Source organism: Henckelia pumila, unplaced genomic scaffold (assembly GCF_033568475.1).
Source record: "Henckelia pumila isolate YLH828 unplaced genomic scaffold, ASM3356847v2 CTG_384, whole genome shotgun sequence".
Lineage (NCBI taxonomy): Eukaryota > Viridiplantae > Streptophyta > Magnoliopsida > Lamiales > Gesneriaceae > Henckelia > Henckelia pumila.
This window is the reverse complement of record NW_027331816.1, coordinates 26,364-98,452: the sequence shown is the minus strand read 5'-3', so window position 1 is coordinate 98,452 and position 72,089 is coordinate 26,364. Positions and strand designations below refer to the sequence as shown.

At 41.0% G+C, this 72,089-nt stretch overlaps 1 protein-coding gene across 1 annotated transcript; it reads right to left on the bottom strand.

The window, feature by feature from the left end:
- Positions 1 to 12,022: 12,022 nt before the first annotated feature.
- Positions 12,023 to 48,249, bottom strand: LOC140871100 (uncharacterized). The gene is made up of 9 exons (XM_073273540.1): positions 48,207 to 48,249; positions 48,086 to 48,109; positions 40,362 to 40,678; positions 14,271 to 14,525; positions 13,748 to 13,829; positions 13,366 to 13,547; positions 12,803 to 13,048; positions 12,479 to 12,652; positions 12,023 to 12,295 (listed from the first exon to the last, which is right to left on the bottom strand). Exons 1-9 carry the CDS (start codon positions 48,247 to 48,249, stop codon positions 12,023 to 12,025), a joined length of 1,596 nt encoding a protein of 531 aa, XP_073129641.1.
- Between the last annotated feature and the right edge of the window lie 23,840 nt (positions 48,250 to 72,089).

Sequence of the window (72,089 nt, the reverse complement as noted above, 5' to 3'; positions counted from 1 at the left end):
TCATGCTCAATGGCGGTGCTGTCTCTTGGAAGAGTTCCAAGCAGGACACCACAGCGGATTCCACCACTGAGTCAGAATACATTGCAGCATCAGCTGCTGCTAAAGAGGCCGTTTGGATGAGGAATTTCGTCCAAGAGTTGGGCGTCATTCCTGAAGTTGTTGGTCCAGTCCCGGTGTACTGTGACAACACGGGTGCCGTTGCTCAGGCAAAGGAACCAAGGTCTCATCAAAGATCCAAACACGTAATGAGGAAATACCACATCATCCGGGAGATTGTGGAAAGAGGAGACATCACTGTCGAAAGAGTGGCCTCTGCAGACAATATCGCTGATCCACTTACTGAGCCCTTGCCAGGACCATTATTTGACAAACATCGCGAAGCAATGGGTCTACGTAGTATGACTAGTTGGCTTTAGGGCAAGTGGGAGATTGAAAGAGTGGGTGCCCGGTGAGCCAACTTGTGGCTAAGGGCTTTGATGACTCTTGGTATAAACAATCTTTTGTTTAATATAATTTACACTTTTATTAATGGCAATGACTTTATCTTTCTTCATATTGTTATATTGTGATATACTATTGTTGTTTTGATAAAGACCTTGAATATACTATAGTGTATGTAAGATGTGGTAGAACATAGGGATGTCTATCATGAAACACATCTTATAGTCACTGTATATTCTAAACTGTTCCTAGTCGATTGAGCCGTCCGATAATAAGGATAAGGATCGCTCGAGTCTGAGACTAGCATTTGCGATGCAGAGTACCACATTTCATTGGTAAGGAACATAGAGATGTTCGAAGCATGCAAATGGATATTCATATGATGAATGATCGAACTACCCTATCCGGACTTTCCAAGTGGTTATCACTTATCGAGTAAATAAAGTCCGCGGTTTTGGTTGTACACCATTAATCCTTACTACTTGAAACATCATTGAGACTCTATATGCTAGTAATGTGCTTTGACTCATTTACCGACTCTATTGGGGTCATCAGGTGTCGGGATTGGGTACAGTTACAACACATATAGGAGTCGATACTTTGTTGTCAAGGATTCACCACATACTTGCGAGTGTGGGTATCCTATGCGATCTGAGGAGATATTAGTGTGACGAATCTCTGGCCAGAGTACATGATGTGTTTTAAGAAATGGTTTCTTAGTAACACATGCGATGTCACTATTTGATCTTCAAGATGTATTGCATAGTTATCGAATCTCGAACGACTCTCGATATACCAATGGTTGTTGATTCGATCGGGATATATGGATGAAGGGACCGTACTGTACGCTAACCAAAATCTATTGGTTCTTGCAGGCACTATCAGTGATACCTAGGGAATCATGGGGCGATGTTGCTAGGCGCTCTTACCATGATTCGATGGGCAAGTCGGAAATTGTTGTTTCGAGTCACAAGGAGTTGTGAGCCCACAGCTAGCTGTATCCCTGAACCATTGAGGGTCACACAGAGTAATGGATTTTTAATCCCCGTTGAGATAGTTAAATTTAAAGAGTTAAATTTAATGAACAAAGAAGTTGGACTTCTTATTTAAGAGTAGAGGAGTAAGATTTCCTAAAATGACATAGGGATGGGCATTTTTGGAAATCACTGAATTCGGATTCAGAAAAATTTATCTTGACTTTAAAAGGTGCAGAAATGGTTTCTGTGCACATTGGTGAAATCGGTTTATCAATCGGAGTCATGATGAATTTTATATTAATTTCTGAACATACGGGCTTTGCTTGTCGGGCTTGAACTTATGACTAATGGGCCCTAAGCTGTTAGTGGCCTACATTATAAATAAGTTATTGCAGTACAGAAATTAAACACAACGGGTCACAAATTTTCGAAAACCTAGTTATTCTCTCTCAGTAGTGGCCGCCCCCCTTCCCCCTCTTCTCGGTAAAATCCAGTCTGTGAATTTTGAATTATAGTCTGGTTTAACGGATCAAATTCGTTAATTCTCTTCGTGGAAACTTCTGATAGATTTTCTAGTGCAATCTATCAGAGGGATTAATTATCCGTTCGTGGACCTGATTGAAGAACAGTTCGTCCATCAGTTCCAGGGATATACAACAAGAGCAGAGCAATCTGTTGGTGTCCATAATCTCGCTTCGAGATTGGAGGTAAAAATTTATAATCGTTATTTAATTTTTACACACACAATTTAATCGTAAGGTTTTGATACCCATTATGGAATCGTTCCATATAAAATTTTTAAACTTCCGCTGCACCGGGTATCAATTCTGATTGATCTGATCGCCGCGGTTCTTCAACATGAAGGGACCATACTGTACGCTAACCAAAATCTATTGGTTCTTGCAGGCACTATCACTGATGCCTAGGGAATCATGGGGCGATGTTGCTAGGCGCTCTTACCATGATTCGATGGGCAAGTCGGAAATTGTTGTTCCGAGTCGCAAGGAGTTGTGAGCCCACGGCTAGCTGTATCCCTGAACCATTGAGGGTCACACAAGTAATGGATTTTTAATCCCCGTTGAGATAGTTAAATTTAAAGAGTTAAATTTAGTGAATAAAGAAGTGGGACTTCTTATATCATAGTAGAAGAGTAAGATTTCCTAAAATGACATAGGGATGGACATTTTTGGAAATCACTGAATTCGGATTCAGAAAATTTATCTTGAATTTAAAAGTTGCAGAAATGGTTTCTGTGCACATTGGTGAAATTGGTTTATCAATCTGAGTCACGATGAATTTTATATTAATTTCTGAACATGCGGGCTTTGCTTGTCAGGCTTGAACTTATGACTAATGGGCCCTAAGCTGTTAGCAGCCCACATTATAAATAAGTTATTGCAGTACAGAAATTATACAACAGAAGGCATAATTTTTAAAACACTAGGGTTTTCTCTCTAGTGGCCGCCGCCCCTCTCCTCTCTCTGTCAGAAAATACAGCCTGTGAATTTTGAATTTGCAGTCTGGTTTAACGGATCAAATTCGTTAATTCTCATCGTAGAAACTTCTGATAGACTTTCTAGTGCAGTCTATCAGAGGGATTAAACTTCTGTTCGTGGACCTGATTGAAGAATTGTTCGTCCATCAGTTTCTAGGATATACAACAAGAGTAGAGTTATTTGTTGGTGTCCATTATCTCGTTTCGAGATTCAAGGTAAAAATTTAATTGTTATTTAATTTTTACACGCACAATTTAATCATAATGTTTTGATACCCATGATATGGAATCGTTCCATATAAAATTTTATAACTTCCGCTGCACCGGGTATCAATTCTGATTGATCTGAACACCGTTTTCCAACAGTATACTATAGCCATTGATCGATCAAAAATCATAGTCACAATCGAGGATCTAAATTCACAAGTAAAGAAAAAGGATAAATGAATCATGAATGTTAATTTTCATTGCATATTGAGATTGTTTTTACTACGGGCATGTTATTACATTTTCCGTTCGTGTGAGACTCATTGTATGCATAATATTATTTTTAGTATGCTGTATCTATTGTTAACCCTTGTTTATATAGTGTAAATCTTGTTGGGCTTTTAGGCTCACTACTATGCTTGGTGAAGGTTGTATTTTGTTGAGATCGAGGGGCATGACTCTCGAGTGGACTGCGATGCAGCCATGGCACATCCCTCCAACCTATGCTATTCTTCCGCAGAAGTTTATTCAAACTTAAATGTTATGAAGTATTTATTTTTTTTATTTGGAAAATGTAAATGAAATGATTTTTAAGATTTGTTTCTTGGTCTGTAAAGATTAAATTGTAAAATTTTGATGTTCGTGATATTGAACCTTTTCCCCTAGTTTCTCTTTCATTTATTCTTGTCTAGTTTATCGTTATTGTCGGTTGCTTTTGTTGTTTGATGTCTGTGTCAGGTGGATTTTAAAATAAACAGATGGGTCATGCCAAAATTTTTGAAAAATCCGTATTTTATTTAACTATTATTTAAAGTAGAAGAACAGGGTCGTTTCAGGGTACAACCGCACTCGTTTAGTACACCAGAGTAGTCAGACATACATGTCCCCGCTGTCGCGGTACTCTCAGTGACAGACCAACAAGTATAGAGCTGAGCGGCTCTATAATCAGGTATAACAAGGTATAGGCTCAACGTGTATATGCACATGACATATGAATATGAAAAGTGGTAAATCATATATCATGACATATAATAATACCAAATAAATGCAACACATAAACATGTATACTCGCTGGCAATCTCAATCAATGTGTACGTACCTCTAGGCTAGTTCAAGTCTAGTAGGATCCTAGGTTCCAAGCTTATATTCAAAAGTTCACCGTATCACTACACAAGTTCTATAAGTCTTAACTAAGCTAATAAATAATCCCAAAACTTAAATAGATTCTCGGACCATACCTTCGTCTGCAGTAAGCCCTTTTTGAGTCTCTAGTCCCGGATGACTATAATCACGCCTTGGTTATTCCAGAAATTCTATAATAACCGATAGGGCCCTCAAGTGTATATCTCACACTATATAACTGAAGAAGGAAACTTGGATTTCATAATTCGAAATGAACTCTGAAGACCCCTATTTATAGCCCTCAAAATCAGTCATGTTCGGATCCTCCGAACTCGGGTTCGTATCGTCCGATCCAGCTCCATGTCTGCATGTGAAACACATTGAGTTCGGACTGTACGATCGCCACTTCGGATCATCTAAAGTGTCCTACATCCGACACTTGTCAAAATACATGGCTGAGTAATCCTGCCATCTTGGCATATGGGAGTTCGGATCGTCCGATCATCACTTCGGACCGTCCGAACGTGTCTTCCCTCCTAATTCAACAATCCCTCTATAGAGCCCCCGGAATGCTAAGTTCGGATCGTCCGAAGTCCTCTTCGGACCGTTCGAACTGGCCCAAACATTGGAAGCCCAATTCTTAATTCTTGGTTAATTACTAACCTTAATCATTTTTAACATATTATTATCTTAAAATGGAATCTGGGTTACTACATTCTCCCAACCTTTAGATATTTCGTCCGCGAAATAAAATCTAAAGACAAATCAAGATAACAATATGAAACATCAAACCATGTTTTATTACAACAAACTGTAATTACATCTTTACATGGTAATCAAAAGTACAAAGAAAACAACTCAGGATATTTTGCTCACATACGGCTCTTTGTTTCCCAAGTTGATTATTCGATGCCTCGGCGCTGCCACTGTACCATCACAAGTGGTATAGTCTTATTCCGAAAAACTTTCTCCTTCTTGTCTAGGATACGGAGTGGTCGTTTGACATACGACAAATCTGGCTCTAGCTGAACGTCAGTAGATTGGATAATGTATGACTCATCATCTATGTACTGTCGAAGTAACGACACATGAAAAACATCATGTATACTGGAAAGATATGGCGGTAACTCCAAACGATATACAACATCTCCGATCTTCTCTAGTATCTGGGAAGGCCCAATGAAACGGGGTGACAACTTGCCTTTCAAACCAAACCTCATCACTTTCCTGAAAGGTGATACTTGCAGAAACACATATTCACCAGGCTCAAATTTAAGTGGTCTGCGATGAATATTAGCATAACTGTCTTGTATATCTTGAGCAGCTTTAATACTCCACTTGATAGAATCTACCTTTTCTACAATCTGCTACACCAACTCGGGACCCTCAACTTGCCGTTCTCCTATCTCATCCTAGAATAACGAAGTACGACATCGTCGACCATACAATGCCTCAAAAGGTGCCATATCAATACTACGATGATAATTGTTATTGTAGGAAAATTCGATCAAAGGTAATTGATCCTGCCAAGACAAACCAAAATCCATAACAGAAGAACGTAGCATATCTTCCAGCGTACGAATCGTCCGCTCTGACTTCCCATCAGTCTTCGAATGATATGCAGTTCTCAAACTCAGAGTGGTACCCAATGCCGGTTGAAAACTACCCCAGAAACGTGAGGTAAACCGCGGGTCTCTATCACTGACTATGCTCACCGAAATCCCATGCAATCTCACTATCTCCTGGATGTATAGGTGTGTCATGCGATCATAAGAATACTCCTGGTTATAAGGAATGAAATGTGCTGATTTCGTCAAACGGTCAACAATGACCCAGATAGCATCACACTGAAGTGAAGTCATAGGCAAGTGGGTGACAAAATCCATAGTCACGTGCTCCTACTTCCATCCGGGAATTTCAAGATTCTGCCGTAATCCACCTGGTCGTCGGTGTTCAGCCTTGACCTATTGAAAAACAAGACATCGAGAAACAAATTGATACACACTCCGCTTCATCCCTTTCCACCAGAATCTGGTTTTCAAGTCCTTATATATTTTCATACTTCCAGGATGAACTGACAATCGACAACTGTGAGCTTGAAAAAGAATATCATTCTTGAGCTCCGCATCATCAGGTACAACCACTAGATTAGATAAGCATAATAATCCATCTGCCTAATAATGGAATCCAGATGTATTAGCCCCATTGGCTAGACGTGTCAAACACTGAGTCTTAACATCAGATATCTAAGCTTCTCTGATCCGAGAATACAATGTTGGCTTAGATAAAATAGTATACAGACGAATCTCATTTCTTCCTTTCTTATGCTTGAGCGTAAAACTCAGTGAACAACATTCCTGAATCATATGAGATAAATCACTAGTTTGAAGTGCAGAAAGTCTAACCTGCCGAATCAAGGCATCAGCAGTAAGATTAGCAGAACCTGGATGATACTTAATTTCACAATCATAATATTTCAGTAAGTCCATCCAGCGTCTCTGTCGCATATTCAACTCCGCCTGAGTGAATAAATATTTCAAACTCTTGTGAACCGTAAATATCTCAAATTTCTTGCCATAAAGATAATGCCTCCAGATCTTGAGTGCAAATACAATGGCGGCTAACTCGAGATCATGCACTGGATAATTCACCTCAAGTGTCTTCATCTGCCTAGAAGCATATGCGATAACATGTCCGCGTTGTGTCAAAACACATCCTAACCCCTGACCAAAGGCATCAGTGTAGACTATATAACCTCCTGATCCAGAAGGTAGAGCTAGCACATGTGCAGTAGTAAGACGTCTACGCAGCTCGTGAAATGACTCCTCACAATCCGAGGACCATATGAAGGCAACATCTTTTCGTGTAATCTGAGTCAAAGGCCTGGCCAACTGTGCAAAATTCTCAATGAACCGACGGTAATAACCAGCTAGACCCAAAAACTTCAAATCTCAGCAACTGTCGTCGGACGAGACCAGTTCAGCACCGTCTCTATCTTACTTGGATCCACAGATATTTCTTCACTAGAAATCACATGACCGAGAAATACTACCCGATCAAGCCAAAACTCGCACTTACTCAATTTTGCATACAACTGCTTCTCTCGTAACGTCTGCAAAACAATTCTCAAATGTTGTGCATGATCATCCTTGTCTTGAGAATAGACAAAAATATCATCAATGAAGACGATGACGAATCTATCCAGATATTCTTGAAATACTTGGTTCATCCGATTCATAAAGACTTCCGGTGCATTCGTCAAACCGAATGACATCACCAGAAATTCATAATGCCCATATCTGGTCCTAAAAGAAGTCTTAGAAATATCTGAGTCTCGTACCCGCATCTGGTGGTATCCAGATCTCAGATCTATCTTGGAGTAGATAGAATTACCCTGTAATTGATCGAACGGATAATCAATTTGCGGCAAAGGATAATTATTCTTGATGGTGACACGATTCAACTGCCTGTAGTCAATACATAATCGCATCGATCCATCCTTCTTCATGATGAACAAAATAGGTGCCCCCCACGGAGAAACACTCAGACAAATATATCCCTTATCAAGCAGATCCTGCAACTGCTGTTTCAATTCTCTCATCTCTGACGGCGACAGACTATAAGGTGCTCGGGATATAGGCGTTGTTCTTGGTACTAGATCAATACAAAATTCAACCTCTCGAACCAGAGGAAAACCAGGAATCTCATCAGGGAATACATCAGGAAATTCGCTGAAAACCGGTAACTGATCAATACCCGGACTACTCATGGACATATCAACTGCATAAATGAGGTAGCCCTCCCCACTTGACTCTAAGACATGACATGCCTTCAGAGCCGATACGAGTGGCATCGGAGGTCATGCTCCCTCACCATAGAAGTGCCAGCTATCACCCTCATCCGGATGAAACTATACCAGACGCTGATAACAATCCACAGTAGCATGATACAAAGTCAGCATATCTATTCCCAAAATACAGTCAAAATCTGTCATCGCTAAGATCATCAAATTAGCCGATAACACATGACCCTCAAACTCTAGAAGGCAACCCATCACTAGACGCTTAGTTACTACCTCCTACTCCAGCGGAGTAGATACAACTAAATCCAGGTCTAATGATACAAATGGTAATCTGTCTCTTAATAAAGCGACTAGAAATAAAGGAATGTGATGCTCCGTATCAATTAAAACAAGTGCAGGAATACCACATAACGGAAAGGTACCTGCCAACATGCGATCGCTTCCCTCGGTAGCCTGCTCCTGAGATAGAGCAAACACCTGCCCCTATGTGTGTGGACGAAAAATGGAAGAACTAGGTGGTGCTTGCTGCTGACGTGGATGAGTAGAAGCCTGAGATCCCATCTGCGATCCCGATCCACTGGAATCCCATATGCTGATGACAATCTCTCCGCAGATGTCCCTGCTCACCGCAAATATAACATGCACCAGATGAGACGACTCTAACTCTCTAAATATAAATAATAAATAAAGAATTTTGAAATTTTAAAATTTTTTGCCATGACTCGATTTAAAATATTGCAAGCCCAACTGACACAGTCAGCAATTAAAATCAAAGTAAAGTAAACCCTAGATAAAAAAATCCAAATACAATAGTCATAGAATCCAAAAAAGGGAAGTTAATCCCACACAGTTGCGGAATATTAACTGTTAAGTTTACATGCCAAATATTTTAAAGCAGGGAAAACCCATCCTGCAAAAGACTGACAGAGTACGAACTACTACATCTCATAATTAAAAACATCAGAGTTTTTGGCGGAAAAACTAATGGCACGTCGGTCAAGGACCTGCACCACCGGTGACCTCTCCCAGGGGATCCTGCCCCTCAGCCTCAATGTAGTAATCATCACCTGAAAACAAAAGAGTGTAGTGAGCCTAAAAGACTCAGCAAGAATATGGGGGGATAACGAATACTATATAAATACAAGCACAGGCAGATTGAAAATAACTTGTAATAAAAATATATTTTTGTGCCCTGAAACTTAAATAAATGATTTCTGAATAAATAACTTGAATATGGATGAAAAATATGCATGACTAAGTCAAACATAAACAATATAACTGAGTAAACTGTACGGAAACGTAGACATTAATATTTGAACTTAGATCCTTGAATTGTGACTCTGTGATTTTGATCATGATCATGGCTGCAGTGCACTATGCCACAAGGAAGTCAGGATAACACCCAACTCGTCTTGCCTATACTTGGTAAGGGAAGCCAGGATTTCTCCGAACTCGTCCAAACCCATACTTGGTAAGGGAAGCCAGGATTTCTCCCAACTCTTCCAAACCCTTAAATTTTTGTAAGGGAAGTCAGAACGTCTCCTAACTCGTCCAAACCCATACTTTCTATAGTCGCAATCATCTCACTTTGTTCCTAAAAAAATATTTTCCTTTCATACTTGAATATGGACTTAGCATGCATATGCGAATATGACGTAAATGTAAATATGTATCAATAATCATGCACATGACTCACACATGGATGATCGGGATGGTGATTTAGGAGTCAAACCAAAGGATGAAAAAAATACTAAACCATAACGTAGCGCTTAAAGACAAATTGAGCGGTTTGCCCGTAAAATTCATAACTTACTCAATTCTCACTAAAAAATGGTTCCGCTCAAAACCACAACTTCCTAACACTTAGAATTAACTTAAGAAATCATCCTCATATTTTATTTCCCAAGAAACCATTTTATGAAAGTCAGATTTCCCTGTAGCAGCCCCTATTCCACAAAATTCTGCACGCACCTATCCATCCAAGCGCTTCGAACTCGACCAAAACTTAACCGACTTACTTCCCACTTGAAATGACGTATTCCTAACATCCTAGACCGATTCTAAACCCGAGCCCTTAACCCAAAACCCGAGTTTAAACCCTGTTTTAAAATGGCCTCTTTACATCCCAAGCACTTCCAAAATTCTGCTCAACCTTGCCCCTTTACTCTCAACCAAATACTTAACTACGTGACTCCCAAGTTCCAATCCTCAAAGTTAGGGTCAAGATCTGCACTTAGGTTCATTTACGGCACCTATAACCCGCCCATAATCTGCTCAAACTTAGCCCAACATGGCAGCCTCCAGCCACCTCAAACCGAGCCCAAAAATTTCCTCCCCATTCGAAAAGCCTCAATGCCAATCCTACGAGCTAACTTTCCCATCCTAAACACTACCATGTAAACTACATATCAACCATGGTATCTCTAAATCACCATCCAACTCATCACCAATAACACAACCGACCGAACCAAGCATTTACATGATTAGCAAAATTTTCTAAAAATTTTGACATCATAAGAACATGAAATTCTGGAAATTATCGAGAAATCAAGGCATAAATATAATCATGTTACAAGTTCATAACCATTCCAAAACCCATCAAACAATATAATTTTTCCAGCTAGACTAACGAGAAGAAATCAAATCTGTGCAAGTGCAATGACCGAAAAACAGGGAAATAAGGTGTAAGTGTATTTCGAAAAATTCCATAGAATACAATACACACAATATATATACTAATCTACAAGGGGAAAAGAAGAAGCATATCCTAGCCTAGCTAAGGAATTCGAAGAACAAGAAATAAAAAAAAGATGGGGAAGCTTGCGGCCGGACGAGCTGATGAAGGGCGTTGCTCGATTGAGCTGGAATCGAGCTGGGAAGGAGCTCCAAACCTCGACCAGCTAGCCTAGGATCGATTTGCCGAACATGATAATCGAAGATTGAAGAGCCAGGAAGAAGATTTGAAGAAATAAATTTCTTACTTGGAAAGCAGGCTAAGAAAATCGGCTTGTGTGTGTTTGAGTGTGTGTGTGTGTGCATGAGTTTTTAAGTGAATGAGGGCGTGTGGCTAGGATTTAATCCTTGAGTCCAAGTGCTAGAATAGGTAACCCTAGAAAAAGTTTAGAGTGTTGGAAATTTCAAAAAAATAAAAAATAAAATGAAGCACACTTTTAAAAAGTGCTAAACCTCACTAACAATTAGAACTATAAATTAAATCGCACTAAATAAAAATACTAGATTAAAAATACTAATTTAAAAATATTAAATTTGGTTTTACTAAACCGGAAATAAAATACTAATTTTTGCAAAATTTAAAAATAATAGATTCTAATGCGCGGGAAAAATATAATATTTAACCAATTAACACAAAAAATTAAAATAATTAAAATTATAAATATTAAAGACTAATTTAGGCATAAAACTTAAATTAAGAAATTATAGGCGTCAGAATTCCTCCCTCCCTAATATGGAATTTCGTCCTCGAATTAAGACTTACCAAAAAGTTCTGGATAACGAGTCCTGATATCTGCATCTGCTTCCCAAGTGGCCTCTTCCTCTGAATGGTTCTGTCATCTCACTTTGATCATAGGAATCGACTTGTTACGGAGTCTCCTCTCCTGTCTATCCAAAATATGGATGGGCCTCTCCTCATACGTCATGTGAGGAGGTAACTGAAGAGGTTCCATGCTAAGCACATGGGACGGATTCGAGACGTACTTTCTCAGCATCGATACATGGAAGACGTTATGAACTCCATTAAGGTTAGAAGGCAAAGCCACCCTATAAGCCAATGCCCCTACTCTGTCCAAAATCTCGAAGGGTCCTATGAACCTCGATGCCAGTTTTCCTTTCTTCTCGAATCTCATTACACCCTTCATAGGAGCTACTCGGATGAACACATGATCTCTTACTGAGAACTCCAAGTCTCTCCTCCGGTGATCAGCATAACTCTTCTGCCTACTCTGTGCAGTCCTCATCCTATCGGATCTTGGCTACAACCTCGGCAGTATGCTGAACAATCTCGGATCCCAACTCTGACCTCTCACCAATCTCGGTCCATAATATCGGTGATCTACACGGTCTCCCATAGAGTGCCTCATAAGGCGCCGTACCAATGGCGGCCTGATAGTTTTTGTTATAAGCAAATTCCACCAACGGCAACCTCGACTCCCAACTATCATGGAAGTCAATAACACAGGCTCTCAAAAGGTCCTCTAGAATCTGAATCACCCTCTCGGACTGTCCATCCGTCTGTGGGTGAAAGGAAGTGCTAAACAAAAGCTTCGTCCCCAAAGCTGAATGAAGACTCTTCCAAAAAGTCGAAGTAAACCGCGGATCTCTATCAGACACTATGGAAACAGGGATACCATGTAGTATGAATATCTCCCGGATATACAACTCCTCATACTGAGTCATAGAGAAATTCGTCCTTACTGGCAAAAAATGCGCCGACTTAGTAAGACGGTCGACAATAACCCAAATTGCATTCGAAACTCTCACTGTTCTTGGCAAGCCAACAACAAAATCCATGGTAATATTCTCCCATTTCCACTCGGGAATAGGGAGTGGATTAAGAAATCCTGCAGGTCTCTGATGTTCTGCTTTGACCTGCTGGCATGTCAGACACTCTGACACAAATCGGCCGATATCGCGCTTCATACCCGGCCACCAGTACAACTGCTGAAGATCTCAATACATCTTCGTACTACCTGGGTGGATAGAGTACGGTGATGTATGCGTCTCTTCCATGATAGTAACTTGCAGAGAATCACCTGCGGGCACCCAAAGTCTACCTCTGAACCTCACGATCCCGTCCATTACTAAATACAAACTGCGGCCTCTCTCATCGTCTCTCTGTCTCCACTTTCTCAACTGCTCATCAACTGCTTGAGCAACTCTGATACGGTCAAACAACGTAGTTTGCACTGACAAGGCTGACAATCTAGGAGCTCTACTATCGGCATAGAACTCTAGTCCGAATCTTTGAATCTCATCTGCAACGGTCTAGACACCGTCAAAGAGGCAATCAGTGTTGTCTTTCTACTCAATGCATCTGCAACGACATTAGCCTTACCCGGATGGTAACTAATGTCGCAGTCGTAGTCTTTCATCAACTCTAACCATCTCCGCTGCCTCATATTCAACTCCTTCTGGGTGAAGAAGTACTTGAGGCTTTTATGGTCGGTGAATATCTTACACTTCTCTCCATAGAGATAGTGTCTCCAAATCTTAAGAGCGAACACCACTACTGCTAACTCCAAATCATGAGTAGGGTAGTTCTTCTCATGCTCCTTCAACTGCCTAGAAGCATAAGCAATGACCCTATCTTGCTGCATAAGCACTGCCCCAAGTCCCAACTTGGAATCATTAGTGTAAACCACAAAATCTCCCTCTCCTGAAGGCATAGCTAATACTGGTGCCATCGTAAGAGCTTCTTTCAACACATCAAAGCTCTTTTGACACTCTGGCCCCCAAACAAACTTAGCATTCTTATTGGTCAATGCTATCAAGGGAACAACAATTGACAAAAGCCCTTGATAAATTTTCTATAGTAACCGACCAATCCGAGAAAACTGCGAATCTCCGATGCGTTTCTAGGTATAGACCACTCCTTCATTGCCTGAACCTTGGAAGGATCCACTTCTACTCCACTCTTGGAAATAATATGGCCCAAGAATGCTACTCTGTCCAACCAAAACTCACATTTCTCAAACTTGGCAAACAACTTTTGCTCTCGGAGTACCTCAAGAACTGTCTTCAAATGCTGCGAATGCTCCTCTCTATCCTTCGAGTAAATAAGGATGTCATCAATGAAAATGATGACAAACTGGTCCAAGTACGGCTGGAACATGCGGTTCATAAGATCCATGAAGACCGCGGGCGCGTTCGTTATTCCGAACGGCATCACAAGGAACTTGTAGTGGCCATAACGAGTCCTAAATGCTATCTTGAACACATCTGACTCCTTCACCTTCAACTGGTGATAACTGGAGCGAAGATCAATCTTCGAAAATACGGAGGCTCCTTGCAACTAATCAAAGAGATCCTCAATTCTAGGAAACGGGTATTTGTTCTTTACCGTCACTCCATTCAGCCCTCGGTAATCAATGCACAACCTTAGGCTTCCATCCTTATTTTTCACAAAGAGGACTCGTGCGCCCCACGGAGAGAAACTAGGGCGTATGAATCCCTAATAAAGCAACTCTTGAATCTTCTCTTTCAGTACTTTCATTTCTGTAGGAGCCAATCTATACGGTGCCTTAGAGATTGGCACAGTATCCGGTACCAAGTCAATCGAGAACTCTACTTCTCTATCAGGCGGAATACCTGCAACATCGTCTGGAAACAGATCCTCAAAATCTCTGACAACGTCCACATCTGAAATATCTGGATGTGCTGGCAATTTTGTCAAAGATATACTGGATAAAAATGTCTCACATCCATCATGCACCAACTGCTTAGCTTGCATGAAAGATATAATCTGTAACGCCCCAAAAATTTAATTATCGAATTAATTAGGAATTAAAATAATTATTGAGTTGATGAAATAATTATTATTGCTAATGAGATTATAGAGTGTATTTACAAAATACTCGTGTCAATTAATCAATGAGTTTGACTATTTCGAGATATCTAGTATTTTTGAGATATTGAAATAAAAATAATTATTTATGCCAGATAAATTAATTTGGAATAATATTTAACCGATTTGACTGGTCAGAGTCTAAGTTGGACTTAGTAATTAATTTTGAAAAATTATGAGTCCAATTGACTGGTAAAAATCAATAATTTCAGAAATGGTATTAATAAATGTGGATTGTGTGTACCTGAAAATATCAGATTTAGGACTAAATTTTACCATTTGAGTATCAAATAAATTATTCCGAGACCCAAAAATATCGGGTTACTATAAATAGAAAACACGCGTTGAAGCATCAGAAAAGAAAATACAAAGTTAAGATTTTTTCCTAATTTTTCGAAATTCCCGACCGGTACTGTAGCAGTCCACGTTTTTTTATTTTTCCGGCCATTGAACGGAGCTCCGATCAAAGATCCGAACGGTCAGATTGTAGCCAAGATCAAGACAAATCTATTGGTATAAATAAATTGAAAATCCAATGGTTTGATCGCCGGGAAATTGGAAATGAACAGACAAATTTTGAGAAGGTACTATTCATCATCTTATTCGCCAAGATTTTCACGATTTTAGCTCTTTTTTGTTGGTTCTAAAGCTAGTAATCGATTCTTTGAGTTGTCGGGAGCATTTCTTTAGCTCATGGGAGCATTTTGGTGCAGAAATGGCGTAGATCGGTGTAGTAGCCCGTAACCAAAATCAGTAATTAATAAATTAATCATAATTACTTGGATAGAGTTTGGAAGCTCCGAAGGTGAGTTCGGAAGCTCCGAACAGGATCGGAAGCTCCGATGCAGGATCAGAAGCTCCGATGCAGGATCGGAAGCTCCGATCACCCCTATCCGAAGTCAACAAGTGATATTTTGACACGTGGCAGATCAGGATCTTTGAAAGCTCCGATGGCAGGATCGGACGTTCCGATCGAGGATCGGAAGCTCCGATCGTTGTCTATAAATAGAAGGCCTAGAATTCATTTTCAATTGCCAATTCCGGATTTCTTCTCTACTCTAGTCGTATTCGAGTTGTTCTAGCCTTCCTAGACTTGACCCGGGAGTCGTCGAGGCGTTCGATAGTCGTATCAGAGTTGTGCCCAAGGTCTGGAGGCATCGACATCAAAGGGCTAACGACGGACGAAGGTATAGCTTTTGCTTCCTATAAATATTTAGGAGTATGCAATATCTTAGTTAAGGCTTTTAGAGCACTTTAATGATAGTAGTATCATTTGGCAGTGTAGAGCAGACTATAGGCGTGGACCTAGAGTTGGTAGAGCTTGCACTGTTTTGAGGTACGAAAGTACTGTTCGAGATATCCTGACTGAGTATGCATGTATTATGTGACTGCATGGTTTATATGTCATTGTTTTATGCTGCATTCATTTGCATACTGAGCTATCTCCTTCGAGATGTCTGTTAGTAGGGTTTTTTCCTATCCTGTTAGTGGTTGGACTTCCATCGATTTGGGTCCGGCATATCCACTTGTATTATGGTATGGGAGCCACCTCCTAAAGCGACGGCACAGCGTGCTACATACCAGGGCCAGGTCTGTCTTTGTTATCTGATCCTTGACCTCGAGTTTATAGGGAGTTCACTTTGCATGCATGTATACTCATACTCTCGTACTGAGCGTTTTATGATCACGTCTCGTACTCTGGGTTTTTGGACACCCTATTCCATGGGGCAGGTTTGCGATTGGACGAGGCGGGTGGATCCAAGAGGGGCTAGTCAGTGGTTGATGTTGGAGAACTGTGATCAGATCAATCAGAATTGATACCCGGTGTAGCGGAAGTTTAAAAATTTTTATATGGAACGATTCCATAATGGGTATCAAAACTTTAGGATTAAATTGTGCGTGTAAAAATTAAATCACAATTAAATTTTTACCTCCAATCTCGAAACGAGATTATGGACACCAACAGATTACTCTGCTCTTGTTGTATATCCCAGAAACTGATGGACGAACAATTCTTCAATCAGGTCCACGAACGGAAATTTAATCCCTCTGATAGATTGTACTAGAAAATCTATCAGAAGTTTCTACGAAGAGAATTAACGAATTTGATCCGTTAAACCAGACTGCAAATTCAAAATTCACAGGCTGGAATTTTCAGAACAGAGAGGGAGGGGGCGGCGGCCACTGTTGGAAAAACCAGGGTTTTCGAAAATATTTTGTGAGCCTCTGTTGTGTAATTTCTATACTGCAATAACTTATTTATAATGTGGGCTGCTAACAGCTTAGGGCCCATTAGTCATAAGTTCAAGCCTGACAAGCAAAGCCCGCATGTTCAGAAATTAATATAAAATTCATCGTGACTCAGATTGATAAACCAATTTCACCAATGTGCACAGAAACCATTTCTGCACCTTTTAAAGTCAAGATAAATTTTTTCAATCCGAATTCAGTGCTTTCCAAAAATGCCCATCCCTATGTCATTTTAGGAAATCTTACTCCTCTACTCTTAAATAAGAAGTCCCACTTCTTTGTTCATTAAATTTAACTCTTTAAATTTAACTATCTCAATGGGGATTAAAAATTCATTACTTGTGTGACCCTCAATGGTTCAGGGATACAGCTAGCCGTGGGCTCACAACTCCTTGTGACTCGGAACAACAATTTCCGACTTGCCCATCGAATCATGGTAAGAGCGCCTAGCAACATCGCCCCATGATTCCCTAGGTATCACTGATAGTGCCTGCAAGAACCAATAGATTTTGGTTAGCGTACAGTACGGTCCCTTCATCCATATATCCCGATCGAATCAACAACCATTGGTAAATCGAGAGTCGTTCGAGATTCGATAACTATGCAATGCATCTTGAAGATCAAATAGTGACATCGCATGTGCTACTAACAAACCATTTCTTAAAACACATCATGTACTCTGGCCAGAGATTCGTCACACTAATATCTCCTCAGATTGCATAGGATATCCACACTCTCAAGTATGTGGTGAATCCTTGACAACAAAGCATCGACTCCTATATGTGTCATAACTGTACCCAATCCTGACACCTGATGACCCCAATAGAGTCGGTAAACGAGTCAAAGCACAGTACTAGCATATAGAGTCTCAATGATGTTTTAAGTAGTAAGGACTAATGGTGTATAACCAAAATCGCGGACTTTATCCACTCGATAAGTGATAACCACTTGGAAAGTCCGGATAGGGTAATTCGATCATTCATCGTATGAATATCCATTTGCATGCTTTGAACATCTCTATGTTCCATACCAATGAAACGTGGTACTCGGCATCGCAAATGCTAGTCTCAATCTCGAGTTATCCTTATCCTTATTAACGGACGGCTCAATCGACTAGGAACTGTTTAGAATATACAGTGACTATAAGATGTGTTTCATGATAGTCATCCCCATGTACTACCACATCTTACATACACTATAGTATATTCAAGGTCTTTATCAAAACAACAATAGTATATCACAATATAACAATATGAAGACAGATAAAGTAAACGCCTTTATAAAAGTGTAAATTATATTAAACAAAAGATTGTTTATACATAGAGTCATCAAAGCCCTTAACCACAAGTTGGCTCACCAGGCACCCACTCTTTCAATCTCCCACTTGCCCTATAGCCAACTAGTCATACTACGTAGACCCATTGCTTCGCGATGTTTGTCAAATAATGGTCCTGGCAAGGGCTTAGTAAGTGGATCAGCGATATTGTCTGCAGAGGCCACTCTCTCGACAGTGATGTCTCCTCTTTCCACGATCTCCCGGATGATGTGGTATTTCCTCAGTACGTGTTTGGATCTTTGATGAGACCTTGGTTCCTTTGCCTGAGCAACGGCACCCGTGTTGTCACAGTACACCGGGACTGGACCAACAACTTCAGGAATGACGCCCAACTCTTGGACGAAATTCCTCATCCAAATGGCCTCTTTAGCAGCAGCTGATGCCGCAATGTATTCTGCCTCAGTGGTGGAATCCGCTGTGGTGTCCTGCTTGGAACTCTTCCAAGAGACAGCACCGCCATTGAGCATGAACACAAATCCAGAGGTTGACTTCGAGTCATCCACGTCACTTTGGAAGCTAGAGTCGGTATAGCCTTCCAATTTCAGTTCTCTTCCTCCATATACCATGAACATATTCTTAGTCCTTCGTAAGTACTTAAGAATGTCCTTACGAGTTGTCCATTTCCAATCAAACATTCACAAAATTGCAAGAAAAACCATCTCTATCAAGCATAGAAACAGAAATAATGTTTTTAATCAAATCTGGAACAAATAAAACATCTCTCAAAAGTAACTTAAAATCATTCTGCAAAATTAAATAAACGTCTCCCACAGCTTTGGCTTCAACTCTAGAACCATTTCCGAGCCTCAGCTGGGTCTCACCCATTCTAAGCTTGCGACTTCTTGTCATCACCTGCAAATCATTGCAAATGTGAGATCCACATCCGGTATCCAATACCCAAGAAGTAGTATTAAGTGAAACATTTATTTCAATATAGAACATACCCTTCGCAGTTCGCAACTGCTCTAGATATTCCTTGCAGTTACGTTTCCAATGACCAGGTTTCTTGCATTGATGGCAAACATCCTTGGACTTTTCCATGTTTGAAGCCTTTGTCTTGTTCTTCTTCTCGGGTCTGGTTTTCTTGGGTGGGGCAGAACGTTTCTTACCCTTTGTACTTGGCCCCTTCTTAGCAGAGGAAGAGGAGCCTGCCAAAAGAACCGGTTTATCCTTCTTTAAAGTGGCTTCATATGTTACAAGCATATTGACCATCTCTTCAAGGGAGGCCTCTATCTTGTTCATATTGAAATTCACCACAAATCCGTCAAACGAAGAAGGAAGAGAGAGAAGTAATAAGTCCACGTTGAGTTCATGCTCCAACACCAAATCAAGCGTTACCAACTTCTGTATGAGCCAAATCACTCGTACCCCATGATCACGGACCGAAGTCCCTTCACGCATGCGACACGTCATTAGCTCTTTTACAGTAGCGAACCTTTCAGCTCTCGATTGAGCCCCAAAAAGTTCCTTGAGTTGTACGTGAATGTCAGCAGCATTCACGGTATCCTCAAATCGCCTCTGGAGTTCATCAGACATCGAAGCTTGCATATAGCATTTGGCCTTGATATCATGGTCCCACCATTTATCAAGTTTGGCCAACTCTTCCGGACTTATGTCAGCTGGTGCTTCCTTCGGAGGAGATTTTTCTAACACGTAGAGCATCTTCTCCGAGGTCAAGACAATCTTCAACTTACGGAACCATTCCGTATAGTTTGCGCCAGTTAGTTTATTTTGTTCGAGAATAGAGAATAGTGGATTGCGCGAATTCATCTTTATGAAATACTGAAAAGAAACAGACAATTATCAGTGATTGTTTAATTAATTTAATAAGACATAAAATAGGCGAAATTTATTTTATGAATCTCACTCCCACTATTTTAACGATTTCACTACCCTCTAGTGAAAACGGGAAACTGTTTTCCTTAGTGGGAACATGGAGTCCAATTGACAAACTATGGTCCCGAATAATATCAGCCAACCATAATTTTTAAAAGGTAGAGCCCAATTGCTTCCAAAGCAACCTACACGTTTTTACCTCATGTCCAATAAGGGCCCAATAATATGATGTCGTTTATTGTGACATGTCAAGATGACCCATCAATATTAAGTTGTGATGGACGGTCGCCATGTGGATCCCCCAATAATATGAGCCGATCCCATGGGAGTTCCACCCAACTTACAACATTTTTCGATCCAATGTACAGCTTTCCGACGAACGGGCCCCCCCAATAATATGAGCCGGACCGTATCCGCGGGTAGCATCTCATACATTGATCGTTGATGGAAGGTAGGAACATTTAAACAATTTTAAATTTCCTTTATTTATCTTGATATCAATTTTAAATCATATTTAAAATGAGGGATTTTAATTTTGAAAATTTGTCTCATCATTTATAATTTGTATGCTTGCGGGATTCATACAATTTAGTCTAAAACATATATACAACAATAATATCATATATTATATAGGATGATCGATTCCATTTCTAATCGACCCGTGGTTGCCAATCACGAGTCTTAGTCCAATCCTAGGTAATATGCAGGTATGCAATGCAATCCTATTACATTGAGCTTTCGATTTACATTTCTTCAGTCTTTATTGTCTGCTGGGCCCACCTCCGTCTTCAAATCTTCATCTCCCACTAAGTCTAATGTATTTACAATAAATAACTATGACAAGTAGGGGATACATTTTAAGGGGTGGGAACGGGCCATAAACCAGACCCACTTTTATTACATATGAACAATTCATATTGGGCCATAAACCAGGCCCATTAATAAATCCAACAACAATAAAAACAAATGTAAATTCCTAACATACACCTACAAAATTGGTCATGGCAATCGATCATCCTTATCCAATAATATTTAATTCAAAATTAATTTATTGGATAACATGCAATGGCAATTAAATTTAAAATGATAAAATCATATTCCATATATAAAATCTTATTTTACATACAAAATCATATTTTATCTTTTTATCAAATAAAATCATATTTTACATATAAAATCCAATTTTATACATAAAATCATATTTTACTCAATATTTCCATAAGATCATATCTTATCATCAATTGTACCAAAAATAATTAATTTCATAAAATCTGATTTAACGGATAAAATTTATAAATTTTCCAAAAATTCAAATTTATCCAAAAATCAATTTTAAAATTTTCGGACTCGAACAATTCGATCCGACGCCTCGTGGACCAATCAAAAACAATTTTCGATCGGACCAAAAATAGAATTTTAACATATTAAAATTTTAATTTTAAAATTAAAAATTAATTTTCGCGGGCCGCCCGGGACGCTCCCGGGCTGCCCGCGCCCCAAAGGGGCTCGGGCCGGGCAGCCCGTCGCTGCCCCTAGGGCAGCGACCCTCGCTGCCCCCCCCCCCCCGGGCAGCGATCCAATCGCTGCCCGTGTTTTGCCCGGAAAAAAAAAATTTATTTAAAAAAATTTATTTTGTTTCAAAAACCGAGGCTTAAAAATTTTTGTATAATCGATTAATTTAATCGCTTGATCTGAGCAACCTGGCTCTGATACCACTGTTGGAGAACTGTGATCAGATCAATCAGAATTGATACCCGGTGCAGCGGAAGTTTAAAAAATTTTATATGGAACGATTCCATAATGGGTATCAAAACTTTACGATTAAATTGTGCGTGTAAAAATTAAATCACAATTAAATTTTTACCTCCAATCTCGAAACGAGATTATGGACACCAAAAGATTACTCTGCTCTTGTTGTATATCCCAGGAACTGTTGGACGAACAATTCTTCAATCAGGTCCATGAACGGAAATTTAATCCCTCTGATAGATTGCACTAGAAAATCTATCAGAAGTTTCTACGAAGAGAATTAATGAATTTGATCCGCTAAAACAGACTGCAAATTCAAAATTCACAGGCTGGAATTTTCAGAACAGATAGGGAGGGGGCGGCGGCCACTGTTAGAAAAACCAGGGTTTTCGAAAATATTTTGTGAGCCTCTGTTGTGTAATTTCTGTACTGCAATAACTTATTTATAATGTGGGCTGCTAACAGCTTAGGGCCCATTAGTCATAAGTTCAAGCTGACAAGCAAAGCCCGCATGTTCAGAAATTAATATAAAATTCATCGTGACTCAGATTGATAAACCAATTTCACCAATGTGCACAGAAACCATTTCTGCACCTTTTAAAGTCAAGATAAATTTTCTGAATCCGAATTCAGTGGTTTCCAAAAATGCCCATCCCTATGTCATTTTAGGAAATCTTACTCCTCTACTCTTAAATAAGAAGTCTCACTTCTTTGTTCATTAAATTTAACTCTTTTAATTTAACTATCTCAACGGGAATTAAAAATCCATTACTTGTGTGACCCTCAATGGTTCAGGGATACAGCTAGCCGTGGGATCACAACTCCTTGTGACTCGGAACAACAATTTCCAACTTGCCCATCGAATCATGGTAAGAGCGCCTAGCAACATCGCCCCATGATTCCCTAGGTATCACTGATAGTGCCTGCAAGAACCAATAGATTTTGGTTAGCGTACACTACGGTCCCTTCATCCATATATCCCGATCGAATCAACAACCATTGGTAAATCGAGAGTCGTTCGAGATTCGATAACTATGCAATGCATCTTGAAGATCAAATAGTGACATCGCATGTGCTACTAAGAAACCATTTCTTAAAACACATCATGTACTCTGGCCAGAGATTCGTCACACTAATATCTCCTCAGATTGCATAGGATATCCACACTCGCAAGTATGTGGTGAATCCTTGACAACAAAGCATCGACTCCTATATGTGTCGTAACTGTACCCAATCCCGACACCTGATGACCCCAATAGAGTCGGTAAACGAGTCAAAGCACAGTACTAGCATATAGAGTCTCAATGATGTTTCAAGTAGTAAGGACTAATGGTGTACAACCAAAACCGCGGACTTTATCCACTCGATAAGTGATAACCACTTGGAAAGCCCGGATAGGGTAATTCGATCATTCATCGTATGAATATCCATTTGCATGCTTTGAACATCTCTATGTTCCATACCAATGAAACGTGGTACTCGGCATCGCAAATGCTAGTCTCAATCTCGAGCGATCCTTATCCTTATTAACAGACGGCTCAATCGACTAGGAACTGTTTAGAATATACAGTGACTATAAGATGTGTTTCATGATAGTCATCCCCATGTACTACCACATCTTACATACACTATAGTATATTCAAGGTCTTTATCAAAACAACAATAGTATATCATAATATAACAATATGAAGAAAGATAAAGTAAACTCCTTTATAAAAGTGTAAATTATATTAAACAAAAGATTGTTTATACATAGAGTCATCAAAGCCCTTAGCCACAAGTTGGCTCACCGGGCACCCACTCTTTCAGTTGACCAGCTGGAGCTTCTTCTAGGTTTTATTTCTGTTGTTTTGAGGTTGATACAGCTATTCGATTTGGTTGTATATTAATTGGATAAATTACATATTCCTTTACTTGGGATTGTATAATGTTTATGATTTCTGCAGTTTTATTCTGATATCTGTTTAATTAAGTTAATTTCATGCCTAAGTTCTGTTAGTAGGTGATCCGGGTAAGGGTCACTACATTTATGGTATCAGAGCATGCAAAAGTATTCTTGGGATTTAGTCTCATCATGAGGTATTTTTGTAGATTGCAGATCGTGATGACCAGAGTTCTCATGGCAGTATTGGTGGGCGTTGGCGTGATGCCGACCGAGAGCATCGTCGAGAACGGCATCATCGTCATCATGACGACGAGCATTTCACTGTGCGTCGATTCTTAGATATGGGTCCTAAGCCCTTAGTTGGAGGTGAGTCTCCGGAGGATGCGGAGAACTGGTTAGACCGCAGGAGATGACTTTTCAGACTTTCCAATGCACCGAGGAGCAGAAGATGGAGACCCTGGGTTATCTTCTGGATGGACGTGCGCGTAGGTGGTGGAGGTTTACTTCTGCACCTTTTGTTGCGGCGAGAGGAGTGGCCACCTGGGCCGAGTTCCGCACAGCTTTTCAGAAGCTGTATTTTCCTCCTGCACTCCGTCAGTCGAAGGCAGGCGAGCTTCTGAGTTTGCGACAGGGAGCCATGTCTATTGATGAGTATCAGCAGAAGTTCTTTGATCTGCTATCCTATTGCCTCGAGATTGCTGACAGCTCTGGGATGAAGTATAATCTGTTCCTTCAGGGCCTTAACCCTGAGATCCATGACCGTGTGGCGGTTGGTGACGATATGTCCTACGAGGGTTTGGTGAGCCGTTGTCACCAGGCAGAGGACAGCATTCGGCGGAACAGGTCTTTCTCTCAGTTGAGACCTGCTAGTTCTTTGGGTCCTCGTGCCCAATCTTTCAAGAAGTCTGGATCTACTTCTTCTTCCTCTGGCTCTGCTGGTGTTGTCCGTTTTGGTAAGAAGGACAAGTGTGATCACTGTGGGAAGAACCATCCATCCAACAAGTGCCGCAGAGCTTCTGGAGCTTGTTTTCGTTGTCGAGAGACTGGGCATATCCGGAGGGATTATCCACTGTCTCGGGGAGGCGGTTCTGGTTCTGGTTCAGGATCTGGTTCTCAGGCCACCGTTCAGCAGAGGTCATAGGGACAGCCTGCTGGGAGTTCTCATTTGAGGCCACGAGCTTTTGGCCAGGTGTTTGCCTTGAGGCATGATCAGGCAGTGGAGGATAATGAGAAAGTCATCGCAGGTACATTTTTGCTTTATGGTATACTTGCTCTTGTACTTATTGACACTGGTGCATCTCATTCCTTCATTTCTGCATGTTTTGTTAAGAGGCATAATTTACCATGCATTGCACTAGACGTAGCGATGTCTGTTTCTACTCCGACGGGCCAATCTGCTTTGGCTAGGCGTCTAGTGATGGGTTGCCCTTTAGAGTTCGAAGGGAACATTCTGTTAGCGAATCTCATGGTCCTGGCGATGGACGACTTTGATTGCATTCTGGGAATAAATATGTTGACTACCTATCGAGCTTCAGTGGACTGCTATCAGAGATTAGTACGCTTTCATCCAGAGGGGAGTGAGAGCTGGTTTTTCTATGGTGAGGAAGCGCGATCCCCGATGCCTTTGGTATCAGCTTTGAGAGCCTGTCGAGCTCTAGAGTCTGGCGGGGAAGGCTACCTTATCTATGCAATTGATTTGTCCGCTGAGAGTATTGGGATAGAGAGCATTCCTATTGTGGATGAATTTCCAGATGTATTTCCTGATGAGATTCCGGGTTTTCCTCCTGTTAGGGAAGTCGAGTTTGGCATAGAGTTGATGCCGGGTACATCACCTATTTCTCGAGCACCGTATCGTCTGGCTCCGTCAGAGATGCGTGAATTGAAGAATCAGCTACAGGATCTTTTGGAAAAGGGGTACATTCGTCCTAGTGTATCTCCTTGGGGAGCTCCTGTTCTCTTTGTAAAGAAGAAGGATGGGTCGATGCGGTTGTGCATTGACTATCGGCAGCTGAATCGAGTCACTGTGAAGAACAAGTATCCGTTGCCTCATATTGATGACTTGTTTGATCAGTTGCAGGGCACGTCAGTTTACTCCAAGATTGACTTGAGATCTGGGTATCATCAGTTGAGAGTCCGTGATCAGGACGTAGCCAAGACTGCATTCCGTACTCGCTATGGGCATTATGAGTTCCTAGTGATGCCATTTGGTTTGACTAATGTACTGGCTATATTCATGGATTTGATGAACCGTGTCTTCAGGGAGTATTTGGACAAGTTTGTCATGGTCTTCATTGACGACATCTTGGTGTATTCGCGTAAATATGGAAGAGCATGTTTCTCACTTGCGGTTGGTACTATAGACTCTTTGGGATGAGCAGTTGTGCGCCAAGCTGAGCAAGTGTGAGTTTTGGATGGATCGAGTGGTTTTTCTTGGCCATATCATATCCAGGGAAGGGATTTCTGTTGATCCAAGCAAGATTGAAGCGGTACTTAATTGGTCGCGTCCGACGACAGTTGCTGAGATCCGTAGTTTTCTGGGTCTAGCAGGGTATTATCGTCTCTTCATTCTGAACTTCTCTCAACTAGCTTGACCTTTGACGCAGCTTACCCGCAAGGGTGTGGATTTCGATTGGTCCTCCGAGTGTGAGGAAAATTTCTATGAGCTTCGACGGCGGTTGACTTCTGCGCCTGTGTTGGCATTACCGTCAGGATCTGGAGGGTATGTGGTATACACGGATGCTTCTCTTCAGGGGTTAGGTTGTGTCCTGACTCAGAATGGGCATGTGATCGCATACGCTTCTAGACAGCTGAAGCTTCACGAGGACAACTACCCAGTCCACGATTTGGAGTTAGCAGCCATTGTGTTCGCTTTGAAGATCTGGCGTCATTATCTGTATGGCGAGAAATTTGAGATCTTCACCGACCATAAGAGTCTCAAGTATTTGTTCACTCAGGCGGAGTTGAACATGAGGCAGAGACGTTGGATGGACTTGCTTAAGGACTATGATTGCGAGATTAAGTATCATCCGGGAGCTGCTAATCTCACCGCTGATGCCTTGAGTCGCAAGGTGCGACTATCCGCACTTCAGACTTGTTCGATATCTAGTGCGATCAGTGACTGTTGTACTTCAGGATATACCTTCAAGCATAAGAAAGGTATGCAGAATATTCAGATGTTTGCGATACTATCTGAGCCAGCTTTGAATTCGTGGATCCGAGATGCTCAGATGTCTGATTCGAAGACCCAGCGTTTAGCTCGTCTAGCTAACGAGGGTAACTCGTCTGGATTTCATTATCAGTCAGATGGCTTTCTGTGTTTGTCCGGTAGGCTTGTGATTCCGCAGGATGAAGAGTTGCGAGAGGAGATTTTGTCTCAGGCACATCGCACTAAGTTGAGTATTCATCCTGGGAGCAACAAGATGTACAAGGATCTACTTACTCGTTTCAGGTGAAAAAGAATGAAACGCAGTGTTTATCAGTTTGTTTCGAGATGTTTGGTGTGTCAACAGGTCAAGGCAGAGCACCGACGACCTGGAGGATTGCTTCACAGTCTGCCTATTCCTGAATGGAAATGGGAGTTTATCACAATGGACTTTGTGACCCATTTGCCGGTATCCCCGAGGAACTGTGATGCTATCTGGGTTGTGGTGGACCGACTCACCAAGTCAGCGCATTTCATTGCCTATAGCCGAGAGTACAATGTGGATCGTATGGCTCGGTTGTACATTCAGGAGATCGTTCGACTTCATGGAGTGCCTGTGAGCATTGTCAGCGATCGGGACCCCAGGTTTACTTCTAGATTCTGGGGGAGTGTTCAGCGTGCGATGGGGACTACTCACAATTTGAGTACTGCCTATCATCTGGAGACTGATGTTCAGTCGGAGCGCACTATCCGTACTTTGGATGATATGCTTAGAGCGTGCATCATGGATTTTGGTTCAGCCTGGCAGGATCATTTTCCATTGATCGAGTTCGCGTACAACAACAGCTATCATACTAGTATTGGGATGGCACCTTTTGAGGCGTTGTACAGGCGACGTTGTCGTACTCCACTCTTCTGGGAAGAAGTGGGGGAGAGACAGGCTGAGGGACCGGAGTTTATCCAGCAGGCGATAGACATTGTTGATCAGAACAAGAAATGGATTAAGACTGCACAGGATCGTCAGGCCAGCTATGCTAATATCAAGCGTAGACCTTTGTAGTTCGATGTCGGGGAGAAAGTGTTTCTGAGAGTGTCACCTTTCCGCAAGATTCTCAGATTTGGCCTTAAGGGCAAGTTATCTCCCAGGTTTATCGGTCTGTTTGAGATCTTGGAGAGCATTGGTGATTTGGCTTATCGGCTAGCTTTGCCACCGCATCTATCCAGTATTCACGACGTGATCCACGTATCTCTGTTGCGACGGTATGTGGCGGATGAATCTCATATTCTGGAATGGTCTGAGGTTCAGGTGAACAAGGATTTGACCTATGTTGAGAAACCTATTCGTATCCTGGATTATAAGGATAAGGTTTTACGGAACAAATTCATTCCTTTGGTTTTAGTTCAGTGGCAACGCCGAGGCACTGAGGAAGCTACTTGGGAGCTTGAGGACAGGATGCGTGAAGACCATCCTGAGTTGTTTTGATTTCATTCTTAAGTTGTATTCAGTTGCAAACTCTGTAAATGATTGATTTGAATAAAGAATTTTTCTGATTTCTGTATTGCATTCAGTACTTAAGATCTGATTTCGAAGATGAAATATCTTAAGTGGGGGAGAATGTAGTAGCCCGTAACCAAAATCAGTAATTAAGGAATTAATCATAATTACTTGGATAGAGTTCGGAAGCTCCGAAGGTGAGTTTGGAAGCTCCGAAGGTGAGTTCGGAAGCTCCGAACAGGATCGGAAGCTCCGATGGTATTACGTCAGGCATGACGTGTTGCAAGATCGGAAGCTCCGATCAGGATCGGAAGCTCCGATCACCACTATCCGAAGTCAACAAGTGATATTTTAACATGTGGCAGATCAGGATCTTCGGAAGCTCCGATGGCAGGATCGGACGTTCGGATTGAGATTCGAATGTTCCGATCGAGGATCGGAAGCTCCGATCGTTGTCTATAAATAGAAGGCCGAGAATTCATTTTCAATTGCCAATTCCAGATTTCCTCTCTACTCTAGTCATATTCGAGTTATTCTAGCCTTCCTAGGCTTGACCCGGGAGTCTTCGAGGCGTTCGATAGTCGTAGTAGAGTTGTGCCCAAGTTCTGGAGGCATCGACATCAAAGGACTAACGACGGACGAAGGTATAGCTTTTGCTTCCTATAAATATTTAGGAGTATTCAATAGCTTAGTTAAGGCTTTTAGAGCACTTTAATGATAGTAGTATCATTTGGCAGTGTAGAGCAGACTATAGGCGTGGACCTAGAGTTGGTAGAGCTTGAACTGTTTTGAAGTACGAAAGTCCTGTTCGAGATATCCTTGTAAGAGTGGGTGCCCAGTGAGCCAACTGTGTGGCTATGGGCTTTGATGACTCTTTGTATAAACAATCTTTTGTTTAATATTATTTACACTTTTATGGCAATGACTTTATATTACTTCATATTGTTATATTGTGATATACTATTGTTGTTTTGATAAAGACCTTGAATATACTATAGTGTATGTAAGATGTGGTAGAACATGGAGATGTCTATCATGAAATACATCTTATAGTCACTGTATATTCTAAAAACCGTTCCTAGTCGATTGAGCCGTCCGATAATAAGGATAAGGATCGCTCGAGTTTGAGACTAGCATTTGCGATGCGGAGTACCACGTTTCATTGGTAGGGAACATGGAGATGTTCGAAGCATGCAAATGGATATTCATAGGATGAATAATCGAACTACCCTATCCGGACTTTCCAAGTGGTTATCACTTATCGAGTGGATAAAGTCCGCGGTTTTGGTTGTACACCATTAGTCCTTACGACTTGAAACATCATGGAGACTCTATATGCTAGTGCTGTGCTTTGACTCGTTTACCGACTCTATGGGGGTCATCAGGTGTCGAGATTGGGCACAGTTACGACACATATAGGAGTCAATGCATTGTTGTCAAGGATTCACCACATACTTGCGAGTGTGGATATCCTATGCGATCTGAGGAGATATTAGTGTGACAAATCTCTGGCCAGAGTACTTGATGTGATTTAAGAAATGGTTTCTTAGTAGCACATGCGATGTCACTAATTTGATCTTCAAGATGTATTGCATAGTTATCGAATCTTGAGCGACTCTCGATATACCAATGGTTGTTGATTCGATCGGGATATATGGATGAAGGGACCGTACTGTACGCTAACCAAAATCTACTGGTTCTTGTAGGCACTATCAGTGATACCTAGGGAATCATGGGGCGATGTTGCTAGGCGCTTTACCTTGATTCGTTGGGCAAGTCGGAAAGTGTTGTTCCGAGTCACAAGGAGTTGTGAGCCCACGGCTAGCTGTATCCCTGAACCATTGAGGGTCACACAGTGTAATGGAGTTTTAATCCCCGTTGAGATAGTTAAATTTAAAGAGTTAAATTTAATGAACTAAGGAGTTGGACTTCTTAAATAAGAGTTAGGGAGTAGGATTTCCTAAAATGACATAGGGATGGACATTTTTGGAAACCACTGAATTCGGATTCAGGAAAATTTATTTTGACTTTAAAATGTGCAGAAATGGTTTCTGTGCACATTGGTGAAATTGGTTCATCGATCGGAGTCACGATGAATTTTATATTAATTTCTGAACGTGCGGGCTTTGCTTGTCGGGCCCTAGCTTATGACTAATGGGCCCTAAGGTGTTAGTGGCCTGCATTATAAATAAGTTATTGCAGTACAGAAATTACACACAACAGGTCATTATTGAGAGACAGGATTTTCGAAAATAAACCCTAGCCTCCTCTCAAGTTTTCGGCCGCCCCCCTTTAACTCTGTCAGAGAAAATTCCGGTCTGTGATTTTTGAATTGCAGTCAGGAATAACGAATCAGATTCGTTTAATCTCTTCGCAGAAAAACTTCTGATAGATTTTCTAGTGCAATCTATCAGAGGGATTTAAACCCCATTCGTGGACCTGATTGAAGGAGTTCATCAGTTCCTGGGAGATACAAGAAGCGCAGAGAAATCTGTGTGGTGTCCATTAATCTCGATTCGAGATTGAAGGTAAAATTTAATTAATTGTTATTTGAATTTTACACACACAATAATTTAATCGTTGAATGATTGATACCCACACCATGGAATTGTTCCATGATAAAAATTTTAAACTTCCGCTGCACCGGGTATCAATTGTGATTGATCTGACCGCCAGTTATCCAACAGTGGTATCAGAGCCAGGTTGCTCAGATCAAACGATTAAATTAATCGATTGTACAAAATTTTTGAATCTCGGTTTTTGGAAAACAAAATAAATATTTTTAAATAAAAAATTTTTTTTTTTCCGGGGCAAAACCCGGGCAGCGATTGGATCGCTGCCCAGTGGGGCAGCAATTGTTGCTGCCCCGGGCGGCGCCGCGCATGGCACCGCCCAGGACGGCGACCGTCGCCGCCCAGCGCAGCGCTGGGCGCTGCGCAGGGCGGCGCTCGGCGCCGCCCAGGGCGACGCACGGCGTCGCCCAGCGGCGGCACCAGGCGCCGCCAGGGCAGCGATAGTCGCTGCCCTAAGGGGGCAGCCGGGCTGCCCCCGGCCCGCGCCCCGGGTGCGGGCCGGCCCGGGAGTGTCCCGGGCGGCCCGCGGGAAAAATTATATTTTTATTAAAAATTAATTTTAATATGTTAAAATTTTATTTTTGGTCCGGTCAAAAATTGTTTTTGATTGGTTCACGAGATTTCGGATCGAATTGTTCGAGTCCGTAAATTTTAAAATTGATTTTGGATAAATTTGAATTTTTGGAAAATTTTAATGTTTTATCCGTAAATTGAATTTTGAAATCAATTATTTTGGTACAATTGATGATAAGATATGATCTTATGATATATTGAGTAAAATATGATTTTATTTGTAAAATTGGATTTTATAGATAAAATATGATTTTATTTGATATAGAGATAAAATATGATTTTATATGTGAAATGAGATTTTATATATAAAATATGATTTTATCTTGTTTAAATTTGAATTGCCACTGCATGTTATCCAATAAATTAATTTTGAATTAAATGTTATTGGATAAGGATGATCGATTGCCATGACCAATTTTGTAGGTGTATGTTAGGAATTTACATTTTGTTTTTATTGTTGTTGGTTTTATTAATGGGCCTGGTTTATGGCCCGATATGAATGTCATATGTAATAAAAGTGGGCTTGGTTTATAGCCCGTTCCCACCCCTAAAAATGTATCCATACTTGTCATTGTTATTTATTGTAAATACATTAGATTTAGTGGGAGATCAAGATTTGAAGACGGTGGGCCCAGCAGACAATAAAGACTGAAGAAATGTAAATTGGAAGCACATGTAATAGGATTGCATTGCATACTGCATATTACCTAGGATTGGACTAAGACCCGTGATTGGCAACCACGGGTCAATTAGAAATGGAATCGATCATCCTATATAATATTTGATATTATGATTGTATGCATGTTTAGACATAAATTGCGTGAATCCGGCAAGCATGCAATAAAATGAATATGATGAGACAAATATTTTTATAATTAAAAATCCCTCATTTTAAATATGATTTAAAATTTATATCAAGATAAATAAAGGAAATTTAAATTTGTTTAAATGTTCCCACCTTCCATCAACGGTCAATGTATGTGACGCTACCCGCGGATACGGTCCGGCTCATATTATTGGGGGGGCCCGTCCGTCGGAAAGCTGTACATTGGATCGACAAATGTTGTAAGTTGGGTGGAACTCCCATGGGATCGGCTCATATTATTGGGGGATCCACATGGCGACCGTCCATCACAACTTAATATTGATGGGTCATCTTGACATGTCACTTTAAACGGCGTCATATTATTGGGCCCTTATTGGACATGAGGTAAACACATGGGGGTTGCTTTGGAAGCAATTGGGCCCTACCTTTTGAGAATTATGGTTGGCTGATATTATTCGGGACCATAAGTTTGTCAATTGGACTCCATGTTCTCACTAAGGAAAAAGTTTCCCGTTTTCACTAGAGGGTGGTGAAATCGTTAAAATAGTGGGAGTGAGATTCATAAAATTAAATTCGCCTATTTTATGTCTTAGTAAATTGTTAAACAATCATTGATATATGTCTGTTTTTCTTTTCAGTATTTCATACAATGAATTCGCGAAATCCATTATTCTCGATCCTCGAACAAAACAAGTTGACTGGCGCCAACTATACGGAATGGTTCCGGAAGTTGAAGATTGTCTTAACTTCGGAGAAAATGCTCTACGTGTTAGAGAAAGCACCTCCGAAGGAAGCACCAGCTGACATAAGTCCGGAGGAATTGGCCAAACTTGATGCATGGTGTGACCATGACATCAAGACCAAATGCTATATGCAAGCCTCGATGTCTGATGAACTCCAGAGGCGATTTGAGGACACGGTGAATGCTGCTGACATTCACACGCAACTCAAGGAACTTTTTGGGGCTCAGTCGAGGGCTGAAAGGTTCGCTACTGTTAAGGAGTTGATGACGTGCCGCATGCGTGAAGGGACTTCGGTCCGTGATCATGGGGTACGAGTGATTTGGCTCATACAGAAGTTGGCGACCCTAGATTTGGTGTTGGAGCATGAACTCAATGTGGATTTATTGCTTCTGTCTCTTCCTTCTTCATTTGATGGATTTGTGATAAATTTTAATATGAACAAGATAGAGGCCACCCTTGAAGAGATGGTCAATATGCTCGTTACATATGAATCCACACTTAAGAAGGATAAGCCAGCTTTCTTGGTGGGCTCCTCATCTTCTGCGAAGAAGGGGCCAAGTATGAAGGGCAAGAAACGTTCTACCCCACCCAAGAAAGTTGAGCCCGAGAAGAAGCAAAAGACAAAGGCTTCAAACAATGGAAAATCCAAGGATGTTTGCCATTACTGCAAGAAGCCGGGTCATTGGAAGCGCAACTGCAAGGAATATCTTGAGCAGTTGGGAACTGCAAAGGGTATGTTCTATATTGAAATAAACATGTCACTTAATACAACTTCTTGGGTATTGGATACCGGATGTGGATCTCACATTTGCAATGATTTGCAGGTGATGACAAGAAGTCGCAGGCTTAGAATGGGTGAGACCCAGCTGAGGCTCGGGAATGGTTCCAGAGTTGAAGCTACGGCCATTGGAGATGTTTGTTTGACTTTGCAGAACGGTTTTAAATTATTGTTAAGAGATGTTTTATTTGTGCCAGATTTAATTAAAAACATTATTTCTATTTCTATGCTTGATAGAGATGGTTATTCTTGCAATTTTGTGAATGGGATTTGCAATATTTACAAGAATGAATGTTTAATTGGAAATGGACAACTTGAAAACGATCTATACAACTTAAAACTAAAAGACGTTCCAGTGAATTATGTTGATAAACCGGCGACAACAAACAAAAGGAAAATCGATAGTCAAAACCCGGCAAACCTTTGGCATGCTAGGCTAGGTCATATTTCCTCAAGGAGGATGAACAAGCTAGTGGGAGAGGGCATGTTTGATATGTCTGATATTAATTCTCTACCTACTTGTGAATCCTGCCTAAAAGGAAAAATGACTAAATCTCCTTTTAAGGGGAAACCTGAGCGTAGTCAGAATCTGTTGGATTTGATCCATACAGATGTTTGTGGTCCATTTAGAGTAGGGACTCAACATGGCCACACCTACTTCATTACCTTTACTGATGATTATTCAAGGTATGGGTATTTATATTTAATGAAATATAAGTCTGAAGCATTTGAAAAGTTCAAAGAATTCAAGGCTGAAGTAGAAAACAAGCTAGGTAAAAGTATTAAAGCACTTCGATCGGATCGAGGTGGAGAATACTTGAGTACCGAGTTTTTGGACTATCTGAAAGAGAATGGGATTCTCTCTCAGTGGACTCCTCCTATGACACCACAGCTTAATGGTGTATCGGAGCGTCGTAATCGAACTTTGTTGGACATGGTTCGATCTATGATGAGCTTCACTGAGCTTCCACCTTCGTTTTGGGGCTATGCGCTTGAAACGGCGGTATTGTTGTTGAACAACGTCCACACTAAAGCAGTGGACAAAACACCATACGAGTTATGGAATGGCAAAGCTCCTAAGTATTCGTACTTGAGGATTTGGGGATGTCCTGCTTACGTGAAGCGGACAGTGGGAGATAAGTTGGATAGTCGATCCAGCTTATGTTATTTTGTAGGGTATCCGAAGAATTCAATCGGATATTATTTCTATTATCCTGCTGAAACAAAGGTGTTTGTTTCTAGGAATGCCACCTTCTTGGAGAAGGAATTCTTATTGGATAAGAAAGGCGAGATGATGGAACTCGAAGAAGTTCGAGAAGAACCCGAAATACAAAATAACGATCCTACACCTCAGGAACCATTGCTGGACACGCCTGCACCTAGAAGATCCGAAAGGACTTCTAGACCTCCAGTTCGATATGGTCTTCTTCTTGAAGGGGATCAAGATGAACCCGACATTGGATGTGATCCAAGAAACTTCAAGGAAGCAATTTCTGATGCGGATTCGAATTTATGGCTTGAAGCTATGCAGTCAGAATTGGATTCGATGCATACAAACCAAGTTTGGTCTTTAGTAGATCCTCCCGATGGAATTGTTCCGATAGGGTGTAAATGGATCTACAAAAGAAAGCTTGGGCCTGATGGTAAGGTATTGACCTACAAGGCGCGATTGGTGGCGAAAGGTTATACTCAAAGGCAAGGAGTTGACTATGATGAAACCTTTTCACCAGTTGCAATGTTCAAGTCCATAAGAATCCTGATTGCCATAGCTGCATGGTATGACTATGAGATATGGCAAATGGATGTGAAGACTGCTTTTCTTAATGGAGACATTAAGGAAGAAATCTATATGAAGCAGCCTGAGGGGTACACATCCATGGGAAGCGAGCATAAGGTATGCAAGCTTCAGAGATCAATTTATGGTCTAAAACAAGCATCAAGAAGTTGGAACCAGAAATTTGATGAAACAATAAAAGATTTTGGTTTCATCAAGAACCCGGAGGAACCTTGCGTGTACAAGAAAGTAGTTAAGGATGCGGTGACATTCTTAGTACTTTATGTTGATGACATCCTACTCATTGGGAATGATGTAGGGATGTTGCAGTCAACAAAGATATGGTTATCAGGTAGATTTTCGATGAAGGATTTGGGAGAGGCATCCTACATTCTTGGGATACAGATCTATAGAGATAGGTCTAAGAGAATGATAGGACTCACTCAATCAACCTACATCGATACCATATTGAAACGGTTTTCAATGGATGGGTCCAAAAGAGGACATCTACCCATGTGTCATGGAGTTTCTCTATCCAAGTCTATGTGTCCCAAGACTGATGAAGAGATAGAGAATATGACACATGTACCATATGCGTCAGCTATAGGTAGTATCATGTATGGGATGATATCTACCAGACCGGATGTAGCATTTGCTCTGAGTGTCACGAGCAGATATCAGTCTAATCCTGGTCAAATGCATTGGAAAGCCGTGAAGGACATTCTTAAGTACTTGCGAAGGACTAAGAATATGTTCATGGTTTATGGAGGACGAGAACTCAAATTGGAAGGCTATACCGACTCTAGCTTCCAAAGTGATATGGATGACTCGAAGTCAACCTCTGGATTTGTGTTCATGCTCAATGGCGGTGCTGTCTCTTGGAAGAGTTCCAAGCAGGACACCACAGCGGATTCCACCACTGAGGCTGAATACATTGCAGCATCAGCTGCTGCTAAAGAGGCCGTTTGGATGAGGAAGTTCGTCCAAGAGTTGGGCATCATTCCTGAATTTGTTGGTCCAGTCCCGGTGTACTGTGACAACACGGGTGCCGTTGCTCAAGCAAAGGAACCAAGGTCTCATCAAAGATCCAAACACGTACTGAGGAAATACCACATAATCCGAGAGATTGTGGAAAGAGGAGACATCATTGTCGAACGAGTGGCCTCTGCAGACAATATCGCTGATCCGCTTACTAAGCCTTTGCCAGGACCATTGTTTGACAAACATCGCGAAGCAATGGGTCTACGTAGTATGACTAGTTGGCTATAGGGCAAGTGGGAGATTGTAAGAGTGGGTGCCCAGTGAGCCAACTGTGTGGCTATGGGCTTTGATGACTCTTTGTATAAACAATCTTTTGTTTAATATTATTTACACTTTTATGGCAATGACTTTATATTACTTCATATTGTTATATTGTGATATACTATTGTTGTTTTGATAAAGACCTTGAATATACTATAGTGTATGTAAGATGTGGTAGAACATGGAGATGTCTATCATGAAATACATCTTATAGTCACTGTATATTCTAAAAACCGTTCCTAGTCGATTGAGCCGTCCGATAATAAGGATAAGGATCGCTCGAGTTTGAGACTAGCATTTGCGATGCGGAGTACCACGTTTCATTGGTAGGGAACATGGAGATGTTCGAAGCATGCAAATGGATATTCATAGGATGAATAATCGAACTACCCTATCCGGACTTTCCAAGTGGTTATCACTTATCGAGTGGATAAAGTCCGCGGTTTTGGTTGTACACCATTAGTCCTTACGACTTGAAACATCATGGAGACTCTATATGCTAGTGCTGTGCTTTGACTCGTTTACCGACTCTATGGGGGTCATCAGGTGTCGAGATTGGGTACAGTTACGACACATATAGGAGTCAATGCATTGTTGTCAAGGATTCACCACATACTTGCGAGTGTGGATATCCTATGCGATCTGAGGAGATATTAGTGTGACAAATCTCTGGCCAGAGTACTTGATGTGATTTAAGAAATGGTTTCTTAGTAGCACATGCGATGTCACTAATTTGATCTTCAAGATGTATTGCATAGTTATCGAATCTTGAGCGACTCTCGATATACCAATGGTTGTTGATTCGATCGGGATATATGGATGAAGGGACCGTACTGTACGCTAACCAAAATCTACTGGTTCTTGTAGGCACTATCAGTGATACCTAGGGAATCATGGGGCGATGTTGCTAGGCGCTTTACCTTGATTCGTTGGGCAAGTCGGAAAGTGTTGTTCCGAGTCACAAGGAGTTGTGAGCCCACGGCTAGCTGTATCCCTGAACCATTGAGGGTCACACAGTGTAATGGAGTTTTAATCCCCGTTGAGATAGTTAAATTTAAAGAGTTAAATTTAATGAACTAAGGAGTTGGACTTCTTAAATAAGAGTTAGGGAGTAGGATTTCCTAAAATGACATAGGGATGGACATTTTTGGAAACCACTGAATTCGGATTCAGGAAAATTTATTTTGACTTTAAAATGTGCAGAAATGGTTTCTGTGCACATTGGTGAAATTGGTTCATCGATCGGAGTCACGATGAATTTTATATTAATTTCTGAACGTGCGGGCTTTGCTTGTCGGGCCCTAGCTTATGACTAATGGGCCCTAAGGTGTTAGTGGCCTGCATTATAAATAAGTTATTGCAGTACAGAAATTACACACAACAGGTCATTATTGAGAGACAGGATTTTCGAAAATAAACCCTAGCCTCCTCTCAAGTTTTCGGCCGCCCCCCTTTAACTCTGTCAGAGAAAATTCCGGTCTGTGATTTTTGAATTGCAGTCAGGAATAACGAATCAGATTCGTTTAATCTCTTCGCAGAAAAACTTCTGATAGATTTTCTAGTGCAATCTATCAGAGGGATTTAAACCCCATTCGTGGACCTGATTGAAGGAGTTCATCAGTTCCTGGGAGATACAAGAAGCGCAGAGAAATCTGTGTGGTGTCCATTAATCTCGATTCGAGATTGAAGGTAAAATTTAATTAATTGTTATTTGAATTTTACACACACAATAATTTAATCGTTGAATGATTGATACCCACACCATGGAATTGTTCCATGATAAAAATTTTAAACTTCCGCTGCACCGGGTATCAATTGTGATTGATCTGACCGCCAGTTTTTTTTCAACAATCCTGACTGAGTATGCATGTATTATGTGACTGCATGGTTTATATGTCATTGATTTATGCTGCATTCATTTGCATACTGAGCTATCTCCTTCGAGATGTCTGTTAGTAGGGTTTTTCCCTATCCTGTTAGTGGTTGGACTTCCATCGATTTGGGTCTGGCATATCCACTTGTATTATGGTATGGGAGCCACCTCCTGAAGCGACGCCACAGCGTGCTACACACCAGGGCCCGGTCTGTCTCTGTTATCTGATCCTTGATCTTGATTTTTTAGGGAGTTCACTTTGCATGCATGTATACTCATACTCTCGTACTAAGCATTTTATGTTCACGTCTCGTACTCTGTGTTTCTGGACACCCTATTCCATGGGGCAGGTTTGCGATTGGACGAGGCGGGTGGATCCAAGAGGGGCTAGTCAGTGGTTGACCAGCTGGAGCTTCGTCTAGGTTTTATTTCTGTTGTTTTGAGGTTGATACAGCTATTCGATTTGGTTGTATATTAATTGGATAAATTACAGATTCCTTTACTTGGGATTGTATAATGTTTATGGTTTCCGCAGTTTTATTCTGATATCTGTTTAATTAAGTTAATTGCATGCCTAAATTCTGTTAGTAGGTGATCCGGGTAAGGGTCACTACAATCGGAGCCCGGAAAGTTCATCGTCGCCGCCAATTTAGATGATTAATTGATTTTCGATATTATTTGAAAGAAATGAGTCTGTCTATCTGAAATTGTTTGAAGTAAGTGATGCATATATTCGATTTAAAAAGCATGAGGTTGCTTATTTGAAATACTTCAATGATTTTAAATATTATATTCAGGAGTTTGAATATATGAATTGAATGAGATGACATCTACGATATTTTGATGTCTGAATGAAGAGATTGTTATTTTTATTTGATTTAATTGCATTTATGTCATATGCATTCATATTGAGCTTGATTCCTTAATTTTTGAGAGGGCTGAGTTGCTCAGATTTGAATTAGACGTTCTGGGGATTATAGTCGAGTGGTACTGGTATGAGATTTACTACAGTGGTCGATCTACTCTCTATTTAATGCTCCAGAGTCTAGAGGATTGAAGTATACATCGTCCACCTCAAAAGGGGAAGTCGGTGTGATTGTTGTGATATTTTATCCTCGGGATCCCAAATGAAGAATTGAAGAACTGAATTACCTTTTGATTATCCGATTTGATAATCCCGGATTTAAAGACATGCATTTCAATTTTGCATTATTGTTGAAGAATATATCTGTTATATCATGATTTTGATATACGTATTTGATATTTCATGTTTACGTCATTTGTACTGGGATTTTATTCTCACTGAAGTTATCCGGTTGTTGTCCTGTTTTGTATGTGTACTTGGCAATAGGTGGGGCAGGAGCTAATCAGAGTCGGCATGGTTATCTTGAGATCGAACGATAGACGTGAGGCGTCGGTTTAGAATTTGAATAACTTTTAGAACTTGTTGTATAAAAAAAAATTGTCTGGCTTTATTGTTGTTTATTGTATGATTTATATTTGATTAGATGATTAGAACCGAGGTCCTCACATAATCTGAGTCCTCCTCGAACCCCTAGTAGTATCAAACCAAAACGGTTCTTCTCCCTCCGGTCTGACCATCACTGATCTCTGCTGGAATTCAATCACCACAGCATTCTTCGTCATCCAGTCCATCCCTAGAATCATGTCGAACTCAGGCATGGGAAACACTATCATATCTGAACTCACTGGTTGCCCTTGCAACAAAAGCTCAAGATTCTTCACTATATTCCTTGTGGAAAGCTCTTCCCCTGATGGGATGGTCACTGTGAATCCACCAAACAACTCTTCACACTCAATACCCCGCTTGTGGGTAAAAGCCTCCGAAATAAAAGAATGCGTAGCCCCTGAGTCTAACAAGGCTCTAGTGGCCACACCGGCTACTAATATTCTACCTGCATTAAAGGTGATTACAACCACGGAATGATTGGAAAAAAACTGTAGTGACCCTTACCTGGATCACCTACTAAACAGAACTTAGGCATGCAAATAACTTAATAAACAGATATCAGAATAAACTGCGAAAACATTACTAAAATTACAATCCCAAGGCAAGGAATCTGTAAATACCCAAATATTATATAACCAGATCGAACAACTGTATTAATCCAAATAACAACAAAAATAAACCTAGACGAAGCTCCAGCTGGCCAACCACTGTCTAGCCCCTATTGGAACCACCCGCCTCGTCCAATCACAAACCTGCCCCATGGAATAGAGTGTCCAGAAACACAGAGTACGAGATGTGAGCATAAAACGCTCAGTACAAGAGTATGAGTATACATGCATGCAAAGTAAACTCCCTATAAACTCGAGGTCAAGGATCAGATAACAAAGACAGACCGGGCCCTGGTATGTAGCACGATGTGCCGTCGCTTCAGGAGGTGCCTCCCATACCATAATACCAGTGGATACGCCGGACCCAAATCGATGGAAGTCCAACCACTAACAGGATAGGGAAAAACCCTACTAATAGACATCTCGAAGGAGATAGCTCAGTATGCAAATGAATGCAGCATAAATCAATGACATATAAACCATGCAGTCACATAATACATGCATACTCAGTCAAGTTATCTCGAACAGTACTTTCGTACCTCAAATCAGTGCAAGCTCTACCAACTCTAGGTCCAGGCCTATAGTCTGCTCTACACTGCCAAATGATACTACTATCATTAAAGTGCTCTAAAAGCCTTAACTAATCTATTGCATACTCATAAATATTTATAGGAAGCAAAAGCTGTACCTTCGTCCGTCGTTAGCCCTTTGATGTCGAGTGCCTCAAAACTAGGCCACAGCTCCGCTACAACGTCCGGATCGCTATGCCACTTCTGGATTCCCCACGGGACGCCTAGAATTCCCTAGATCTGAGTTAGAAGGCTAAGGGATCGAGAGAGAGAAGAGAGGAACTGGTGCACTTCAAAAATGAGCTCGGCACCCCCTATTTATAGACGGAGTTCGGATCGTCCGAACCCGATATTACATCATTGCTTACTTCATCATAATGACATCATCCATGACGACTGTCGGCAGCACGTTCGAAGCGTCCGAACCACTCTTCGGATCGTCCGAACCCTGACTTCGGACCATTCGAACCTTGACTTTGGAGCCTCCGAACTCGATGACCCTCAAACCATTTCCAAGTGTTTTGAATCCAATTCCGGACTCCGTTAACCCATTAAGAGTTCCCTTAATCACGTTTACTCTTAACTAGTAGGATTAATGAATTGATTAATACTTAATCACTGATTCGGGCACGGGCTACTACATTCTCCCCCACTTAAGATGTTTCTTCCTCGAAAACAGATCTTAAGTACTGAATGTAATACAAAAATCAGAAACATTCTTTATTCAAATCAAACGTTTACAGAGTTTGCAACTAAATACAACTTAAAGAATGAAATCAAAACAACTCAGGATGACCTTCACGCGTCCTGTCCTCAAGCTCCCAAGTAGCTTCCTCAGTGCCTCGGCGCTGCCACTGAACTAAAACCAAAGGAATGACTTTGTTCCGCAAAACCTTATCCTTATAATCCAGGATACGAATAGGTTTCTCAACATAAGTCAAATCCTTGATTACCTGAACCTCAGACCGCTGCAGAATATGAGACTCATCCACCACATACCGTTGCAACAGAGATACGTGGAACACATCGTGAATACTGAAAAGATATGGTGGCAAGGCTAGTCGATAAGCCAAATCGCCAATGCTCTCCAAAATCTCAAACGGACCGATAAACCTGGGAGACAACTTGCCCTTAAGGCCAAATCTGAGAATCTTGCGGAAAGGTAACACTCTCAGAAACACTTTCTCCCCAACATCGAACTGCAAAGGCCTACGCTTGGTATTAGCATAGCTGGCCTGACGATCCTGTGCAGTCTTAATACATTTCTTGATCTGATCAACAATGTCTATTGCCTGTTGAATAAACTCTGGTCCCTCAGCCTGTCTCTCCCCCACTTCTTCCCAGAAGAGTGGAGTACAACAACGTCACCCGTACAACGCCTCAAAAGGTGTCATCCCAATACTAGTATGATAGCTGTTGTTGTACGCGAACTTGATCAATGGCAAATGATCCTGCCAGGCTGAATCAAAATCCATGACGCACGCTCTAAGCATATCCTCCAAAGTACGGATAGTGCACTTTGACTGACCATCAGTCTCCGGATGATAGGCAGTACTCAAACTGAGAGTAGTACCCATCGCACGCTAAACACTCCCCCAGAATCTAGAAGTGAACCTGGGGTCTCGATCGCTGACAATGCTCACAGGCACTCCATGAAGTCGAATGATCTCCTGAATGTACAACCAAGCCATACGATCCACATTGTACTCCCGGCTATAGGCAACCTAGAGCATCATAGTTCCTCGAGGATACCGACAAATGGGTCACAAAGCCCATTGTGATAAACTCCCATTTCCATTCAGGAATAGGCAGACAGTGAAGCAATCCTCCAGGTCGTCGGTGCTCTGCCTTGACCTATTGACACACCAAACATCTCGAAAAAAACTGATAAACACTGCGTTTCATTCCCTTCCACCAGAAACGAGTACGTAGATCCTTGTACATCTTGTTGCTCTCAGGATGAATACTCAACTTAGTGCGATGTGCCTGAGACAAAATCTCCTCTCGCAACTCTTCATCCAGCAAATCACAAGCCTACCAGACAAACACAGAAAGTCATCTGACTGATAATGAAATCCAGACGAGCTACCCTCGTTAGCTAGACGAGCTAAATGCTGGGTCTTCGAATCAGACATCTGAGCATCTCGGATCCGTGAATACAAAGCTGGCTCAGATAGTATCGCAAACATCTGGATACTCTGCATACCTTTCTTATGATTGAAGGTATAACCTGAAGTACAACAGTCACTGATCGCACTAGACATCGAACAAGTCTGAAGTGCGGATAGTCGCACCTTGCGACTCAAAGCATCAGCGGAGAGATTAGCAGCTCCCGGATGGTACTTAATCTCGCAATCATAGTCCTTAAGAAAGTCCATCCAACGTCTCTGCCTCATGTTCAACTCCGCCTAAGTGAACAAATACTTGAGACTCTTATGGTCGGTGAAGATCTCAAATTTCTCGCCATACAGATAATGACGCCAGATCTTCAAAGCGAACACAATGGCTGCTAACTCCAAATCATGGACTGGGTAGTTGTCCTCGTGAAGCTTCAGCTGTCTAGAGGCGTATGCGATCACATGCCCATTCTGAGTCAGGACACAACCTAACCCCTGAAGGGAAGCATCAGTGTATACTACATACCCTCCAGATCCTGATGGTAATGCCAACACCGGCGCAGAAGTCAACTGCCGTCGAAGCTCACAGAAGTTCTCCTCACACACGGAGGACCACTCGAAATCCACACCCTTGCGGGTAAGCTGCATCAAAGGTCGAGCTAGCTGAGAGAAGTTCAGAATGAAGCGACGATAATACCCTGCTAGACCCAGAAAACTACGGATCTCAGCAACTGTCGTTGGACGCGACCAATTAAGCACCGCCTCAATCTTTCTTGGATCAACAGAAATTCCTTCCCTGGATATGATATGGCCAAGAAAAACCACTCATCCATCCAGAACTCACACTTGCTTAGCTTGGCGTACAACTGCTCATCTCGAAGAGTCTGCAGTACCAACCGCAAGTGAGAAACATGCTCTTCCGTATTACGCAAATACACCATGATGTCGTCAATGAAGACCACGACAAACTTGTCCAAATACTCCTTGAAGACATTGTTCATCAGATCCATGAATATAGCCGGCGCATTAGTCAAACCAAATGGCATCACTAGGAACTCGTAATGCCCATAACGAGTACGGAATGCAGTCTTTGCTACGTCCTGATCACGGACTCTCAACTAATGATAACCCAGATCTCAAGTCAATCTTGGAGTAAACTGACGTGCCCTACAGCTGATCAAACAAGTCATCAATATGAGGCAACGGTTACTAGTTCTTCATAGTGACTCGATTCAGCTGCCGATAGTCAATGCACAACCGCATAGACCAATCCTTTTTCTTCACAAAAAGAACAGGAGCTCCCCAAGAAGATACACTAGGACGAATGTACCCCTTGTCCAAAAGATCCTGTAGCTGATTCTTCAATTCACGCATCTCTGACAGAGCCAGATGATACGGTGCTCGAGAAATAGGTGAAGTACCCGGCATCAACTCTATGCCAAACTCGACTTCCCTAGCAGGAGGAAAACCCAGAATCTCATCAGGAAATACATCTGGAAATTCATCCACAACAGGAATACTCTCTAACCCAATGCTCTCAAAGGACAAATCAACTGCATAGATAAGGTAGCCTTCCCCGCCAGACTCTAGAGCTCGACAGGCTCTCAAAGCTGATACCAAAGGCATCGGGGGTCGCGTTCCCTCACCATAGAAAAACCAGCTCTCACTCCCCTCCGAATGAAAGCGTACTAATCTCTGATAGTAGTCCACTGAAGCTTGATAGGCAGTCAACATATCTATTCCTAGAATGCAATCAAAGTCGTCCATCGCCAGGACCATGAGATTCGCTAACAGAATATTCCCCTCAAACTCTAAAGGGCAACCCATCACTAGACGCTTAGCCAAAGCAGATTGGCCCATCGGAGTAGAAACAGACATTACTACATCTAGTGCAATGCATGGTAACTTATGCCTCTTAACCAAACGTGCAGAAATGAAGGAATGAGATGCACCAGTGTCAATAAGTACAAGAGCAGGTATACCATAAAGTAGAAATGTACCTGCGATGACTTTCTCATTTTCCTCCACTGCCTGATCATGTCTCAAGGCAAACACCTGGACAGAAGCTTGTGGCCTCAAATGAGAACTCCCAGCAGGCTGTCCCTGCGTCCTCTACTGAACGGTAGCCTGAGAACCAGATCCTGAACCAGAACCAGAACCATCTCCCCCAGATAGTGGACAATCCCTCCGGATATGACCAGTCTCTCCACAACGGAAACAAGCTCCAGAAGCTCTGCGGCAACGGTTGGATGGATGGTTCTTGCCACAGTGATCACACTTGTCCTTCTTACCGAAATGGACAACACCTCCAGACCCAGAGGAAGAAGTAGATCTAGACTTCTTGAAAGATTGGGAATGGGGACCCAAAGAACTAGCAGGCCTCGACTGAGGGAAAGACCTATTCCGCCGAATACTGTCCTCCACCTGGTGACAACGGCTCACCAAACCCTCGTAGGACATGTCGTCGCCAACCGCCACATGGTCATGGATCTCAGGGTTAAGGCCCTGAAGGAACAGATTATACTTCATCCCAGAGCTGTCGGCAATCTCGGGGCAATAGGATAGCAGATCAAAGAACTTCTGCTGATACTCATCAATAGACATGGCTCCCTATCACAGACTCAGTAGCTCACCTGTCTTCGACTGACGGAGTGCAGGAGGAAAATACAGCTTCTGAAAAGCTGTTCGGAACTCGGCCCAGGTGGCCACTCCTCTCGCCGCAATAAAGGGTGCAAAAGTAAACCTCCACCACCTACAGGCTCGCCTATCCAGAAGATAGCCAAGGGTCTCCATCTTCTGCACCTCGGTGCAGTGGTAAGTCTGAAAAGTCGTCTCTATACGGTCTAACCAGTTCTCCGCATCCTCCGGAGACTCACCTCCAACAAGGGGCTTAGGACCCATCTGCAGAAATCACCGTACAGTGAAACGATCCTCATCAAGACGACGATGATGACGGTCCCGACGTCGCTCACGATCGTCATCTCCCCAGCGTCCACCTCCACTACCATGGCTACTCTGGTCATCGTAGTTCGCCATCAACAAAAGCACCTCACGATTACCTTATGCAGAGTCTAAATCCCAAGAATACTATGCATGCTCTGATACCATAAATGTAGTGACCCTTACCTGGATCACCTACTAAATAGAACTTAGGCATGCAAATAACTTAATAAACAGATATCAGAAAAAACTGCAGAAACATTACTAAAATTACAATCCCAAGGCAAGGAATCTGTAAATACCCAAATATTATATAACCGGATCGAACATTTGTATTAATCCAAATAACAACAGAAATAAACCTAGATGAAGCTCCAGCTGGCCAACCACTGTCTAGCCCCTCTTGGAACCACCGGCCTCGTCCAATTGAAAACCTGCCCCATGGAATAGGGTGTCCAGAAACACAGAGTACGAGATGTGAGCATAAAACGCTCAGTACAAGAGTATGAGTATACATGCATGCAAAGTGAACTCCCTATAAACTCGAGGTCAAGGATCAGATAACAGAGACAAATCGGGCCCTAGTATGTAGCACGCTGTGCCATCTCTTCAGGAGGTGGCTCCCATACCATAATACCAGTGGATATGCTGGACCCAAATCGATGGAAGTCCAACCACTAACAGGATAGGGAAAAACCCTACTAACAGACATCTCGAAGGAGATAGCTCAGTATGCAAATGAATGCAGCATAAATCAATGACATATAAATCATGCAGTCACATAATACATGCATACTCAGTCAGGTTATCTCGAACAGTACTTTCGTACCTCAAATCAGTGCAAGCTCTACCAACTCTAGGTCCACGCCTATAGTCTGCTATACACTGCCAAATGATACTACTATCATTAAAGTGCTCTAAAAGCCTTAACTAAGCTATTGCATACTCCTAAATATTTATAGGAAGCAAAAGCTATACCTTCGTCCGTCGTTAGCCCTTTGATGTCGAGTGCCTCAAAACTAGTCCACAGCTCCGCTACGATGTTTGGATCGCTATGCCACTTCCGGATTCCCCACGGGATGCCTAGAATTCCCTAGATCTGAGTTAGAAGGCTAAGGGATCGAGAGAGAGAAGAGAGGAACTGGTGCACTTCAAAAATGAGCTCGGCACCCCCTATTTATAGACGGAGTTCGGATCATCCGAACTGGACTTCGGGTCGTTCGAACACGTTCGGGTCTTCCGAACCCGATATTACGTCATTTCTTACGTCAGCATGATGACGTCATCCATGAAGACTGTCGGCAGCACGTTCGGAGCGTCCGAACCACTCTTCGGATCGTCCGAACCCTGACTTCGGACCATCCGAACCTTGACTTCGGAGCCTCCGAACTCAATGACCCTTAAACCATTTCCAAGTGTTCTGAATCCAATTCCGAACTCCGTTAACCCATTAAGAGTTCCCTTAATCACGTTTACTCTTAACTAGTAGGATTAATGAATTGATTAATACTTAGTCACTGATTTCGGGCACGGGCTACTACACAAACAAGACTAGTTCTACTTTGGTTCATTCTAATTCATCAAATTCCAAAATACAGAATTAATCATGCTAACATACCACAACTAACACGAAGCATGCTACCTAATAAGTTCACATTCCCAATAAGCAAGGCTCATAATAAAAAAATTGCATCTACAAATCAATTAAATTACCCTTAATCAAAAGCTCTAAATATTACCTGTGATGAGCGTGGTATCAGGATCAGCCTCCTCGGCCTGCATCACAAAGACTCTCCCCTGAGTCGACGTCCTGTGTTGTGGACAATTAGGAGCTATGTGCCCTGGCTTCTGTTGGAACACGCGTTCTCTGATCACACGGATGTGATACCCGGAGCAGCGGAAGTTTAAAATTTTATTTTTCGATATGGAACGATTCCATATCATGGGTATCAAATCCAAACGATTAAAATCTTGCAAGTAAAAATATAAATTCACAATTAAATATTTTTACCTCTTCAAGCTAAGGCTTGATTATGGACTCCAACAGATTTAATCTGCTCTTGTTGTAAATCCCGGGAACCGATGACTCGCTCGATCAATCTCCGAAATTAGGTCCACGAATAGAAAACAGAAACCCTCTGATTGATTGCACTAGAAATCAATCACATGTTTATCGTAGAGAATAAACAGATTTGATCTTTTAATTCAGAAAGTTACTTTTCAGAAAAATCACAGACCGAATTTTCTCAAAAAGGAGAATAGAGAATTCGAAATTCCCTTAGAATATTATAAGTGTTTTTTCAAAAATTTCAAGGATGGAATGCATGCAATTTTCAAACACTACACCTATATTTATAGATAATTTTTAGACTATATTAAGTTATAATTATATTAGGACTCTAACTCCTTAGGGCCCATAATCCATAACTTAAGCCCAACAAGCCAAGTCTGTTATTATAGAAATTAATATAAAATTCATCATGACTCCGATTGATAAACCGATTTCACCAATGTGCACAGAAACCATTTCTGCCACCTTTTAAAGTCAAGATAATTTTTCTGAATCCGAATTCAGTGATTTCCAAAAATGTCCATTCCTATGTCATTTTCGGAAATTCCACTCTCTTTAGTTAAGAAGTCCAACTTCTCTTTCATTAAATTTAACTCTTTAAATTTAACTATCTCAACGGGGTTTAGTAATCCATTACTTGTGTGACCCTCAATGGTTCAGGGATACAGCTAGCCGTGGGCTCACAACTCCTTGTGACTCGAAACAACGATTTCTGACTTGCCCAATGAATCATGGTAAGAGCGTCTAGCAACATCGCCCCATGATTCCCTAGGTATCATTGATAGTGCCTGCAAGAACCAGTAAGTTTTGGTTAGCGTACAGTACAGTCCCTTCATCCATATATCCCGATCGAATCAACAACCATTGGTACATCGAGAGTCGTTCGAGATTCGATAACTATGCAATGCATCTTGAAGATAAAATAGTGACATCGCATGACCTAAATCACATCGAGTACTCTGGCCAGAGATTTGTCACACTAATATCTCCTCAGATCGCATAGGATATCCACACTCGCAAGCGTGTGGTGAATCCTTCACAACAAAGCATCGACTCCTATATGTGTCGTAATATACCCAATCCCGACACCTGATGACCCCCATAGAGTCGGTAAACGAGTCAAAATACAGTACTAGCATATAGAGTCTCAATGATGTTTCAAGTAGTAAGGACTACTGATGTACAACCAAAACCGTGGACTTATCCACTCAAATAATAATAACCACTAGGAAAGTCCGAATAGGGTAGTTCGATCATTCATCATATGAATATCCATTTGAATGCTTTGAACATCTCCATGTCCATTATCAATGAAACGTGGTACTTGGCATCACAAATGCTAGTCTCAATCTCGAGCAATCTTTATCCTTATTAGCGGACGGCTCAATTGACTAGGAACTATTTAGAATATACAGTGACTATAAGATGTGTTTCATAATAGTGATCTCTCTTTATTCACTATCTCATCTTACTTACACTATAGTATATTCAAGGTCTTTATCAAAACAAGAATAGTATATCACAATATAACAATATGAAGAAAGACAAAAAAATGCCATTAATGAATGTAAATTATATTAAACAAAGATTGTTTATATATAGAGTCATAAAAGCCCTTAGTCACAAGTTGGCTAACCGGGCACCCACTCTTTCAATCTCCCACTTGCCCTAAAGCCAACTAGTCATACTACGTAATCCCATTGCTTCGCGATGTTTGTCAAACAATGGTCCTGACAAGGGCTTAGTAAGTGGATCAGCGATATTGTCTGTAGAGGCCACTCTCTCGACAGTGATGTCTCCTCTTTCCACAATCTCCCGGATGATGTGGTATTTCCTCAGTACGTGTTTGGATCTTTGATGAGACCTTGGTTCCTTTGCCTGAGAAATGGCACCAGTGTTGTCGCAGTACACCGGAACTGGACCAACAGCTTCAGGAATTACGCCCAACTCTTGGACAAAATTCCTTATCCAAACGGCCTCTTTAGCAGCAGTTGATGCTGCAATGTATTCTGCCTCAGTGGTGGAATTCGCTGTGGTGTTCTGCTTGGAACTCTTCCAAGAGACAGCACCGCCATTGAGTATGGATACAAATCCAGAGGTTGACTTCGAGTCATCCACGTCGTTTTGGAAGCTAGAGTCGGTATAGCCTTCCAATTTCAATTCTCTTCCTCCATAAACCATGAATATATTCTTAGTCCTTCTCAAGTACTTAAGAATATCCTTCACGGCTTTCCAATGCATTTGACCGGGGTTGGCCTGATATCTGCTCGTAACACTCAGAGCAACGGCTACATCCGGTCTGGTAGATATCATCCCATACATAATACTACCTATGGCTGACGCATATGGTATGTGTGTCATTTTCTCTATCTCTTCGTCAGTCTTGGGACACATAGACTTGGATAGAGAAACTCCATGAAACATAGGTAGATGTCCTCTCTTGGACTCATCCATAGAAAACCTTTTCAATATGGTGTCGATGTAGGTTGCTTGAGTGAGTTCTATCATTCTCTTAGATCTATCTCCAAAAATCTGTATCCCTAGAATATAGGAGGCCTCACCCAAATCCTTCATCAAGAATCTACCTGATAACCATATCTTTGTTGACTGCAACATCCCTAAGTCATTCCCAATGAGTAGAATGTCATCAACATAAAGCACTAAGAACGTCACCGCATCCTTAACTACTTTCTTGTACACGCACGGTTCCTCCGGATTTTTGATGAAACCAAAGTCCTTTATTGTTTCATCAAATTTCTGGTTCCAACTTCTTGATGTTTTTTTGAGACCATAAATTGATCTCTGAAGCTTGCATACCTTATGCTCGCTTCCCATGGATGTGAATCCCTCGGGCTGCATCATATAGATTTCTTCCTTAATGTTTCCATTAAGAAATGCAGTCTTCACATCCATTTGTCATATCTCATAGTCATACCATGCTGCTATGGCAATAAGGATTTTTATGGACTTGAACATTGCGACTGGTGAAAAGGTTTCATCATAGTCAACTCCTTGTCTTTGAGTATAACCTTTTGCTACCAATCGTGCCTTGTAGGTTAGTACCTTGCCATTAAGCCCAAGTTTTCTCTTGTAGATCAATTTACACCCTATTGGAGCAATTCCATCGGGAGGATCTACTAAAGACCAAACTTGGTTTGTATGCATCGAGTCTATTTCCGACTGCATAGCATCAAGCCATAAATTCGAATCCGCATCAGAAACTGCTTCCTTGAAGTTTCTTGGATCACATCCAATGTCGGGTTCACTTTGATCCCCTTCAAGAAGAAGACCATATCGAATAGGAGGTCTAGAAGTCCTCTCGGATCTCTTAGATGTAGGCGTGTCCACTGAAGGTTCTTGAGGTGTGGGATCGTTATTTTGTATCTCAGGTTCTTCTCGAATTTCTTCGAGTTCCATCATCTTGCCTTTCTTATCTAATAAAAACTCATTCTCCATGAAGGTGGCATTCCTCGAAACAAACACTTTTGTTTCAGTAGGATGATAGAAATAATATTCGATTGAATTCTTCGGATATCCTACAAAATAACATAAGGTGGATCGACTATCCAACTTATCTTCCACTGTCTGCTTCACGTAAGCAGGACATCCCCAAATCCTCAAGTACGAATACTTAGGAGCTTTGCCATTCCATAACTCGTATGAATTTTTATTCACTGCTTTGGTGTGAACATTGTTAAACAATAATACCGCCGTTTCAAGTGCATAGCCCCAAAACGAAGGAGGGAGCTCAGTAAATCTCATCATAGATCGAACCATGTCCAACAAAGTTCGATTGCGACGCTCCGAGACACCATTCAACTGAGGTTTCATAGGAGGAGTCCACTGAGAGAGAATCCCATTCTCTTTTAGATAGCTCAAAAACTCGGTACTTAAGTATTCTCCACCTCGATCCGATCTAAGTGCTTTAATACTTCTACCTAGTTTGTTTTCTACTTTAGCCTTGAATTCTTTAAACTTTTCAAATGATTCAGACTTATATTTCATTAAATATAAATACCCATACCTAGATTAATCATCAGTAAAGGTAATGAAGTAGGTGTGACCAATTTTAGTACCAATACTAAATGGGCCGCAAACATCCGTATGGATCAAATCCAACAGATTTTGACTACGCTCAGGTTTTCCTTTGAAAGGAGATTTAATCATTTTTCCTTTTAGGCAGGACTCACAAGTAGGTAGAGAGTTAATATCAGACATATCAAACATGCCCTCTGAAAGAGTGGGTGCCCGGTTAGCCAACTTGTGGCTAAGGGCTTTTATGACTCTATGTAAAACAATCTTTTGTTTAATATAATTTACACTTTTATAATGGCATTGACTTTATCTTTCTTCATATTGTTATATTGTGATATACTATTGTTGTTTTGATAAAGACCGTGAATATACTATAGTGTATGTAAGATGTGGTAGCACATGGGGATGACTATCATGAAACACATCTTATAGTCACTGTATATTCTAAACAGTTCCTAGTCAATTGAGCCGTCCGCAAAAAAGGATAAGGATCGCTCGAGATTGAGACTAGAATTTGCGATGCCGAGTACCACGTTTCATTGGTATGGAACATAGAGATGTTCAAAGCATGCAAATGGATATTCATATGATGAATGATTGAACTACCCTATTCGGACTTTCCAAGTGGTTATCACTTATCGAGTGGATAAAGTCCGCGGTTTTGGTTGTACACCATTAGTCCTTATTACTTGAAACATCATTGAGACTCTATATGCTAGTACTGTACTTTGACTCGTTTACCGATTCTATTGGGGTCATCAGGTGTCGGGATTGGGTACAGTTACGACACATATAGGAGTCGATGCTTTGTTGTCAAGGATTCACCACATACTTGCGAGTGTGGATATCCTATGCGATCTGAGGAGATATTAGTGCAACGAATCTCTGGCCAGAGTACATGATGTGTTTTAGGTTAATGGGTTATCCTAGTAACACATGCGATGTCACTAATAGATCTCCAAGATGTTATGCATAGTTATCGAATCTCGAACGACTCTCGATGCACCAATGGTTGTTAATTCGATCGGGATATTTGGTTGAAGGGACCGTACTGTACGCTAACCAAAATCTACTGGTTCTTGCAGGCACTATCAGTAATACCTAGGGAATCATGGGGCGATGTTGCTAGGCGCTCTTACCATGATTCGATGGGTAAGTCGGAAATTGTTGTTTCGAGTCACAACGAGTTGTGAGCCCACGGCTAGCTGTATTCCTGAACCATTGAGGGTTACACAAGTAATGGATTACTAAAACCCCGTAGAGATAGTTAAATTTAAAGAGTTAAATTTAATGAAAGAGAAGTTGGACTTCTTAACAAAAGGGAGTGGGATTTCCTAAAATGACATAGGGATGGGCATTTTTGGAAATCACTGAATTCGGATTCGGAAAAATTATCTTGACTTTAAAAGATGCAGAAATGGTTTCTGTGCACATTGGTAAAATCAGTTTATCAATCGGAGTCACGATGAATTTTATATTAATTTTTAGAACAACGGGCTTGGCTTGTTGGGCTTAAGTTATGGATTATGGGCCCTAAGGAGTTAGAGTCCAAATATAATTATAACTTAATTCAGTCTAGAAATTATCTATAAATAGGACTGCAGTGTTCGAAAATCATATAGCATTCAGTCTTGAAGTTTCAAAATTTCAGTCTATATTATTAAAGAGGATTTTCGAATTCTTTGTCCCTTTCGGAGAAAATTCGGTTTTGTGATTTTTGTGAAAAATTACAATTCGGATTAACAGATCATATCTGTTTATTCTCTACGCAAACTTCTGATTGATTTCTAGTGCAGTCAATCAGAGGGTTTTGTTTTCTATTCGTGGACCTGATTGAAGAAATGTTCGTTCATCAGTTTCGGGGATATACAACAAGAGCAGATTAAATTCTGTTGGTGTCCATAATCTCTCTTCGAGATTTTAAGGTAAAATATTTAATTGTGATTATTTATTTTACTTACACAAATTTAATCGTAAAAGTTTTGATACCCAGATATGGAATCGTTCCATATTAATAAAAATAAAATTTTTAAACTTCCGCTGCACCGGGTATCAATTCCAATTGATCTGAACACCGATTTCCAACACCCTCTCCCACTAGCTTGTTCATCCTCCTTGAGGAAATATGACCTAGCCTAGCATGCCAAAGGTTTGCCGGGTTTTGACTATCGATTTTCCTTTTATTTGTTGTTACCGGTTTATCAACATAATCAACTGGAACGTCTTTTAATTTTAAGTTATATAGATCGTTTTTAAATTGTCCATTTCAAATCAAACATTCATTCTTGTAAATATTGCAAATCCCATTCGCAAATTTTCAAGAAATATCTTCTCTATCAAGAATAGAAAAAGAAATAATGTTTTAATGAAATCTTGATACAAATAAAAACATCTCTCTCAAAATATAGCTTAAAATTGTTTTTGCAAAATTAAACAAATGTTTCCCATAGCTTTTGGATTCAACTCTGGAACCATTCCCGAGCCTTAACTGGGTCTCACCCATCCTAAGCTTATGACTTCTTGTCATCATCTGCAACTCATTGCAAATGTGAGATCTACATCTGGTATCCAATACCCAAGAAGTATTATTAAGTGAAACATTTATAAAATATATCCTCTGCAGTTCGTAACTACTCGATATATATTCTTTGCAGTTGCGCTTCCAGTAACCGAGTTTCTTGCAGTGATGGCAAACTTCTTTAGACTTGTCTAGTTTTGCATGTAACATTTGGCCTTGAGATCATGGTCCAACCATTTCTCTAGTTTGGCCAACCTTTTTGAAGTTACATCAGCCGGAGCTGTTTTTCTGATGAGCCTTTTCTAACACTTAGAAAATCTTTTCCAAATTCAGGACAATCTTAACTCATGGAACCTTTCCGTATAGTTTGCGCCAGAAAGTTTATTTTGTTCGAGAATTGAAACATGTGGATTACGAAGATTCATCATAATGATATACTGAGATGAAACAGACAATAATCGATGATTGTTTAATTAATTTACTAAGACATAAAATATGGCAAAATTTATTTTATGAATTTCATGTAAGAGTGGGTGCCCAGTGAGCCAACTGTGTGGCTATGGGCTTTGTTGACTCTTTGTATAAACAATCTTTTGTTTAATATTATTTACACTTTTATGGCAATGACTTTATATTACTTCATATTGTTATATTGTGATATACTATTGTTGTTTTGATAAAGACCTTGAATATACTATAGTGTATGTAAGATGTGGTAGAACATGGAGATGTCTATCATGAAATACATCTTATAGTCACTGTATATTCTAAAACCGTTCCTAGTCGATTGAGCCGTCCGAAAATAAGGATAAGGATCGCTCGAGTTTGAGACTAGCATTTGCGATGCGGAGTACCACGTTTCATTGGTAGGGAACATGGAGATGTTCGAAGCATGCAAATGGATTTTTCATAGGATGAATAATCGAACTACCCTATCCGGACTTTCCAAGTGGTTATCACTTATCGAGTGGAAAAAGTCCGCGGTTTTGGTTGTACACCATTAGTCCTTACGACTTGAAACATCATGGAGACTCTATATGCTAGTACTGTGCTTTGACTCGTTTACCGACTCTGAGGGGGTCATCAGGTGTCGAGATTGGGTACAGTTACGACACATATAGGAGTCAATGCATTGTTGTCAAGGATTCACCACATACTTGCGAGTGTGGATATCCTATGCGATCTGAGGAGATATTAGTGTGACAAATCTCTGGCCAGAGTACTTGATGTGATTTAAGAAATGGTTTCTTAGTAGCACATGCGATGTCACTAATTTGATCTTCAAGATGCATTGCATAGTTATCGAATCTTGAGCGACTCTCGATATACCAATGGTTGTTGATTCGATCGGGATATATGGATGAAGGGACCGTACTGTACGTTAACCAAAATCTACTGGTTCTTGTAGGCACTATCAGTGATACCTAGGGAATCATGGGGCGATGTTGCTAGGCGCTTTACCATGATTCGTTGGGCAAGTCGGAAAGTGTTGTTCCGAGTCACAAGGAGTTGTGAGCCCACGGCTAGCTGTATCCCTGAACCATTGAGGGTCACACAGTGTAATGGAGTTTTAATCCCCGTTGAGATAGTTAAATTTAAAGAGTTAAATTTAATGAACTAAGGAGTTGGACTTCTTAAAATAAGAGTAAGGGAGTAGGATTTCCTAAAATGACATAGGGATGGACATTTTTGGAAACCACTGAATTCGGATTCAGGAAAATTTATTTTGACTTTAAAACGTGCAGAAATGGTTTCTGTGCACATTGGTGAAATCGTTTCATCAATCGGAGTCACGATGAATTTTATATTAATTTCTGAACGAGCGGGCTTTGCTTGTCGGGCCCCAGCTTATGACTAATGGGCCCTAAGGTGTTAGTGGCCTGCATTATAAATAAGTTATTTCAGTACAGAAATTACACACAACAGGTCATTATTTTGAGAGACAAAATTCGAAAAACCCTAGCCCCTATTCTCTCACAATTCGGCCGAACCCTCCCTACCTCTGCCCGAGATTTTCCGGTCTGTGATTTTGAATCGCAGTAAGGAATAACGAATCAAATTCGTGTATTCTCTTCGCAGAAAACTTCTGATAGATTTTCTAGTGCAATCTATCAGAGGGATTAAACCTCTGTTCGTGGACCTGATTGAAGGCGTTCATCGGTTCCAGGGAGAGACAACAAGAGCAGAATTGTTCTGTTGGTGTCCATTAATCTCGTTGCGAGATTTGAGGTAAAATTTATTTAATTGTTATTTAAATTTTACACACACGTAATTCAATCGATGAACGGTTGATACCCATACCATGGAAACGTTCCATGAAAAATTTTTAAACTTCCGCTGCACCGGGTATCAATCGTAATTGGTCTGGGAACTCGCCAGTTTTCCAACAGTGGTATCAGAGCCAGGTTGCTCAGATCAATCGATTGAATTAATCAATTGTACAAAATTTTTGAGTCTCGGTTTATGAAACAAAATAAATATTTTTAATAAAAAAAAATTTTTTTCGGGGCAAAACCCGGGCAGCGATTGGATCGCTGCCCGGTGGGGCAGCAATTGTTGCTGCCCCGGGCGGCGCACGGCGCCGCCCAAAGGGGGCGCACAGCGCCGCCCAAGGCGGCGACCGTCGCCGCCCAGGGCGGCGCACGGCGCCGCCCAGGGCAGCGCTGTGCGCTGCCCAGCGCAGCGCTGGGCGCTGCGCAGGGCAGCGCTCGGCGCTGCCCAGGGGCGGCGCTCGGCGCCGCCCAGCGCAGCGCTGGGCGCTGCGCAGGGCGGCGCTCGGCGCCGCCCAGGGCAGCGCACGGCGCCGCCCAGGGGCGGCGCCAGGCGCTGCCCTAAGGGGGCAGCCGGGCTGCCCCCGGCCCGCGCCCCGGGTGCGGGCCGACCCGGGAGTGTCCCGGTGGCCCGCGGGAAAAATTAATTTTTAATTTTTTATTAATTTTAATATTTAAAAATTTTATTTTTGGTCCGGTCAAAAATTGTTTTTGATTGGTTCACGAGATTTCGGATCGAATTGTTCGAGTCCGTAAATTTTAAAATTGATTTTGGATAAATTTGAATTTTTGGAAAATTTTAATATTTTATCCGTAAATTGAATTTTGAAATCAATTATTTTGGTACAATTGATGATAAGATATGATCTTATGATATATTAGATAAAATATGATTTTATTTGTAAAATTGGATTTTATAGATAAAATATATGATTTTATATGTGAAATGTGATTTTATATATAAAATATGATTTTATCTTGTTTAAATTTGAATTGCCACAGCATGTTATCCAATAAATTAATTTTGAATTAAATGTTATTGGATAAGGATGATCGATTGCCATGACCAATTTTGTAGGTGTATGTTAGGAATTTACATTTTGTCTTTATTGTTGTTGGTTTTATTAATGGGCCTGGTTTATGGCCCGATATGAATGTCATATGTAATAAAAGTGGGCTTGGTTTATAGCCCGTTCCCACCCCCTAAAAATGTATCCCCTACTTGTCATTGTTATTTAATTGTAAATACATTAGATTTAGTGGGAGATCAAGATTTGAAGATGGTGGGCCCAGCAGACAATGAAGACTGAAGAAATGTAAATTGGAAGCATATGTAATAGGATTGCATTTGCATACTGCATATTACCTAGGATTGGACTAAGACCCGTGATTGGCAACCACGGATCAATTAGAAATGGAATCGATCATCCTATATAATATGTGATATTATGATTGTATGCATGTTTAGACATAAATTGCGTGAATCCGGCAATGCATGCAATAAATTAAAAATGATGAGACAAATATTTTTTATAAATAAAATCCCTCATTTTAAATATGATTTAAAATTTATATCAAGATAAATAAAGGAAATTTAAATATTGTTTAAATGTTCCTACCTTCCATCAACGGTCAATGTATGTGATGCTACCCGCGGATACGGTCCGGCTCATATTATTGGGGGGGCCCGTCCGTCGGAAAGCTGTACATTGGATCGACAAATGTTGTAAGTTGGGTGGAACTCCCATGGGATCGGCTCATATTATTGGGGGATCCACATGGCGACCGTCCATCACAACTTAATATTGATGGGTCATCTTGACATGTCACTTTAAACGGCGTCATATTATTGGGCCCTTATTGGACATGAGGTAAAAACATGGGGGTTGCTTTGGAAGCAATTGGGCTCTACCTTTTGAGAATTATGGTTGGCTGATATTATTCGGGACCATAAGTTTGTCAAATGGACTCCATGTTCTCACTAAGGAAAAAGTTTCCCGTTTTCACTAGAGGGTGGTGAAATCGTTAAAATAGTGGGAGTGAGATTCATAAAATTAAATTCGCCTATTTTATGTCTTAGTAAATTGTTAAACAATCATTGATATATGTCTGTTTTTCCTTTTCAGTATTTCATACAATGAATTCGCGAAATCCTTTATTCTCGATCCTCGAACAAAACAAGCTGACTGGCGCCAACTATACGGAATGGTTCCGGAAGTTGAAGATTGTCTTAACTTCGGAGAAAATGCTCTACGTGAAAGCACCTCCGAAGGAAGCACCAGCTGACATAAGTCCGGAGGAATTGGCCAAACTTGATGCATGGTGTGACCATGACATCAAGACCAAATGCTATATGCAAGCCTCGATGTCTGATGAACTCCAGAGGCGATTTGAGGACACGGTGAATGCTGCTGACATTCACACGCAACTCAAGGAACTTTTTGGGGCTCAGTCGAGGGCTGAAAGGTTCTCTACTGTTAAGGAGTTGATGACGTGCCGCATGCGTGAAGGGACTTCGGTCCGTGATCATGGGGTACGAGTGATTTGGCTCATACAGAAGTTAGCGACCCTTGATTTGGTGTTGGAGCATGAACTCAATGTGGACTTGCTGCTTCTATCTCTTCCTTCTTCATTTGATGGATTCGTGATAAATTTTAATATGAACAAGATAGAGGCCACCCTTGAAGAGATGGTCAATATGCTCGTTACATATGAATCCACACTTAAGAAGGATAAGCCAGCTTTCTTGGTGGGCTCCTCATCTTCTGCAAAGAAGGGGCCAAGTATGAAGGGCAAGAAACGTTCTGCCCCACCCAAGAAAGTGGAACCCGAGAAGAAGCAAAAGACAAAGGCTTCAAACGATGGAAAATCCAAGGATGTTTGCCATTACTGCAAGAAGCCGGGTCATTGGAAGCGCAACTGCAAGGAGTATCTTGGGCAGTTAGGAACTGCAAAGGGTATGTTCTATATCGAAATAAACATGTCACTTAATACAACTTCTTGGGTATTGGATACCGGATGTGGATCTCACATTTGCAATGATTTGCAGGTGATGACAAGAAGTCGCAGGCTTAGAATGGGTGAGACCCAGCTGAGGCTCGGGAATGGTTCCAGAGTTGAAGCTACGGCCATTGGAGATGTTTGTTTGATTTTGCAGAATGGTTTTAAATTATTGTTGAGAGATGTTTTATTTGTGCCAGATTTAATTAAAAACATTATTTCTATTTCTATGCTTGATAGAGATGGTTATTCTTGTAATTTTGTGAATGGGATTTGCAGTATTTACAAGAATGAATGTTTAATTGGAAATGGACAACTTGAAAACGATCTATACAATTTAAAACTAAAAGACGTTCCAGTGAATTGTATTGACAAACCGGCAACAACAAACAAAAGGAAAATCGATAGTCAAAACCCGGCAAACCTATGGCACGCTAGACTAGGTCATATTTCCTCAAGGAGGATGAACAAGCTAGTGGGAGAGGGCATGTTTGATATGTCTGATATTAACTCTCTACCTACTTGTGAATCCTGCCTAAAAGGGAAAATGACTAAATCTCCTTTTAAGGGGAAGCCTGAACGTAGTCAAAATCTGTTGGATTTGATCCATACAGATGTTTGTGGTCCATTTAGAGTAGGGACTCAACATGGCCACACCTACTTCATTACCTTTACTGATGATTATTCTAGGTATGGGTATTTATATTTAATGAAATATAAGTCTGAAGCATTTGAAAAGTTCAAAGAATTCAAGGCTGAAGTAGAAAACAAGCTAGGTAAAAGTATTAAAGCACTTCGATCGGATCGAGGTGGAGAATACTTGAGTACCGAGTTTTTGGACTATCTAAAAGAGAATGGGATTCTCTCTCAGTGGACTCCTCCTATGACACCACAGCTTAATGGTGTATCGGAGCGTCGTAATCGAACTTTGTTGGACATGGTTCGATCCATGATGAGCTTCACTGAGCTTCCACCTTCGTTTTGGGGCTATGCGCTTGAAACGGCGGTATTGTTGTTGAATAACGTCCACACTAAAGCAGTGGACAAAACACCATACGAGTTATGGAATGGCAAAGCTCCTAAGTATTCGTACTTGAGGATTTGGGGATGTCCTGCTTACGTGAAGCGGACAGTGGGAGATAAGTTGGATAGTCGATCCAGCTTGTGTTATTTTGTGGGGTATCCGAAGAATTCAATCGGATATTATTTCTATTATCCTGCTGAAACAAAGGTGTTTGTTTCACGGAATGCCACCTTCTTGGAGAAGGAGTTCTTATTGGATAAGAAAGGCGAGATGATGGAACTCGAAGAAGTTCGAGAAGAACCCGAAATACAAAATAACGATCCCACACCTCAGGAACCATTGCTGGACACGCCTGCACCTAGAAGATCCGAAAGGACTTCTAGACCTCCAGTTCGATATGGTCTTCTTCTTGAAGAGGGTCAAGATGAACCCGACATTGGATGTGATCCAAGAAGCTTCAAGGAAGCAATTTCTGATGCGGATTCGAATTTATGGCTTGAAGCTATGCAGTCAGAATTGGATTCGATGCATACTAACCAAGTCTGGTCTTTAGTGGATCCTCCCGATGGAATTGTTCCAATAGGGTGTAAATGGATCTACAAAAGAAAGCTTGGGCCTGATGGTAAGGTATTGACCTACAAGGCGCGATTGGTGGCGAAAGGTTATACTCAAAGGCAAGGAGTTGACTATGACGAAACCTTTTCACCAGTTGCAATGTTCAAGTCCATAAGAATCCTTATTGCCATAGCTGCATGGTATGACTATGAGATATGGCAAATGGATGTGAAGACTGCTTTTCTTAATGGAGACATTAAGGAAGAAATCTATATGAAGCAGCCTGAGGGGTACACATCCATGGGAAGCGAGCATAAGGTATGCAAGCTTCAGAGATCAATTTATGGTCTAAAACAAGCATCAAGAAGTTGGAACCAGAAATTTGATGAAACAATAAAAGATTTTGGTTTCATCAAGAACCCGGAGGAACCTTGCGTGTACAAGAAAGTAGTTAAGGATGCGGTGACATTCTTAGTACTTTATGTTGATGACATCCTACTCATTGGAAATGATGTAGGGATGTTGCAGTCAACAAAGATATGGTTATCAGGTAGATTTTCGATGAAGGATTTGGGTGAGGCATCCTACATTCTTGGGATACAGATCTATAGGGATAGATCTAAGAGACTGAGCGGACTCACTCAATCAACCTACATCGATACCATATTGAAACGGTTTTCAATGGATGGGTCCAAGAGAGGACATCTACCCATGTGTCATGGAGTTTCTCTATCCAAGTCTATGTGTCCCAAGACTGATGCAGAGATAGAGAATATGACACATGTACCATATGCGTCAGCTATAGGTAGTATCATGTATGGGATGATATCTACCAGACCGGATGTAGCATTTGCTCTGAGTGTCACGAGCAGATATCAGTCTAATCCTGGTCAGATGCATTGGAAAGCCGTGAAGGACATTCTTAAGTACTTGCGAAGGACTAAGAATATGTTCATGGTTTATGGAGGACGAGAACTCAAACTGGAAGGCTATACCGACTCTAGCTTCCAAAGTGATGTGGATGACTCGAAGTCAACCTCTGGATTTGTGTTCATGCTCAATGGTGGTGCTGTCTCTTGGAAGAGTTCCAAGCAGGACACCACAGCGGATTCCACCACTGAGGCTGAATACATTGCAGCATCAGCTGCTGCTAAAGAGGCCGTTTGGATGAGGAATTTCGTCCAAGAGTTGGGCGTCATTCCTGAATTTGTTGGTCCAGTCCCGGTGTACTGCGACAACACGGGTGCCGTTGCTCAAGCAAAGGAACCAAGGTCTCATCAAAGATCCAAACACGTACTGAGGAAATACCACATAATCCGGGAGATTGTGGAAAGAGGAGACATCAGTGTCGAACGAGTGGCCTCTGCAGACAATATCGCTGATCCACTTACTAAGCCTTTGCCAGGACCATTGTTTGACAAACATCGCGAAGCAATGGGTCTACGTAGTATGACTAGTTGGCTATAGGGCAAGTGGGAGATTGTAAGAGTGGGTGCCCAGTGAGCCAACTGTGTGGCTATGGGCTTTGTTGACTCTTTTTATAAACAATCTTTTGTTTAATATTATTTACACTTTTATGGCAATGACTTTATATTACTTCATATTGTTATATTGTGATATACTATTGTTGTTTTGATAAAGACCTTGAATATACTATAGTGTATGTAAGATGTGGTAGAACATGGAGATGTCTATCATGAAATACATCTTATAGTCACTGTATATTCTAAAACCGTTCCTAGTCGATTGAGCCGTCCGAAATAAGGATAAGGATCGCTCGAGTTTGAGACTAGCATTTGCGATGCGGAGTACCACGTTTCATTGGTAGGGAACATGGAGATGTTCGAAGCATGCAAATGGATTTTTCATAGGATGAATAATCGAACTACCCTATCCGGACTTTCCAAGTGGTTATCACTTATCGAGTGGAAAAAGTCCGCGGTTTTGGTTGTACACCATTAGTCCTTACGACTTGAAACATCATGGAGACTCTATATGCTAGTACTGTGCTTTGACTCGTTTACCGACTCTGAGGGGGTCATCAGGTGTCGAGATTGGGTACAGTTACGACACATATAGGAGTCAATGCATTGTTGTCAAGGATTCACCACATACTTGCGAGTGTGGATATCCTATGCGATCTGAGGAGATATTAGTGTGACAAATCTCTGGCCAGAGTACTTGATGTGATTTAAGAAATGGTTTCTTAGTAGCACATGCGATGTCACTAATTTGATCTTCAAGATGCATTGCATAGTTATCGAATCTTGAGCGACTCTCGATATACCAATGGTTGTTGATTCGATCGGGATATATGGATGAAGGGACCGTACTGTACGTTAACCAAAATCTACTGGTTCTTGTAGGCACTATCAGTGATACCTAGGGAATCATGGGGCGATGTTGCTAGGCGCTTTACCATGATTCGTTGGGCAAGTCGGAAAGTGTTGTTCCGAGTCACAAGGAGTTGTGAGCCCACGGCTAGCTGTATCCCTGAACCATTGAGGGTCACACAGTGTAATGGAGTTTTAATCCCCGTTGAGATAGTTAAATTTAAAGAGTTAAATTTAATGAACTAAGGAGTTGGACTTCTTAAAATAAGAGTAAGGGAGTAGGATTTCCTAAAATGACATAGGGATGGACATTTTTGGAAACCACTGAATTCGGATTCAGGAAAATTTATTTTGACTTTAAAACGTGCAGAAATGGTTTCTGTGCACATTGGTGAAATCGTTTCATCAATCGGAGTCACGATGAATTTTATATTAATTTCTGAACGAGCGGGCTTTGCTTGTCGGGCCCCAGCTTATGACTAATGGGCCCTAAGGTGTTAGTGGCCTGCATTATAAATAAGTTATTTCAGTACAGAAATTACACACAACAGGTCATTATTTTGAGAGACAAAATTCGAAAAACCCTAGCCCCTATTCTCTCACAATTCGGCCGAACCCTCCCTACCTCTGCCCGAGATTTTCCGGTCTGTGATTTTGAATCGCAGTAAGGAATAACGAATCAAATTCGTGTATTCTCTTCGCAGAAAACTTCTGATAGATTTTCTAGTGCAATCTATCAGAGGGATTAAACCTCTGTTCGTGGACCTGATTGAAGGCGTTCATCGGTTCCAGGGAGAGACAACAAGAGCAGAATTGTTCTGTTGGTGTCCATTAATCTCGTTGCGAGATTTGAGGTAAAATTTATTTAATTGTTATTTAAATTTTACACACACGTAATTCAATCGATGAACGGTTGATACCCATACCATGGAAACGTTCCATGAAAAATTTTTAAACTTCCGCTGCACCGGGTATCAATCGTAATTGGTCTGGGAACTCGCCAGTTTTCCAACATTTCACTCCCACTATTTTAACGATTTCACTACCCTCTAGTGAAAATGGGAAACTGGTTTCCTTAGTGGGAATATGGAGTCTAATTGACAAACTATAGTCCCGAATAATATCAGCCAACCATAATTTTCAAAAGGTAGAGCCCAATTGCTTCCAAAGCAATCCCCATGTTTTTACCTCATGTCCAATAAGGGCCCAATAATATGACTCCGTTTATTGTGACATGTCAAGATAACCCATCAATATTAAGTTGTGATGGACGGTCGCCATGTGGATCCCCAATAATATGAGTCAATCCCATGGGAGTTCCACCCAACTTACAACTTGTGTCGATCCAATGTACAATTTTCCGACGAACGGGCCCCCCCAATAATATGAGCCGGACCGTGCCCGCGGGTAGCATCTCATACATTGATCGTTGATGGAAGGTAGGAACATTTAAACAATATTTAAATTTCCTTTATTTATCTTGATATCAATTTTAAATCATATTTAAAATGAGGGATTTTTAATTTTGAAAACTATCTCATCATTTAATATTTGTATGCTTGCGGGATTCATACAATTTAGTCTAAACATGCATACAACAATAATATCATATATTATTTAAAGGATGATCGATCTCAATCACTAATCGACCCGTGGTTGCCAATCACGAGTCTAAGTCCAATTCTAGGTGATATGCAAGTATGCAATGCAATCCTATTACATTGAGCTTCCAATTTACATTTCTTCGGTCTTTATTTTCTGTTGGGCCCACCTTTGTCTTCAAATCTTTATCTCCCACTACGTCTAATAAATTTACAATAAATTTCGATGACAAGTAGGGGATACATATTTAAGGGTGGGAACGGGCCATAAACCAGACCCACTTTTTATTACAAATGACAATTCAAATTGGGTCATAAACCAAGCCCATTAATAAAACCCAACAACAATAAAACCAAATGTAAACAACCTAACATACACCTATAATATTGATCATGGAAATCGATCATCATTTTATCCAATAATTAATTCAATAATTAAATAATTGGATAACATGCAATGACATCATAATTAAAAAGATAAAATCAAATTTTATCTCATCCTTTCATAAGATCATATCTTATCATCAATTGTACCAAAATAATTAATTTTTATAAAATCTAATTTAACGGATAAAATTTATAAATTTTCCAAAAATTCAAATTTATCCAAAAATCAATTTAAAAAATTTTGGACTCAAACAATTTGATCTGACGCCTCGCGGACCAATCAAAAACAATTTTCGATCGGACCAAAAAATTAAAATTTCAAAAATTTAAAATTCTGGAAAAAATAAAAAAATTTAATTTTCCGGGCTGCCCGGGACGTTCCCGGGCAGCCCCGCCCCCACGTGGGGTGTAGGGCAGCCCCTTGGCTGCCCTGGGCAGCAACGATTGCTGCCCTTGGGCAGCGATCATGCTGCCCTTTGGGCAGCGATCTCGCTGCCCCTAGGCACCAACGATTGCTGCCCTTGGGCAACGATCATGCTGCCCTTTTCGCTGCCCCGGGCAGCGATCCATTGCCCTCATCAAATTTAATTTTCGTTTAAAATTTTGTTTTGTTTTCCAAAAACCGAGGATTAAAAATTTTGTACATTCGATTAATTTTAATCTTTTGATCAAAGTTTACAACTTGGCTTTGATACCACTGTTGGAACACGCGTTCTCTGATCACACGGATGTGATACCCGGAGTAGCGGAAGTTTAAAAATTTTTATTTTTCGATATGGAAAGATTCCATATCGTGGGTATCAAATCCTAACGATTAAAATTGTTGCAAGTAAAATAATTAAATTCACAATTAAATATTTTTACCTCTTCAAACTAAGGCTTGATTATGGACTCCAACAGATTTAATCTGCTCTTGTTGTAAATCCCAGGAACCGATGACTCGCTCGATCAATCTCCGAAATTAGGTCCACGAATAGAAAACAGAAACCCTCTGATTGATTGCACTAGAAATCAATCAGATGTTTATCGTAGAGAATAAACAGATTTGATCTGTTAATTCAGAAAGTGACTTTTCAGAAAAATCACAGACCGAATTTTCTCAAAAAGGAGAATAGAGAATTCGAAATTCCCTTAGAATATTATAATTGTTTTTTCGAAAATTTCAAGGATGGAATGCATGCAATTTTCGAACACTACACCTATATTTATAGATAATTTTTAGACTAGATTAAGTTATAATTATATTAGGACTCTAACTCCTTAGGGCCCATAATCCATAACTTAAGCCCAACAAGCCAAGCCTGTTATTATAGAAATTAATATAAAATTTATCATGACTCCGATTGATAAACCGATTTCACCAATGTGCACAGAAACCTTTTCTACACCTTTTAAAATCAAGATAATTTTTCTGAATCCGAATTCAGTGATTTCCAAAAATGTCCATCCCTATGTCATTTAGGAAATTTCACTCCCTTTAGTTAAGAAGTCCAACTTCTCTTTCATTAAATTTAACTCTTTAAATTTAACTATCTCAACGGGGTTTAGTAATCCATTACTTGTGTGACCCTCAATGGTTCAGGGATACAGCTAGTCGTGGGCTCACAACTCCTTGTGACTCGGAACAACGATTTCCGACTTGCCCAACGAATCATGGTAAGAGCGTCTAGCAACATCGCCCCATGATTCCCTAGGTATCACTGATATTGCCTGCAAGAACCAGTAAGTTTTGGTTAGCGTATAGTATAATCCCTTCATCCATATATCCCGATCGAATCAACAACCATTGGTACATCGAGAGTCGTTCGATATTCGATAACTATGCAATGCATCTTGAAGATCAAATAGTGACATCCCATGTGCTACTAGGAAACCAAGTAACCTAAATCACATCGAGTACTCTGGCCAGAGATTTGTCACACTAATATCTCCTCATATCGCATAGGATATCCACACTCGCAAGCGTGTGGTGAATCCTTGACAACAAAGCATCGACTCCTATATGTGTCGTAACTGTACCCAATCCCGACACCTGATGACCCCCATAGAGTCGGTAAACGAGTCAAAATACAGTACTAGCATATAGAGTCTCAATGATGTTTCAAGTAGTAAGGACTAATGGTGTACAACCAAAACCGCGGACTTATCCACTCAAATAATAATAACCACTTGGAAAGTCCGAATAGGGTAGTTCGATCATTCATCATATGAATATCCATTTGCATGCTTTGAACATCTCCATGTCCATTACCAATGAAACATGGTACTTGGCATCACAAATGCTAGTCTCAATCTCGAGCGATCTTTATCCTTATTAGCGGACGGCTCAATTGACTAGGAACTGTTTAGAATATACAGTGACTATAAGATGTATTTCATAATAGTGATCTCTCTTTATTCACTATCTCATCTTACTTACACTATAGTATATTCAAGGTCTTTATCAAAACAACAATAAAATATCACAATATAACAATATGAGTAAAGACAAAAAAAATGCCATTAATGAATGTAAATTATATTAAACAAAGATTGTTTATATATAGAGTCATAAAAGCCCTTAGCCACAAGTTGGCTAACCGGGCACCCACTCTTTTAGCTTCTTGCACCAAAAACAGACTCCAACGCCTACTAAACACTTCCCATGATGGGCACGCTTGCAAATCATGCAATGAGGCTTCTCCCCAGCCTTGGGAGGAGCGGGTCTCTGGGCATGATGGCCCTGGGGCATATGGCCAGATGCCCCTGAGGTCTGAAGGGTCCATGCTGTCTCTGTGGCCCAGTAAATGGCCTCTTGCCCTGCTGCTGCTGGTGACCCTGATGAGTGAAGGTCCTCTTGCTATGAACCTCAGCACTGATGTCCTTCAAGGACTGCTCGGACCGTAAAGCCTTCCTGATAGCGGTTGCATAGTCCACGGGCTCAGCCATCATCACATCCCTACGTAAGTAGGCCTCAGACAAGTAACAAAATGCTGCAACTTCTCCGCCTCATCATTCCCTATCAATGGAACAAAGTGGCAGCCCCTCTCGAATTTGCGCACAAACTCGAATACAAACAGATCTCCCTGCCAGAGGCTCGTGAACTCTTTCTTCAACTGCGCCCTCACCTCAGCTGTATAGTACTTTTCATAGAAGAGGGTCTTGAATGCTTCCCATGTTAGTGTGGTAACATCAACAGTCTTCTCCACACCCTCAAACCACAAGGCGGCATCATCCTTGAGTAGGAACATCATACAGCAAACTCGGTCTCCATCTCCCAGCTCCATGTAGCGGAAAATCACCTCAAGTGAGCGAATCCAGCCCTCCGCTACCATCAGATCCGTAATACAAGAAAAGTCCTTAGGATCCATCTTCCTAAATTGCTCATAGATCGCACTAGGTCTAGCCCTCGGAGTCTCGGCATGCTGCTCTAAGATACGAGCCAGGCCAGCTAGCACCTGAGCCCCAACATCAACTGGTGGAGGGGGCGGAGGAGGTGGCGGCGGTGGAGCTGCATGGGGATCACGTCGAGGTGCCATCTGTGCGCAAGTTCAAATTCCAAAAATTCAAATTTCATGCCTTAAGAAAAATATTTTATCCAAACTTAAACATGCTCAAATAATTTAGGAAACTAACGCTACTAATCTGAACAAATAGAAATAAATGAAACATAAATCTTACAGACTTCGAGGCGAGATCCCTTTGGTTTTGGCAACCGATAGTAGGCACAGCCCAAACCAAGACCGTGCTCTGATACCAACTGAGACGACTCTAACTCTCTAAATATAAATAATAAATAAAGAATTGCGAAATTTTAAAATTTTTTGCCATGACTCGATTTAAAATATTGCAAGCCCAACTGACACAGTCAGCAATTAAAATCAAAGTAAAGTAAACCCCAGATAAAAAAAATCCAAATACAATAGTCATAGAATCCAGAAAAAGGAAGTTAATCCCACACAGTTGCGGAATATTAACTGTTAAGTTTACATGCCAAATATTTTAAAGCAGGGAAAACCCATCCTGCAAAAGACTGACAGAGTACGAACTACTACATCTCATAATTAAAAACATCAGAGTTTTTGGCGGAAAAACTAATAGCACATCGGTCAAGGACCTGCACCACCGGTGACCTCGCCCAGGGGATCCTGCCCCTCAGCCTCAATGAATTGTGACTCTGTGATTTCGATCATGATCATGGCTGCAGTGAACTATGTCGCAAGGAAGTCAGGATAACACCCAACTCGTCTTGCCCATACTTGGTAAGGGAAGCCAGGATTTCTCCCAACTCGTCCAAACCCATACTTGGTAATGGAAGCCAGAATTTCTCCCAACTCGTTCGAACCCATAAATTTGGTAAGGGAATTCAGAACGTCTCCTAACTCGTCCAAACCCATACTTTCTATAGTCAAAATCATCTCACTTTGTTCCTAAAAAAATATTTTCCTTTCATACTTGAATATGGACTTAGCATGCATATGCAAATATGACATAAATGTAAATATGTATCAATAATCATGCACATGACTCACACATGGATGATCGGGATGGTGATTTAGAAGCCAAACCAAAGGATGAAAAAAATACTAAACCATAACGTAGCGCTTAAAGACAAATTGAGCGGTTTGCCCGTAAAATTCATAACTTACTCAATTCTCACTCAAAAATGGTTCCACTCGAAACCCCCACTTCCTAACACTTAGAATTAATTAAGAAATCATCCTCAGATTTTATTTTCCTAGCTACCATTTTATGAAAGTCAGATTTCCCTGCAGCAGCCCCTATTCAACAAAATTCTGCACGCACCTATCCATCCAAGCGCTTCGAACTCGACCAAAACTTAACCGACTTACTTCCCGCTTGAAACGACGTATTCCTAACATCCTATACAGATTCTAAACTCGAGCCCTTAACCCAAAACCCGAGTTTAAACCCTGTTTTAAACCGGCCTCTTGACAGCCCAAGCACTTCCAAAATTCTGCTCAACCTTGCCCCTTTACTCTCAACCAAATACTTAACTACGTGACTCCAAAGTTCCAAGCCTCAAAGTTAGGGTCAAGACCCCCACTTAGGTTCATTTACAGTACCTATAACCTGCCCATAATCTGCTCAAACTTAGCCCAACATGGCAGCCTCCAGCCACCTCAAACCGAGCCCAACAATTTCCTCCCCATTCGAAAAGCCTCAATGCCAATCTTACGAGCTAACTTTTCCATCCTAAGCACTACCATGTGAACTACATATCAACCATGGTAGCTCTAAATCACCATCCAACTCATCACCAATAACACAACCGACCGAACCAAGCATTTACATGATTAGCAAATTTTTTGGAAATTTTGACATCATAAGAACATGAAATTATGGAAATTATCGAGAACTCAAGGCATAAATATAATCATGTTACAAGTTCATAACCATTCCAAAACCCATCAAACAATATAATTTTTCCAGCAAGACTAACGAGAAGAAATCAAATCTGTGCAAGTGCAATGACCGAAAAACAGGCCAATAAGGTGTAAGTGTATTTCAAAAAATTCCATAAAATACAATACACACAATATATACTAATCTACAAGGGGAAAAGAAGAAGTGTATCCTTGCCTAGCTAAGGAATTCGAAGAACAAGAAATAAAAAGAAGATGGGGAAGCTTGCGGCCGAACGAGCTGAGGAAGGGCGTTGCTCGATTGAGCTGGAATCGAGCTGGGAATGAGCTCCAAACCTCAACCAGCTAGCCTAGGATCGATTTGTCGGACATGATAATCGAAGATTGAAGGGCCAAGAAGAAGATTTGAAGAAATCGATTTCTTCCTTGGAAAGCAGACTAAGAAAATCAGCTTGTGTATGT

What these genes read in the sequence shown, in the direction of transcription:
- LOC140871100 (XM_073273540.1), bottom strand. Translation starts at nt 48,249, where the DNA reads ATGCAGGCCGAGGAGGCTGATCCTGATACCACGCTCATCACAG. An exon ending in CATGCTTCGTGTTAGTTGTG is followed by an intron (nt 40,679 to 48,085) that starts GTATGTTAGCAT and finishes CCTTTAATGCAG; the next exon opens with GTAGAATATTAGTAGCCGGT. An exon ending in AGTCGGCGCATTTTTTGCCA is followed by an intron (nt 12,296 to 12,478) that starts GTAAGGACGAAT and finishes TTTCACCCACAG; the next exon opens with ACGGATGGACAGTCCGAGAG.